This window comes from Cornus florida, unplaced genomic scaffold (genome assembly GCF_030987335.1).
Source record: "Cornus florida cultivar Cherokee Brave unplaced genomic scaffold, ASM3098733v1 CherokeeBrave_3.0.0_Hap2_Chr03, whole genome shotgun sequence".
NCBI classification, from domain to species: Eukaryota; Viridiplantae; Streptophyta; class Magnoliopsida; order Cornales; family Cornaceae; genus Cornus; species Cornus florida.
The window spans coordinates 47,803,871-47,875,959 of NW_026775573.1; the positions used below are offsets into that span (position 1 = coordinate 47,803,871).

At 31.6% G+C, this 72,089-nt stretch overlaps 2 protein-coding genes and 1 long non-coding RNA gene across 4 annotated transcripts; 1 reads left to right on the forward strand and 2 right to left on the reverse strand.

Moving 5' to 3' along the window:
* Positions 1 to 17,447: 17,447 nt before the first annotated feature.
* On the reverse strand, positions 17,448 to 18,903 carry LOC132301571 (receptor-like protein EIX1). The gene is made up of 2 exons (XM_059798813.1): positions 18,088 to 18,903; positions 17,448 to 17,585 (listed from the first exon to the last, which is right to left on the reverse strand). The coding sequence occupies exons 1-2, from the start codon at positions 18,901 to 18,903 to the stop codon at positions 17,448 to 17,450; spliced, it is 954 nt and encodes a 317-aa protein (XP_059654796.1).
* A 13,563-nt stretch (positions 18,904 to 32,466) lies between these two features.
* On the reverse strand, positions 32,467 to 35,497 carry LOC132300441 (receptor-like protein EIX2). The gene is made up of 2 exons (XM_059797509.1): positions 33,346 to 35,497; positions 32,467 to 32,879 (listed from the first exon to the last, which is right to left on the reverse strand). The coding sequence occupies exon 1, from the start codon at positions 34,557 to 34,559 to the stop codon at positions 33,369 to 33,371; it is 1,191 nt and encodes a 396-aa protein (XP_059653492.1). The 5' UTR covers positions 34,560 to 35,497; the 3' UTR covers positions 32,467 to 32,879; positions 33,346 to 33,368.
* A 12,919-nt stretch (positions 35,498 to 48,416) lies between these two features.
* On the forward strand, positions 48,417 to 56,555 carry LOC132300442 (uncharacterized). Of its 2 annotated transcripts, XR_009480430.1 has the most exons (4): positions 48,417 to 48,695; positions 49,472 to 49,557; positions 51,168 to 55,646; positions 55,952 to 56,555. It is a non-coding gene; the product is annotated as an uncharacterized LOC132300442 (long non-coding RNA). The 2 variants fall into 2 exon arrangements; XR_009480429.1 differs by lacking the exon at positions 51,168 to 55,646 and having other exon boundaries at positions 55,952 to 56,549.
* The last annotated feature ends 15,534 nt before the right edge of the window (positions 56,556 to 72,089 follow it).

Consider the following 72,089-nt stretch of genomic DNA (forward strand, 5'->3'; position numbering starts at 1 on the left):
CTTTGTACTCGCTATCCAAATATTCTCCGAAATCTAAAATGCATGAAATTGGTAAGGTTGTTGGAAATATGAAGCACTCTAAGAGACTTAAAATTAACTTGAGAAAGAGGTGGAATCATTTTCTCAGGTTGGGAATAAAACAAATATAATTGTGAAAGCGATGGAAAACAAAAATAAGAAGAAATAACAAATAAAAACAAAAAACAATCAAACACTGATAACTCAATATTCAAAAAACAATCAAAGGTTCCTTAACTTCTTCTTTTTTTTCTTTTTTCTTTTTTTTTTTTTTTAAAAAAGGGAGAAGTCATTTAAAACTAATTATGTTCATATATACATAATTAAGTTATTAAGGTGTTGTGAATTGATAATTCAATTCAATGCTTAATTTTTAATTTTATAAAACAGCAGAGCACATAAATAATGCAAAAAAAATATAATTATGTGTCCGAGACACACAAAGGGAAAGAAATAATGCGAAACAAATAAAAACAAAAAAAAAAATAAGACACTAACAAAGTTGAACCAAGTATAATCAGAAACCCTTTGATCTAATTAACTATAATAGAGGTAAGACCCAATGCATACACATTAAGAAATTAATCCAACTAGGACGGCCAAGCTAAGGGGATAGCTTACAAGGCTGAAAAGCCCACAAATACGACACAAACATGACATTAATCCTATTTGGACTTGGTCATTGTAATTGCCTATCTCAGGCTTCTTATTTATATAAATTTACTTTATCTTTCAAAAAAAAAAAAATTAATCCAACGCACACATGCACTCGCTATTGTCCCAATGAAGACGAACCCTCAAGCTCCCAATGTTGAAGTAGGAGAATGAAATCTCTGCCGAAGGAAAGACTCTTGAAAACGTGGGACACTTGGTTAAACTATCTAATGCTTTCCACTTGACTGGGTGGTGTCATTTTCCTGTTTTTGAGGATGAGAATGATCAAAAGACTTTGAATGAAGACTTGACTTACAACACCAACATTAGAATAGAAAATTAAAAAATTAAAAACGAAGTAGGAAGATACAAAGAAACTATCAAATATAATACAGAAGATGGATCAAGGTGCTTAATTATATATGGATGCAACCACAATTAACTACATTCAACTTTTTTATTATAATCATTTAAGTCAAAAATCTGTTTTTATAACCGTTTTCTTTTTATCTTTTTTTGCTTTAATTATTATTATTATTATTTCTGAGGACTTTTTTGTAAACTATAAATTACACATTACTAACTTCACTACTTAATTAGTAATTTTGAAAACTTTAAGGACTTGACGTTGTAAAATTATTTGGTACTCAAATATATATATAACTAGGAGTCCGAGGCACATAAAGGAAAATAAAAATTGTAAGAATTTGATAAGAAATAATAAATAAAAACAAAACGAAAATAGGACCACTTAGGATAACTCTCTCTCTCTCTCTCTCTCTCTCTATATATATATATATATATATATATATATATATATATATATATATTTCATTGACTAGAAAAGTATAATTTGGGTCCATTTGGAAATGAAGATGCTTAAACCACCCACAAAACTTTAATCAACCAGAAAACTATGTCTACAAATCACCAATTTCACAAAAAATAAATAGGTGTTCTTAATTTATTAATTAAGGGGCTTCTAGGGCATTCCTCAATAGCATAATTGGTAGAGAGTTCAGTTCCCTAAATGAGTGTGTTTGTGTTAAAATCTCCCCTCTTCTTGATTTGCTAGGAAAAATAAAAATAATTAAGGGGAGATGACCTTAATAAGCTCCTTAAGTTGTTTAATTGATTGCCATTTTTTAAAGAAATTATATTGCCTGCGGAAAAGAAAATATATTAACTGCACTAGCAATGCTTCAGGAATTCTTCCATATGAATATTTCTGGCTATGCATACTAACATGTCGTTATAAAAAATAATGACAAACAAATTTAAAGCTAAACTGTATAATTCTAAAGTGAAGTTATAAGTTGAGTTTACATGCGGACGTGGCCGACCGATATTTCATGAGACTTCAGGGCCAAAAACTTACCAATCGAACCAATCACTTGGAGTTGAAACCAAAAAAATAAATAAATAAAAAGTTACATTTTGATTTCAAGACTCATTAGGTATTGAATACTTACTGAAAGTTTCTTATAAAAATTTAATCAATTATGCATATTACAAAACACATACACCACTATATTTTACACGGCGCTCAAAGTCATAGTACCTTAGTCTATATTTTGGTGGTGTCAAGATAAAAACTTTTGTCGAATACTTCTGGACCACTTATCATTGTCTGGAAACTTTTCATTAGAAAAAATATTCATTTAATACTTTTGATCTGAGAAATTATTATATGGTCCAAAATTAAGGGACTAACCATATAATGATAAGTGAATAAAAAATGCAATCGAGCTTTATATGTGGCCTTGTAATTGACCACGCTGATAGTCCCATATCTATGTAATAATGGATGCACATGGATGGTAATGCTTGATGACTTGACTTAAAGTCTTCCAATAATCCAATGTGAGAAGTTATTGCACAATGCCAGTGATGATACTTCGTGGACACATCAATTTTAAAAAGCACATAACATTAAAGACTTGATGACTTGGAAAGCAACCCACCGTGAGTATCACGGGGGGGTCCACGACCACAAGATACGAGATTTCATCTTCTTGCTATCCATCTATCATGATAAAATCATAAAGAATAATAACTAAGTTAAAAGAACACCAATAATAACAGTAAAAAATATATATATATTATAAATTATACTGACCTCCTTCATATTTGAACAATAATTTTTTATTTAATTAAACAAAATAAAAGAAAAATCTATTATTTTATGTCATTAAATTACTTTTTGTAATTAAAATTTAATTTTATGCATCTAATTATGTTATCGAATTTTCAACTCATATATGTATGTGTATATATATATATATACACACACACGTATTGTATAAAATAAAAAATATAATATAACTAATACAATAAGAGTAAGTCATTGTAATGACGGCAATTACATCTTATATGTAATTGTTGTCATTACAATGACTTTTTTAACAACAAAAATTTAAATTTTTTTTTTTTAATTAAAAGTATAGTAATGCATATAACAAACATATATGAGTTCAAATATTATTTTTCAAGAAAGCAAAAAAAAATAAATAAATAAATTCACACATTTGGGGGAAAAAATGTTCTTATTCAAGAAAGAAAAAATAAAGAATCATTAGCTAAATTCACATAGTTAGATGAATTGCATAAAACCGGAGCTTGACTTGCTGAGGGTGTTTTAGGCAAAAAGTCAAAAAATAACCCACCTAGTTAGTTGAGGGAATTTTATTTATTTATTTATTTTTTTAACAAAAGGAAATTGGTAAAAAGATTTATTGCAAACCCTACAAGTCAAGGGGGTTAAATATAGTTTACCTAATAAAATAAGATTAAAAATAATAATAATTAACGTAACATGTTGTATAACTTGTATTACATCTGATGGTTCACTTCACATATACGTGTGAACAATGAGTACGGTTAGATACAGTATGACACTTATTTGCCTATAAAATATGATTAAAAAAACTCTATTAATGAACTATGATGTGAAAAAGGATCTCACCCAATTTTTTTGGAATGGGACCATAAAATTATCTTGCCTGTTTACTTTGTACTCTCTATCCAAATATTCTCCCAAATCTAAAATGCATGAAATTGATATGGTTGTAGGAAAAATGAAGCACTCTAAGAGACTTAAAATTAACATAAGAGGGTGGAATCATTTTCTGAGGTTGGGAGTAAAACAAATATAGTTGTGAAAGCGATGGAAAAGAAATAACAAATAAAAACAAATAACAAATAAAAACAAAAAAACAATCAAAGGTTCCTTTCTTTTTCTTTTTCTAAAAAAAAAAAAAAAAAAAGGAGAAGTCATTTAAAACTAAATATGTTCATATATATAATTAAGTTATATGTTCAAATTGATAAAAGAGAGAGAGAGAGAGAGATGGAGAGAGAGAGACATTTCATGGCTACAACTGTGTACTTCATATACATATATTCTAACCTAATAAGCCTATGTAGACTTATATAAAGGATACAAGGTTAACTAACTAACACAAAGGCCTACTAACTAAATGTAATTACATAATGACCCAACATCTATATTTATATATATATATATATATATAAACATTCTAACACTCCCCCTCAAGCTGGAGAATATTTATCAAATAATTCCAATTTGGAACAAATAGTTCTTAACCGGTTATGACCCAGTGCCTTGGTAAACATATCAGCTAATTGATCTTCAGACTTCACGAATAGAGTAGAGATGCTCCCATCATCATCATCATCATCATCATCATCATCATCATCATCATCATCAATTCTATCTGATTACAAATTTATGATATCAAATTCGTTGATCATATATGTAAAAGAAAACTCAGACATTATATATATATACACTGTATATACCTTCATTTCTGGATCTTTTACCAATGGGTGGGGCCCATGTAGAAATGAAGATCAACTGCCCACCACAAACTTCCCTGCCACGATAATGGATCCATCCAATTTGACTTGGGATACTGTTCACTCATTTCATTGTCAACACCAATGGCAAAACCAAAGTCTTGAATAACAGAAATTAAACATGGATTTTTTTATTTTCTAAAAGTTCCACTTGTCTGAGTTTGAGGCTGAGAATGATCACAAGTCTTGGAAAACTTGAATTACAACATCAACGTTAGCTTCAAAAAAAAACATAAAATAACAATAAAAAAAGATAGTAAAATACAAAGACATAATCTGTTTAGCTTTAAATACTAAATTATATACGAATGCAATTTAACCTTTTTTATTATAATCATTTAAGTCAAAAATCTGTTTGTATAACCTTTTTCTTATTATATTTTTTTGCTTTAGTTGTTTTGTAAACCGTAAATTACACGTAAATTACACATTACTAACTTCAGTACTTAATTAGCAATTTTGAAAACTTTAAGGAGTTGAAGCTATAAAATTTTTTGGTAGTCAAAGTGTGTGTGTGTGTGTGACTCTCTCTCTCTCTCTCTATCTCTCTCTCTCTCTCTCTCTCTCCCTCCGTATATACAACTGGTAGTTTAGATACATAAAGAAAAATAAAAATATCAAGAATTTAACAAGAAATAACAAATAAAAACAAAATGAAAATAGAACCACAACTAAATTATAAAGAAATCTCAATATTAAGTTTTATTAAATTAGTCAATAAAATATTAAATGAACCAAAACTATCTAATAATTAATTTCTCTCCATATGACCATGTCCAATAGCTTCATTGACTTGACTTAGAATCTTCCAGTGGAATGGCTTATTGCACAATTTCAAAGTGACAATGACACATGTTGATGCACATCTTAAATTCGAAAACTTATCATATGCTTGTGAACACCTTTCATAATCAATTGCATTAGTCATCAATTTTAGCAAGCAATTACCATTGAAATTAAATCAATTAGATAATGTAGTCAATAAACTTGTCGGTGAAAACAAAAATTAGTTAACATATAGCCACTAAGTTTTCTTTGATTTTGATTTCATTAAATGTAAAAATTAGAAAAAGAACAAAGAGAAATATATTGAAGTTTCTTGATATTATTAGACCGAACTAAGTAGCACCATATGAGAAGTTTATCAGAATTATATTTGAAAACAAGAAATGAAGATGGAAGTATCAACTTTTTACCACATGGAAGTGTGATTTTTAGTAATGCTTTCCACTTGCCTGGGTAGTGTCATTTTCCTGTTTTTGAGGCTGAGAACGATCAAAAGACTTTGAATGAAGACTTGACTTACAACACCAACATTAGAATAAAATAAAATAAAATAAATTTAAAAAGTAGGAAGATACAAAGAAAATATCAAATATAATATAGAAGATGGATCAAGTACTTAATTATATATGGATGCAACCACAATTAAGTTAATTAACTATATTCAACTTTTTTATTATAATCATTTAAGTCAAAAATCTGTTTTAATAACATTTTGCTTATTATCTTTCTTTGCTTTATTTATTATTATTATTTCAGATAAATTTTTTGTAAACTATAAATTACACATTACTAACTTCACTACTTAATTAGCAATTTTTAAAACTTTAAGGAGTGGAAGTTGTAAAATAATTTGGTACTCACATACATATATATATATATATATATATATATATATATATATATATATATATAATACTAGGAGTCCCAGGCACATAAAGGAAAATAAAAATTTTAAGAATTTGATAAGAAATAAAAAATAAAAACAAAACAAAAATAGGACCACTTAGGATAACTCTCTCTCTCTCTTTCTATGTCATTGACTAGAGAAGTATAATTTAGGCCCATTTGGAAATGAAGATGCTGAAACCACCCACAAAACTTTAATCAACTGGAAAACTATGTCTACCAATCACCAATTTCACAAAAAAATAATTAGGTGTTCTTAGTTCACTAATTAAGGGGCTTATAGGGCATTCCTCAATAGCTAATTGGTAGAGGCTTCAGTTCCCTAAACGAGTGTGTTTGTGTTAAAATCTCTCATCTTCCTAATTTGCTAGGAAAAATAAAAAATAATTAAGGGGGCATCTAATTTTGGTTCCCAAAACTAATTTACACTTAAATTAAGGCCCCTTAAGTTGTTTAATTAATTGCCATATTTTAAAGAAATTATATTGCCAGTGGAAAAGAAAAATTAAAAATAATAATAGTAGTTAATTTGGCTTCTCCATATGAATATTTCTGACTCTACATGCTAACATGTCGTTATAAAAATCACGACAAACAAATTTAAAGCTAAATTGCATAATTTTAAAGTGAAGTTACAAGTCGAGTAAAGTTCAAACTTTTACATGCGAACGTAGCCGACCTGATATTTCATGAGACTTCAGAGCCAAAAACTTACTAATTGAACCACTCACTTGGAGTTGAAAACAAAAAATAAATAAATAAAAAAAGTTACATTTTGATTTCAAGACTGGTGGTATTGAATAATTGATGAAAGTTTCTTATGAAAATTTAATCAATTATGCATATTATAAAACAAATACATCACAATATTTTACCTGATGCTCGAAATCATAGCATCATAGTCTATATTTTGGTGGTGTCAAAATAGAAACTTTTACCGAATACTTTTGGACCACTTATTACCATCTGAGAACCTTCAATTGAACAAAAGATTCATTAAATACTTTTAATCCACTTAAATGAAAAATTATTATATGATCCCAAAATTATTCTACGAACTATACGATGATAATGCAATCGAGCCTTGTATGTGACCTCGTAATTGACCACGCTAATAGTCCGATGTCCATGTGTTAATGGACCCACATGGATGGTTATGCTTAATGACTTGACTTAAAGTCTTCCAATAATCCAATGCGAGAAGTTATTGCACAGTGCCCGTGATGACACTTAATGGCCACAACAATTTTAAAAAGCAAATGACATTAAAGACTTGTTGACTTAGAAAGCAACCTACCGTGGGAATCACGGGGAGTCCATGACCACAGGATATGAGATTTCATTTTCTTGCTATTATGATAAAATTATAAAGAATAAAAGTTAAGTTAAAAAATTTTTTAAAAAAAAAACTACACTGACGTCCTTTAAATTTGAATCATTTTTTTTTTTATTCAATCAAACAAAATGAAAGAAAAGTCTATTATTTTATGCCATTAAATTAATTTTTATAATTAAAATTTAATTTTATCCATCTAATTATTTTATCGAATGTCCATCTCATATATATATGTGTATATATATACATATGTTTTGTATAAAATAAAAAAATATAATATAAATAATACAGTAATTGTATATATAATATATAAGATTTAAACTTATATGCAATTGCAGTCATTACAATGACTTTTTTAATAACAAAAATTTAAAAATCTTTCTTTAATTAAAAGTATAGTAATACATATAACAAAAATATATGAGTTCAAATATTATTTTTTAATTAAAAAAAAAAAAAAGAAAAGGAAAAAACTAAATTCACACATTAGGGGGGGGGGGGGTCACGGACACTCCTCCCAGGGGTCCCGTACCAGTGTCGGACACTTTTCGGATACCGACACCCGTGTCCGAGGCTCGGACACATGTCCGACACTTCTGTAAAGTGTCCAAATATTATTTTTTATTGGACACACGTGTCCGAGGCTCGGACACACGGTCCGACACTTCTGTGAGACAAAATTTATTTTCTCTCACTCCTCTCTCAGTCTCTCCTCTTCTTCAATTATCTCTCTTCATAAACAACATATATATATATATATATATATATATATATATATATTTAGGTTACATGAACAAAACTTTGTGAAAGACTGAAAGTATATATGTTTATTCATATACATATTTAGTTCATTATAGTTATATCTTTTCTGCACATCTTCGTTTAGAATTTGGATTAACTTTATTTTTCATTTATTTTCTGTTTTGTCTTGTCTATTTTTTTTTTTCTTATAACAGAGATGAAATTATTGAAATTGATTATATTCTTTATTGTTGTTTTATTTATCTATACAAGATTCTAGTAATTATATTTTCAATATAAATTTATATATATATATATATATATATATATATATATATAGGCGTATCCCCGCTGTGTCCGTGTCCTATTTTTTAAAAATTTGTCGTGTCATACCCGTATCCCATATCCATGTCCATGCTTCATAGGGGGACATGGTTAGATGAATTGCATAAAACCAGAGTTTGACTTGGTGGGGGTGTTTTAGGCAAAAAGTTAAAAAATAACCCACCTCATTAGTTGAGAGAATTTTTTTTTTTTTAACAAAAGGAAATTAGTAAAAAGATTTATTGCAAACCCTACAAGTCAACGGGGTTAAATGTAGTTTACCCAATAAAATAAGATTAAAAAAAAAAACATAATGAATGTAACATATTGTATAATTTGTATTACTTTTGTACTCTCGATCCAAATATTCACGTAGTTAGATGAATGGCATGAAACTGGAGCTTGACATGGTAGGGGTGTTTTAGGCAAAAAGTCAAAAAATAACCCACCTCGTTAGTTGAGAGATTATTATTATTTTTTTAACAAAAGGAAATTAGTAAAAAGATTTATTCCAAACCCCACAAGTCAACGGGTTAAATGCAGTTTATCCAATAAAATAAGATTAAAAAAAAACCATAATTAACGTAACGTATTGTATAACTTGTATTACATCTGATAGTTCACTTCACATACACGTGTGAACAATGAGCACGGTTAGATGTAGTATGACACTTATTTGCCTATAAAATAAGATTAAAAAACTATATTAATGAACTATGGTGTGAAAAAGGATCTCACCCAATTTTTTTGACATGGGACCATAAAATTATCTTGCATGTTTACTTTGTACTCGCTATCCAAATATTCTCCGAAATCTAAAATGCATGAAATTGGTAAGGTTGTTGGAAATATGAAGTACTCTAAGAGACTTAAAATTAACTTGAGAAAGAGGTGGAATCATTTTCTCAGGTTGGGAATAAAACAAATATAATTGTGAAAGCGATGGAAAACAAAAATAAGAAGAAATAACAAATAAAAACAAAAAACAATCAAACACTGATAACTCAATATTCAAAAAACAATCAAAGGTTCCTTAACTTCTTCTTCTTTTTCTTTTTTCTTTTTTTTTTTTTTTTAAAAAAAGGGAGAAGTCATTTAAAACTAAATATGTTCATATATACATAATTAAGTTATTAAGGTGTTGTGAATTGATAATTCAATTCAATGCTTAATTTTTAATTTTATAAAACAGCAGAGCACATAAATAATGCAAAAAAAATATAATTATGTGTCCGAGACACACAAAGGGAAAGAAATAATGCGAAACAAATAAAAAAAAAAAAAAAAAATAAGACACTAACAAAGTTGAACCAAGTATAATCAGAAACCCTTTGATCTAATTAACTATAATAGAGGTAAGACCCAATGTATACACATTAAGAAATTAATCCAACTAGGACGGCCAAGCTAAGGGGATAGCTTACAAGGATGAAAAGCCCACAAATACAACACAAACATGACATTAATCCTATTTGAACTTGGTCATTGTAATTGCCTATCTCAGGCTTCTTATTTATATAAATTTACTTTATCTTTCAAAAAAAAAAAAATTAATCCAACGCACACATGCACTCGCTATTGTCCCAATGAAGACGAACCCTCAAGCTCCCAATGTTGAAGTAGGAGAATGAAATCTCTGCAGAAGGAAAGACTCTTGAAAACGTGGGACACTTGGTTAAACTATCTAATGCTTTCCACTTGACTGGGTGGTGTCATTTTCCTGTTTTTGAGGCTGAGAATGATCAAAAGACTTTGAATGAAGACTTGACTTACAACACCAACATTAGAATAGAAAATTAAAAAATTAAAAACGAAGTAGGAAGATACAAAGAAACTATCAAATATAATACAGAAGATGGATCAAGGTGCCTAATTATATATGGATGCAACCACAATTAACTATATTCAACTTTTTTATTATAATCATTTAAGTCAAAAATCTGTTTTTATAACCGTTTTCTTTTTATCTTTTTTTGCTTTATTTATTATTATTATTATTTCTGAGGACTTTTTTGTAAACTATAAATTACACATTACTAACTTCACTACTTAATTAGTAATTTTGAAAACTTTAAGGACTTGACGTTGTAAAATTTTTGGTACTCAAATATATATATAACTAGGAGTCCGAGGCACATAAAGGAAAATAAAAATTGTAAGAATTTGATAAGAAATAATAAATAAAAACAAAACGAAAATAGGACCACTTAGGATAACTCTCTCTCTCTCTCTCTCTCTCTCTCTCTCTATATATATATATATATATATATATATTTCATTGACTAGAAAAGTATAATTTGGGTCCATTTGGAAATGAAGATGCTTAAACCACCCACAAAACTTTAATCAACCAGAAAACTATGTCTACAAATCACCAATTTCACAAAAAATAAATAGGTGTTCTTAATTTATTAATTAAGGGGCTTCTAGGGCATTCCTCAATAGCATAATTGGTAGAGAGTTCAGTTCCCTAAATGAGTGTGTTTGTGTTAAAATCTCCCCTCTTCTTGATTTGCTAGGAAAAATAAAAATAATTAAGGGGAGATGACCTTAATAAGCTCCTTAAGTTGTTTAATTGATTGCCATTTTTTAAAGAAATTATATTGCCTGCGGAAAAGAAAATATATTAACTGCACTAGCAATGCTTCAGGAATTCTTCCATATGAATATTTCTGGCTATGCATACTAACATGTCGTTATAAAAAATAATGACAAACAAATTTAAAGCTAAACTGTATAATTCTAAAGTGAAGTTATAAGTTGAGTTTACATGCGGACGTGGCCGACCGATATTTCATGAGACTTCAGGGCCAAAAACTTACCAATCGAACCAATCACTTGGAGTTGAAACCAAAAAAATAAATAAATAAAAAGTTACATTTTGATTTCAAGACTCATTAGGTATTGAATACTTACTGAAAGTTTCTTCTAAAATTTAATCAATTATGCATATTACAAAACACATACACCACTATATTTTACACGGCGCTCGAAGTCATAGTACCTTAGTCTATATTTTGGTGGTGTCAGGATAAAAACTTTTGTCGAATACTTCTGGACCACTTATCACTGTCTGGAAACTTTTCATTAGAAAAAATATTCATTTAATACTTTTGATCTGAGAAATTATTATATGGTCCAAAATTATCGGACTAACCATATAATGATAAGTGAATAAAAAATGCAATCGAGCTTTATATGTGGCCTTGTAATTGACCACGCTGATAGTCCCATATCTATGTAATAATGGATGCACATGGATGGTAATGCTTGATGACTTGACTTAAAGTCTTCCAATAATTCAATGTGAGAAGTTATTGCACAATGCCAGTGATGACACTTCGTGTACACATCAATTTTAAAAAGCACATAACATTAAAGACTTGATGACTTGGAAAGCAACCCACCGTGAGTATCACGGGGGGGTCCACGACCACAAGATATGAGATTTCATCTTCTTGCTATCCATCTATCATGATAAAATCATAAAGAATAAAAACTAAGTTAAAAGAACACCAATAATAACAGTAAAAATATATATATATTATAAATTATACTGACCTCCTTCATATTTGAACAATAATTTTTTATTTAATTAAACAAAATAAAAGAAAAATCTATTATTTTATGTCATTAAATTACTTTTTGTAATTAAAATTTAATTTTATGCATCTAATTATGTTATCGAATTTTCAACTCATATATGTATGTGTATATATATATATATACACACACACACGTATTGTATAAAATAAAAAATATAATATAACTAATACAATAAGAGTAAGTCATTGTAATGACGGCAATTACATCTTATATGTAATTGTTGTCATTACAATGACTTTTTTAACAACAAAAATTTAAATTTTTTTTTTTAATTAAAAGTATAGTAATGCATATAACAAACATATATGTGTTCAAATATTATTTTTCAAGAAAGCAAAAAAAAAAAAAATAAATAAATTCACACATTTGGGGGAAAAAATGTTCTTATTCAAGAAAGAAAAAATAAAGAATCATTAGCTAAATTCACATAGTTAGATGAATTGCATAAAACCGGAGCTTGACTTGCTGAGGGTGTTTTAGGCAAAAAGTCAAAAAATAACCCACCTAGTTAGTTGAGGGAATTTTATTTATTTATTTATTTTTTTAACAAAAGGAAATTGGTAAAAAGATTTATTGCAAACCCTACAAGTCAAGGGGGTTAAATATAGTTTACCTAATAAAATAAGATTAAAAATAATAATAATTAACGTAACATGTTGTATAACTTGTATTACATCTGATGGTTCACTTCACATATGCGTGTGAACAATGAGTACGGTTAGATACAGTATGACACTTATTTGCCTATAAAATATGATTAAAAAAACTCTATTAATGAACTATGATGTGAAAAAGGATCTCACCCAATTTTTTTGGAATGGGACCATAAAATTATCTTGCCTGTTTACTTTGTACTCTCTATCCAAATATTCTCCCAAATCTAAAATGCATGAAATTGATATGGTTGTAGGAAAAATGAAGCACTCTAAGAGACTTAAAATTAACATAAGAGGGTGGAATCATTTTCTGAGGTTGGGAGTAAAACAAATATAGTTGTGAAAGCGATGGAAAAGAAATAACAAATAAAAACAAATAACAAATAAAAACAAAAAACAATCAAAGGTTCCTTTCTTTTTCTTTTTCTAAAAAAAAAAAAAAAAGGAGAAGTCATTTAAAACTAAATATGTTCATATATATAATTAAGTTATTTGTTCAAACTGATAAAAGAGAGAGAGAGAGAGAGATGGAGAGAGAGAGAGACATTTCATGGCTACAACAACTGTGTACTTCATATACATATATTCTAACCTAATAAGCCTATGTAGACTTATATAAAGGATACAAGGTTAACTAACTAACACAAAGGCCTACTAACTAAATGTAATTACATAATGACCCAACATCTATATTTATATATATATATATATATATATATATATATATATATATATAAACATTCTAACACTCCCCCTCAAGCTGGAGAATATTTATCAAATAATTCCAATTTGGAACAAATAGTTCTTAACCGGTTATGACCCAGTGCCTTGGTAAACATATCAGCTAATTGATCTTCAGACTTCACGAATAGAGTAGAGATGCTCCCACGTAATATTTTTTCTCGAATGAAGTGACAATCAACTTCAATATGTTTGGTCTTCTCATGAAACACAGGGTTTGATGCAATGTGAATTGCTACTTGATTATCACAGAACAATGGAGTAGGAGCTTCAATTGTTAACCCAAGTTCTTTTAGAAAATGCTGTATCCATGTCAACTCACTAGTGGTATGAGCCATTGCCCTATACTCAGCTTCAACACTAGATCGAGCTACCACCATTTGCTTTTTACTTCGCCATATAACAAGATTTCCTCCTACAAATGTGCAGTAGCCTGTAGTAGATCTCCTGTCTGAAGGAGAACCAGCCCAGTCGGCATCTGTAAAACCTTCCACCCTAAGATGACCATTTGATTTATTTAGTAACCCAAAACCTGGAGCTTGCCTGAGATATCGGATAATCCGAAGAACAGCAATCCAACGTCGCATTCTAGGGGCTCCATGAACTGACTTACAACACTAACTGCATATGAAATATCTGGTCGAGTGATAATGAGATAAATTAATTTCCCAACAAGACAACGAAATCTGTCTGGGTCATTAAATAGATCACCCTCATCAGACACAAGTTTTATATTTGAATCCATAGGAGCATCAATTGGACGACCACCTGTGATAACCCTTGGATCCGAGACATGGTTTGATCAGGCCCAAGCCCAAACCTGAGGGAATATCAAACAATCAATATTTTAATGAACACAGAATACAAAGTGAATAAGAAAAATATATTGAGCTAGAAGAAACTAAAATAATAAAATTAAAAATCCTCAATAATATAATTGTTAAAATCCGATAATCCAAACTCCATAAGTTTAACAACTCGGGAATCCATCCAGTGGACTCCTTATTAAAATCTCAACTGAAATTAAATCTGTTACTAAACATAGAAAAGATTCCTATGTAGTCGGAGGAATGAGTGTCTGTATCTGCTCTGCACGTCCAAGCTCTAACTCTGGAACTGATGAACACCTGAAAAATAAAGAGTGGGTCAGGCCCACATTTAAGTCCTGATCTACTACAACCCAAATAGGAATCCGATACGCAGATACATCTTAGAAAGATCCAACAATATCTAGAGTAGTCCATATATGTATATATAGTACACACTATAGGACGCTCGCTAGTCCAGCAGGTCTGTCTCAGCCTGAGTAGAGATACCATGCAAATCGCACATAACGTGGTCATGAGTACCTAGACCTACCAGGGAACAACACCTATGTCCAGTTATCCATCCTAGGCGATATACACGCCCTAACCATGGTCTTGAGACTCAAGCTCATACCATGGCACCATATAATAGATATATATAAAATCCGTACTCCTAATACAAAATATCAACCATCTGTATTATGGTTTGATATATGTAACAAATCCGTCCTAAATCCAAAGTAGGTTATTCAATTATTTTATTGATATGACACAAGTAGGTGATGGACTTAACCAATATGGTTAATCCATACCTTAATCCAAATTAGGTAGAACTTAGTGTTTGAACTAGTCCATACCTAATATATCACCGTCCCATACCAGTACATACAATCCTCCAGTTAACGTAGTTAACCATATGGTATTAAATAGTCATCAACTATACTCCAGAATATGCACAAGATAAATTTAATGCATATACATAAATAACAGGCATTCAATATAGAGCCTAAAATCCAATTCCAATAATGCAAACTGCTATATTAAATTCAAGCATTCACATCCTCCAACATAGTCCATGAATTGATACAGTTAATAGAAATTTAAGTATCAATTAAACCCAACCTAAGCATAGGTAATTTTAATTAATTCACTATACTTATAACCCTATGGAAACATGATTTTACATAATTAAATCATCCATAAAACTTGCTAAGTTCCAGTGGATACAACAGTGTGCAATTGACTAAGTTTTCTTTAAACTTTATATTGCTCCTTCAATTAATCCCAGATTAGATTAATGTTCCTCTATACTAAGTTTAGGTCTAAAACAGTTCCATACAATATTTAAAACAGTTTAAACGAAGTCCCAATACTCTGTACAGTCCAAACCACGCACAAAAATCACACAGTATGAAATTTCTGGGCAAGAGCAGGCTCCAAATTTTGAGAGCCTGCTCTATTAAGGTGAGAGCCGGCTCTAAGGTTGCAAGAGCCGGCTCCACACCCTTGGGAGCCGGCTCTAAGAGTAGAAGGAGTAGGCTCCTCCTCTTTTAGAGCCTGTTCTTCCTCCCTTAGATGCTGTCGTCTGTTTCTGCGTCTTCTTCTCCAACTCCGGTGATTAACAGAGCCTCTATGGTGTTTTTAAATCCTTGTTCTAGGTTCAAACTCAGTCCTAGGTACATCTTAAACCACTCACATCCCACCATAACATGTATTGAACACAACCTTTTGAAGCAACGACTACAGAATCTCAGTTAAAAACTTAAGTGATTCAAAACAGATTTATTCAGTGAAGTCGAATACTATTTTTAATACTTGATTCAGGGTTTAATCTTAGACCCAGATTCATTACAAGTCATCAATACATAATCATGATCTCAATTTTAATTAAAGCTTAAACGCAACCACAGAAAAGAACAAGTAACAGAAACATCAAAGATTATGTAAATCACTTATTTCAACGAGATTTATATAAATCATACATGCATACAAGACTTGATATAATGTTTGTTTAATCCGTTTTTAACCTTTAATTAATCCCTGGAGTCTAACTAGGCATGCACAGAACACGAATTAAAGGGGAAGAGAAGAACAGAGACTTGCCTTTTCAGAGTTGAAACACAAATTCCACGTCTCTGAGTTTTCCCTTACTCTGTTTTGCTATGCCCCCCTTGCTCACTCTCTGTTTCTTAGCAGTCCCTTGTGTTACAGACGTAAACTTATGTATTTCTAAAACCCTAAACCCTAGTAAGTGTACGTTTTTATAGGCTTAGATATAACCCTAATCCATGCATAACTCGGCCCATAGAACTATCTAGGTTAAAATACAATGTCGGCTAAGCTTAAACCTAATATAACTCTATGTGCCACCTTCCATACAGTCACGTAGAAAAAAAAATTAACTGTAAATAACACAATTCACTTTTAAACAATTAAAGTAAACTCATTAAATCATTTAAGTTAAGGAAATTAAGTTAAGTAAAGCAAACCAACTAAATAATTAATTTCAATTACAACAATTAAATAAATTAAATAAATGAAATTAAAACAAGTAAGTAATCAAATGCAACTAAAACAATTAAATCAAACCAAAGAAATAATCAAAAGCAATTTTAAATAATAAATTAAATACCAGGACTATCCTTTTGAAATTAGGGGTATTACACCACCCAACATACATGTTTCTTCTAATAAGTCCAACACATATTTTCGTTGGGATAAACTTATACCCTTCTTAGATCTAGCAACTTCAATACCCAAGAAATACCTAAGTTTACCCAAGTCTTTAGTGTGGAATCGATATTGCAGAAATAACTTCAGCTTAGCAATGCCTTCAGAATCATCACCTGTGATCACAATATCATCAACATACACCACAAGAAATATGAAGCCAGCTTTAGTGCGCTGGTGAAATACCGAATGGTCGGTCTGACATCTGTTAAGACCAATTTTTAATGCCGCCTTAGAGAATTTTCGAAACCAAGCCCGTGGAGACTATGTCAATCCATACAGGGCCTTTTTAAGGCGATAAACAGTGTGAAGATGCTCCCCCTGAGCAATAAGCCTAGGTGGTTGCTCCATATAAACCTCTTTTGCCAAGTCACCTTGCAAAAAGGCATTTTTAACATCTAACTGAAACAGAGGTCAATGCCTATTAGCAGCAAGAGAAATCAAAACACGAATAGATGAAATCTTAGCAACAGGGGCAAATGTCTCATCATAGTCAATACCATAAGTCGGGGTATAACCTTTGGCAACAAGCCGTAATTTTATTATGAGACAAGTTTAAAAATCGCAACGCATCAAGACTAGAAAAATCATCTAGGATTGAACCAGATAAATTATTATGTGAGAGATCTATGCTCGTAACAAGTCCAAGGATATCCTTGTACTCTGATTCTCTCCCTTTTGTCACCAATGAGAGAATATCTTTGTAGACTTCCATTGGAATATTATAAAAAGTTTCTCCACTTCCAAATATGTAATGATATGTAGAATTTGTGATAGTCTTCAACCATTTTGGTATCGGTCCTGATAGGTTATTATTTCCAAGACCAAGGATTATAAGCCCAGAAAGTTGGCATATTTGTGATGGTATATTGCTAATAAATTTATTGGATCTTAAGCTGAGAACCTTCAAGTCTAAAATGTCTCCAATCCAACTCGGAATGAGTCCGGTAAATTTATTTCCACCTAAATTAATGAGGCTCAAATAGGTGCAGTTTCGCATTGATAAAGGTATTTCTCCAAAGAAATTATTATCATACAATTGCAAAGATTCGAGAAACCTCAGCGAACCCAATGAATTTGGAATTTTACCAGATAGGTGGTTGCTTCCCACGTTCACATGGGTCAGATGTTGCCAATGCAACAAGCAATGAGAAAGTTCACCTAATAATATATTATTTGATACATCCAGAACCTCCAACATACTTTCTCCATTCATCTCTTGGCACAAGAATGAGGAAATGGGTCCAAAGAAAGAATTGTTTGCAAGGTTCAAATATCTAACATTTGGAGACAAACGTGGTAATGAACCCTCGAAACGATTAGAACTAATATCAACAAAACTATAGTTTAGGAACACGTTCGATATGTCTCCATTTATCTGGTTGTTGGAGAGATTGATAGAATCAATACCTGACACCCACTTCCACAACCATTCTGGAGCTGCACCTGAAATTCCCGATTGGGAAATGTCTAATACCCACAAAGATACTTGTGTTTGTAGCCATGAAGGAAAACTTGGACCCATATTGCAGGAGCTCATACTAAGCATCTCAAGTTGGAAGGGAGGAACCCAATTAGAGTTCACGTTGAAGAAAAGAGGGTTTGAAGACATATACAAAATCTTCAATTTTGAGAGTCTGGCAAAATTCACTTCGGAAACAATGCCTCCTAAGGAATTATGACCTACCAATAATTTCTCATGATTTGAGAGGAACCCCATACTTTTTGGAAAAGTGTCACTCAATTTATTATCAGAAAGATCTAAGAATCTCAAGGACGATAAGTTTCCAATAGATGCTGGAATGGGACCATACAATGAGTTCCCCGTAAGTGACAAATATTCAAGATGTTTCAATTGCCCAAGCCCATCTGGGATTTCCCCTGTAATTAGATGATTGTCTCCCAAGTCTAACTCTCTCAACAGGCGAAGATTTGAAATGATGCTAGGTATTTGACCATATAGGGAATTGCGGGATAGGAAAAGAGACTGAAGATTTGAAATGATGCTAGTATTATATATATATATATATATATATATATATATATATATATATATATATAATACTAGGAGTACCAGGCACATAAAGGAAAATAATTAAGTGGGCATCTAATTTTGGTTCCCAAAACTAATTTACACTTAAATTAAGGCCCCTTAAGTTGTTTAATTAATTGCCATATTTTAAAGAAATTATATTGCCTGTGGAAAAGAAAAATTAAAAATAATAATAGTAGTTAATTTGGCTTCTTCATATGAATATTTCTGGCTCTACATGTTAACATGTCGTTATAAAAATCACGACAAACAAATTTAAAGCTAAATTGCATAATTCTAAAGTGAAGCTACAAGTCGAGTAAAGTTCAAACTTTTACATGCGGACGTGTCTGACCTGATATTTCAAGAGACTTCAAGGCCAAAAAATTACCAATTGAACCACTCACTTGGAGTTGAAAACAAAAAAATAAATAAATAAAAAAGTTACATTTTGATTTCAAGACTGGTTAGGTATTAGATAATTGATGAAAGTTTCTTATGAAAATTTAATCAATTATAAATATTATAAAACACATACACCACAATATTTTACATGGTGTTAGAAATCATAGCAACTTAGTCTATATTTTGGTGGTGTCAAGATAGAAACTTTTACCGAATACTTTTGGACCACTTATTACCATCTGGGAACCTTTCATTGAGCAAAAGATTCATTTAATACTTCTGATCCACTTAGATGGGAAATTATTATATGATCCAAAGATTATTCTACGGACTATATGATGATAATGCAATTGACCACGCTAATAGTCCGATGTCCATGTGATAATGGACCCACATGGATGGGAATGCAAGTAATGCTTGATGACTTGACTTAAAGTCTTCCAATAATCCAATGTGAGAAGTTATTGCACAGTGCTAGTGATGACACTAAATGGACACATCAATTTTAAAAAACAGATGACATTAAAGACTTGTTGACTTAGAATGCAACCTACCGTGAGTATCACAGGAGAGTCCACGACCACTGGATGTGAGATTTCATTTTCTTTCTATCCATCTATTATGTAAAATTATAAAGAATAAAAGCTAAGTTAAAATTTTTTTAAAGAAATTACACTGACGTCCTTTAAATTTGAATAATTATTTTTTTTATTCAATCAAATAAAATGAGAAAAAAGTCTATTATTTTATGCCATTAAATTATTTTTTGTAATTAAAATTTAATTTTATCCATCTAATTATTTTATAGAATGTCCATCTCATATATATGTGTTTATATATATACATATGTATTGTATAAAATATAAAATATAATATAAATAATACAATAATAGTATATATAATATATAAGATTTAAACTTATATGCAATTGCAGTCATTACAATGACTTTTTTAACAACAAAAATTTAAAAATCTTTCTTTAATTAAAAGTATAGTAATGCATATAACAAAAATATATGAGTTCAAATATTATTTTTCTTCACACATAGAGGGGGGTTGGATGAATTGCATAAAACCGGAGCTTGACTTGGTGGGGGGTGTTTTAGGCAAAAAGTCAAAAAATAACCCACCTCGTTAGTTGTGAGTTTTTTTTTTTTTTAAAAAAAGGAAATTAGTAAAAAGATTAATTGCAAACCCTACAAGTCAACCGGATTAAATATAGTTTACCCAATAAAATAAGATTAAAAAAAAAAAACATAATTAACCTAACATGTTTTATAACTTATATTACATCTGATAGTTCACTTCACATGTACTTGTGAACAATGAGCACGGTTAGATGCAGTATGACACTTATTGGCCTATAAAATAAGATTAAAAAACTATATTAATGAACTATAGTGTGTAAAAGGATCTCACCCAATTTTTTTGGCATGGGACCATAAAATTATCTTGCATGTTTACTTTGTACTCTCTATCCAAATATTCTCCGAAATCTAAAATGCATGAAATTGATAAGGTTGTTGAAAATATGAAGCACTCTAAGAGACTTAAAATTAACATAAGAAAGAGGTGGAATCATTTTCTCAGGTTGGGAATAAAACAAATATAGTTGTGAAAGCGATGGAAAACAAAAATAAGAAGAAATAACAAATAAAAACAAAAAACAATCAGACACTGATAACTCAATATTCAAAAAACAATCAAAGGTTCCTTATCTTCTTCTTTTTTTTCTTTTTTCTTTTTTTTTTTTTTTAAAAAAAAAAGGGAGAAGTCATTTAAAACTAAATATGTTCATATATATATAATTAAGTTATTAAGGTGTTGTGAATTGATAATTCAATTCAATACTTAATTTTTAATTTTGTAAAATAGCAGAGCACATAAATAATGCAAAAAATATAATTATGTGTCCGAGACACACAAAGGGAAAGAAATAATGTGAAGCAAATAAAAACAAAAAGAAAAATAGGACACTAACAAAGTTGAACCAACTATAATCAGAAACCCTTTGATCTAATTAACTATAATAGAGGTAAGACCCAATGTATACACATTAAGAAATTAATCCAACGCACACATGCACTCGCTATTGTCCCAATGAAGACGAACCCTCAAGCTCCCAATGTTGAAGTAGGAGAATGAAATCTCTGCAGAAGGAAAGACTCTTGAAAACGTGGGACACTTGGTTAAACTATCTAATGCTTTCCACTTGACTGGGTGGTGTCATTTTCCTGTTTTTGAGGCTGAGAATGATCAAAAGACTTTGAATGAAGATTTAACTTACAACACCAACATTAGAATAAAAAATTAAAAAATTAAAAACAAAGAAACTATCAAATATAATACAGAAGATGGATCAAGGTGCTTAATTATATATGGATGCAACCACAATTAACTATATTCAACTTTTTTATTATAATCATTTAAGTCAAAAATCTGTTTTTATAACCTTTTCTTTTTATCTTTTTTTGCTTTATTTATTATTATTATTTCAGAGGACTTTTTTGTAAACTATAAATTACACATTACTAACTTCACGTACTACTTAATTAGTAATTTGAAAACTTTAAGGACTTGAAGTTGTAAAATTATTTGGTATATATATATATATATATATATATATATATATATATAGGAGTCCAAGGCACATAAAGGAAAATAAAATTTGTAAGAATTTGATAAGAAATAATAAATAAAAACAAAACGAAAATAGGACCAATTAGGATAACTCTCTCTCTATATATATTTCATTGACTAGAAAAGTATAATTTAGGCCCATTTGGAAATGAAGACCACAAAACTTTAATCAACCAGAAAACTATGTCTACCAATCACCAATTTCACAAAAAATAAATTGGTGTTCTTAATTCACTAATTAAGGGGCTTCTAGGGCATTCCTCAATAGCGTAATTGGTAGAGAGTTCAGTTCCCTAAATGAGTGTGTTTGTGTTAAAATCTCCCCTCTTCTTGATTTGCTAGGAAAAATAAAAATAATTAAGGGGAGATGACCTTAATAAGCTCCTTAAGTTGTTTAATTGATTGCCATTTTTTAAAGAAATTATATTGCCTGCGGAAAAGAAAATATATTAACTGCACTAGCAATGCTTCAGGAATTCTTCCATATGAGTATTTCTGGCTATGCATACTAACATGTCGTTATAAAAATTATGACAAACAAATTTAAAGCTAAATTGCATATTTCTAAAGTGAAGCTATAAGTTGAGTAAAGTTCGACTTTTACATGCAGACGTGGCCAACCTGATATTTCATGAGACTTCAGGGCCAAAAACTTACCAATCGAACCAATTACTTAGAGTTGAAAACAAAAAAATAAATAAATAAAAAGTTACATTTTGATTTCAAGACTGATTAGGTATTGAATACTTGATGAAAGTTTCTCATGAAAATTTAATCAATTATGCATATTACAAAACACATATACCATAATATTTTACATGAGGCTCGAAGTCGTAGCACCTTAGTCTATATTTTGGTGGTGTCAAGATAGATACTTTTATGGTATACTTCTGGACCACTTATTACTGTTTTGAAGCCTTCCATTGAGACAAGTATTCATTTAATACTTTTGATCCACTTTGATGGAAAATTATTATATGATCCAAGATTATCAGACCAACCATATGATGACAAGTAAATAAAAAATGCAATGGAGCTTTATATGTGGCCTTGTAATTGACCACGCTGATAGTCCCATATCTATGTAATAATGGACCCACATGGATGGTAATGCTTGATGACTTGACTTAAAGTCTTCCAATAATCCAATTAGGGCTGCAAATGAATCAAGCTGTTCATGAACAGCTTAGGCTCGGCTTGCTCCAGGCTCGGCTCAGGCTCGGTTCGCTAGTAAATGAGTCGAGCCCGAGCCCAATTTTTAGGCTCGTTTAATAAACGAGCCGAGCCCGAACAACGCTGGGCTCGGCTCGTATAGGCTCGTTATATATAATATAATATATAGTAAATGACACATTAAAAAACATAACTTAGCAAGTTAGCATAGCTCGAACCCAAGACTTCATTATGAGAGAATAGAACTCCTAACACTCCTCCAAAGCTACCACTAATCCACTTTGTGTCTTTAAAATACAACATTTTAAGACAATTTTTTAAATAGATTATCTAATATACTAATATACATATACTAAATAGATTATCTAAGACAATTTTAAGAGAATCAATAACTATACTACAATTTTTTTAATCATTATCGGTAGAAATGATAATTATTTTAAATTAATAATTTACATATCAAAAGCGAAACACCACAAGAATAATATCAAATAAAATAATATTGGAGAATCATCATCATGTTGATCTAAAGTTAAACACCACAATTTTGTTTTTATTAAGTATGAATGGAAATTAGAATTGGCTCTATGATCTTCAAAGACTCATCGATTTAAGTATGAATGAAAATCAAAATTGAGCACAACTTAGATAGATTTTTTGTAATATTTAAATTCAAATATTTATCTATATTATGTTATAAAATATTCAAATATGAAATAAGTATGAATGAAAATTAGAATTGACTCTATTATCTTCAAAAACTCATCGATCTAAGTATGAATGGAAATCAGAATTGAAGACAACTTCGATAGATATTTTGTAATCTTTAAATTCAAATATTTATGTTTATTATGTTATAAAATATTCAAATGTGAATTGTATGAATGGAAATCAGAATTGACTCTATGATCTTCAGAGACTCGTCGATTTAAGTATGAATGGAAATCAGAATTGAGCACTAACTTAGTCTGCTTATTTAATTTTAATTAGCGCATATTAATTAACTGAAATAAACTTTTTTAATAATTCAAGTCAATAGAACTAATCCAAACAGATGAATTCACCATCCAAGAGCATGTTCCTTGGTAAGTTTATAATTTATAACGAATATGTGCCAATGATTTACGACATAATACTACATTAAACTATGGTTTTTTTTTTTTTTTTTTTTTTTTTTTTTTTTTTTTTTGGGACAATTCGGTTATTTCAATTATTATGAGATGATTTTATACAAACTTCTTTAGGTGAGGATTTTTTTCATGTTGGATTATAGTCTATTTTTAAGCTCATTTAAGTTATGGAGTGGAAAAATTCATTGCTGTACTTGATTCTGTATCTTGTAGATGTCACTAGGTGTGGTTAAAAAGGGGCTGAAACTCTAATTTGATCTTTTGTATTTTTTTATTATTTATTTTTTTATTTTTTGTGGAATACTAATTAATTTTGAGAAGTAATTTAAAAAAAAAAAAATTAACGAGCCGAGCCCGAGCTTTTAACATTAAGACGAGCCCGAGCCCGAGCAGAATTTTCTGAGCTTGTCACGAGCCGAGCCCAAGCAGACCCTGTAAACAAACGAGCTGAGCCCGAGCAGACCCAAGCTCGGCTCAGCTCGGTTCATTTGCAACCCTAAATCCAATGTGAGAAGTTATTGCACAATGCCAGTGATGACACTTCATGGACACATCAATTTGAAAAAGCAGTTAACATTAAAGACTTGATGACTTAGAAAGCAACCCACCATGAGTAGCACGGGAGGGTCCACGACCACAAGATATGAGATTTCATTTTCTTGCTATCCATCTATTATGATAAAATCATAAAGAATAAAAACTAAGTTAAAAGAACACCAACAATAACAGTAAAAAAATATATATATATATTATAAACTATACAGACCTCCTTCAGATTTAAACAATTATTTTTTTATTTAATTAAACAAAATGAGAGAAAAGTATATCGTTTTATGTCATTAAAGGACCCACCACATCTATTCCCCATTAAGCGAATGGCCATGGATTTGTCATCGCATGTAAATCTTTGGCCGGTTGGTGCTTCATCGGTCCATAGCGTTGACATTTGTCGCACTTTCTGGCATATTCTTTGGCGTTTCTGGCTAGGTACGGCCAGAAGTAACCTTGAATCAAAATCTTATGAGCAAGGAACCTTTCTTCGGAGTGGTTGCCACAATCCCCATCATGTATTTGCTTCATTATTTCAAAGACCTCTATGGGGGTCAAGCACTTTAAGTATGGGCCTGAGAATGACTTTCGGTATAAATGGTTATTAATGATGGAGTATTTGACTGCTGCAAACCTCACTTTCTTGGCGTCATCCTTCTAACCAGGAAGGATTTCGTTTCTGAGATAATTCTCCAGTGGGTCCATCCAGCACGGCTCCCTCGAAGCTTCTGGGAGAAGAGAAAAGAGAGAGAATAGGAGGAGAGAGGAAATAAAGGGGACAAAAGAGAGAATAGGAGGAGAGAGATAAAATATTAATATTAATATTAATTTAATATGTGGTTTTAATAACTTAGATAAGCATTGAGAGACATGGTGGAATGGCCCCTAAAATTTTTGGATGAAAAAAATTTAAAAATAAGTTCTTCGAAATATAGAAAAGATATTATTAATGGCCCTTCCAAAACTACAAGGAACTTGAATCTGGACTCCCACCCTTTTTTTCTTTACTTTTTAAATTTTCATTTTAAAAGAAAGGCACAAAGAATATCTATATTTTCGTTCTTCTCATTTCATATACTTAAGAATTATGAATTATTTTTATTTATAAATAATCAAATAAATTTTCTTATATATTATGTACAATAAAACTCCTATTGTAAATTATAATTTTTTACAATTTATATATATATATATATATATATATACAATCTTTTTTATATTTTTGTTTTCAAATTGACTCCTCCAAGCAAAAGTTTTTGAGTCTGCTGCTAGTGATTAGTTATTTACCTAGCTACCAAAATTTAATAACTCAAAATTATTTAGGCTTAAAATTTACACTTTTCCTATATGATTCGTTTAAAATGATAATACATTGGGCATTGCTTTTTTCCTAGCAAGAAAAAACTATATTAGTGAACTGAGGATGAACAAGCATTTCTATTGGGCCGGCCAATTTTGGACTTGGACTCATTTAGCTTTTTTTCTTACTCGACATGGATCTGGCCCAATTGTCTAGCTGCATTTGGATTCACATTTTTTTTTTCTTTTGTTTCTGTTATTTAGGAATATTATTTTATCCTTCGATAATTTTATTATACAATTTTGCCTAGTATTTTTTTATATGTGTAAGTTATCCTAATATGTTTTATTTGATTGTAATATAAATATAAAAAATCTCGTGAGTGAATTGTTGAATTGTTGAGTATTATTGATGAAGTAGAAGCTAAATGCAGAATTACGTTCTACAATTGGCATTCAAAAGTTAAAGAGAAAATTGAAATTTTATCTATTTATGTGTAAATCCGCCATTGTATTCTAAAAATGATCCTATATTGGGACTATCTCTAAAAATTTAAGAAAAAATTCTAACACAAGAACTATTGTCTTATACTAAAATCTGGTGCGTGACTCACATCATACATCCACCAAAACCATGATTAAATCAGTAAGAATATATTTTATTTAAAAATCCATCAATCCAAAGGAAATTTATTACATCCCCAACTAATAAAAATTCCAACAACAAAATGAATCTTATTACAAAATGTTTGCTAGGAAACAATAATAAAATCAATATGTGAAAATCCGAAAAATCTCCATCTCCCCTTGAGCCTCCTTTGCAAGCTAAATCAATGTGCACCTGAAAGTAATAAAAGGGTGAGCTCACAAGCTCAACAAGAATTGCTAAACACTATCATCGTTCAGCAAATCAATTCTTACTTATAATCTGTATATATGTACTTATATAAGTGACCACGAAAATATTTACTAATCATTGTCATTCTATAACTTTAACTCAAACTGTGAGCCTGTAACCCAGTTAGAATTTAAATTACTAAGATTCCACTTAGCTCACATGAGCCCCTGGCTCCCCTCAACCAGTTGGCGTTCTAATGCCAATACCTCACATGAGCCCCTGGCTCCACTTCGAATAAATGGTGTGAATTGCATAATTCCTGACTACCAAATATACACATGTGGCTGGGTTGTACGTCTACTCAAATGGTCCCTAACCACATCCACATACTAAGGGCACCTTTAGCCCAATGGCTATAACAAAAGAGTAATTTCACTCCCGAAAACAGTCCCTGACTGTGCTCAACAACCTCACCATTGTATAAGTCACAAACTACTGCTCCAACTTGTTCAATCTCATCAATTAAACACTAAATACATTTAGATAATTTTGACTCATAATATCATGAGTTTCAAACACCTTAATTAATAATTAATTAATACTAACATACCAACTCATAATCCTAATTACAATAAGTTGCAAACCTATACTCTAAATTTCAACGTCAACATTATTCAAATTATTCTGCTACAGACTATGCTCATCTTCCTCAATACCCATTCTTATCCTATTATGCCAGAACTGATTCTTTACTATTTCGTAGCCAATTGACCAAACATACAAAATATATATTACTCTGTTTGTAGTCTGTACACACATAAGTGACCCTAAATCCACCCTCTGTAATGAAACTCCAAAGACGGAATTCATAAAAAAACACTCCTGTGATGCACCCAATTAATTTGATCACATGGTCCTTTAGTGGTCCGCCACCATCATTACCAATGTTTCCATCTTTCCCATGTATCAAACAATCAACAATCTCATTGCGTGCAAGAAATTTTGGCAAAGATTCGTAATGGCCTAGCACCATCATTACAAACAATTATCTCTGTACCAGGTAACATGTATTTCCTATACTTCTTTCAACGCTTACTGACCTATGTAATCATATATACATATATTTTTAAAAAAATGCACCTGTTCCCAGAATAAAATGATAAATTCACCCATGTAAACAATCTATGAGGTGATTAATATATATATATAAATATATCCGGTCGACATTCAATTATAACCCACACCCAATGATCAAATTTCATTAATCTCTAAATTATATAATTACACCAAATCGTTAATTCATATCATCAAAATAATGCTTTATTATTCAGATTCTCGCCTAACATGACTAACATTTAGTAGTCCACCAACTAGCCCTCTTACCATACTTTATAAATCATACTAGTAACACCATCTCTTTTTACAGGAAAACCCATAATAAAGAAACAATCTATTTTTGTAGATAAGATCTAGACTGCAAATGAAACAAATAGCAGCTTTGCAATTTAAGAAAAGTCACTTCCAGATTCAAGACTTATATATACGATTTCTACTACTCTAACCAAAATAAAACATCATGAGTGATAATCATCCTACAATCAATCATGTAATTATATATAGGATATAAGCAAGAATTAACTTGCCTAAAATGCAAATACTACTTGAGTTTTTCTTCGCTCCACAACAACGAACGCGTAATAATTCTTGGAACAGCAACGTAGGTAAAAAAAATCTCCGTTAAATAACGTACGTCAAATAAACTAGTCATTCCTGATCGTAGCTTTATCTCCTTTATATATATATATATATATATATATATATATATATATATATATATAGTGTTAAAAAAAAAATCACAGTTGTTACAAGAAAATTGAAATTTTATCTATTTATGTGTAAATCCGCCATTGTATTCTAAAAATGATCCTATATTGGGACTATCTCTAAAAACTTAAGAAAAAAATAAAATATGAAGCTAAATACTAGGGGTGGGCAAAAAATTCACCAATCCGCGAACCTGATCCGATCCGTACGGATCGGATCGGATTACCAGACCCACGGATCGGTGGCGGATTCTAAAAAATTGAATCCGTAGTCCACGGATCGGATCACGGATTGGGCTGTCAAAAATCAGATCCGATCCGTGAATCCGATCCGTGGCAATCCGTGGGTAATCCGTAATATATATATATATATCAACTCTATCCGTAGCAATCCGTGTGCCACATACCTGACGTTTTTTATTTTTTTATTTTTTTGGTAAATATTTACTGATCGTCTACGGTTTGAGGAGATTCATAGAGATTGTTCTGCTATCCCTTTTTTTTCACTGCACTGCTAGTCTGCTACTTCCTTTTTATTTTTTTGGCCTATGTGGTTCACTGCTATTTTTGGACCTTTGGTTATGTAATATTTGGCATATGGATTTGCTATCCCTTTTTTTATTTCACTTCACTGCTACTGTTATGTAATATTGGCATAGTCCTACTGTTTTTTCGGATAATTTGGATAACTACTATCCTCTTGGTTATGCAATATTTTACAGTTTGATTATTTTTGTTATTATGCATTTAAATTGGTTTAATCTATGTTTTATTTTACACTTCTGTAATTGAATATGAAATTGGCAAAAAATTAAAAATAGAGTAATTTAAAAAGTTTAGTCCGCGGATTGGATCCGATCCGATCCGTCATTTCACTGATCTGATCCGTGGACTAATGAATTGGTGGCAGATTCAACATTTTCCAATCCGTTGTGAGCAGATCGGATTAGGAATGATGCCTAATCCGATCCGTGGTCACCCCTACTAAATACTAAAATAAGATAACACTTAAAAATAAATTAAGAAGTAAAAAAAATCATGTGATCACGTGTTTTTTGCTTATACGCGTGTGCCTATATCTATATATATAGTTATATGCATAGGTACTTTTGAAGGCATATCCAATCTTTTCAAAGCTTGGAATAGCCAACTTTTGAATAAAAAAAATCTTGAAAAGAGTAAGCCGGAGCCAACCTTTTCAAAGATTGGAATGGCTACCTTGACCATATTAATTGCACACTTTTTTTTTCAGCTGAACCATTGATGATCAATAATATTGTAATATATATATATATATATATATATATATAATAGTATTATACTTATATTACGATTAATTAGTAAATATATTACGATATTGATTAGTAAATTTTTAATTACGTAGTACTAATTTGCCCATATTCTATAATTTTGGGAATCTCAAGCACTATAGTCACTTTTATTTTTTTAGTTCGCCTCCCAAATCAATATTTCTGGCTCTGCCCTGCTGCGTAGTGTCATTTTCTGTTTTCGAGGCTGACAATGATCACAGGACTTTGAAGATTGACTCACAACACTAACATTAGCATAAAAATTAAAAACTTAGGAACATACAACTAACTATATTCAACTTTATTTATTTATTTATTTATTTATTTTAGAGTAAATTACATTAAACTCTTCTTTTCTATTTGTATTTTTTTATTAAATCCCCTTTCTCTAATTTTTTTGCTAAAAAACCCCCTCAATTATCTAAGGGAGTGACTTAGCAAACGGACGTTAGATGAAAGGGAATTGAAATAGAAATTGACTTAAATATCCAATAGGCCTATCTGAAAATCTATTTTGTAGATGCGTCTTGATTTTTTTTTATTAAACAATCTAACGACATCATTCATATAAATTAAGACTTCTATTATTTTTTTTTAATATGTTAACATTTTACTAGACTGTCAAGTTCACATTAATCACGTAGAAGGAATATATTTTTTTTTTATAGAAAAAAACCATTTTAAAATATTAAAAAAAAAATAAGAAGAAAAACATGTAGGCATAAATAATATATATATAAAAAAAATAAAAAATTTAGGCATTATTTCTCGTAGTGTCTCTTTAACAAATCTGTATAAAATGAAAACCAATAAAATGAATGCACAATATAATTTTCAAATATATATATAGCGGATAAATTTAAAGAAAAAAACCAGATTTATATAGGTCTAAAAGTTAGTTGGAAATCCAAATATAGTATAAATAATATTTAATGGTACACCGTAAATTACATAAAGAGGGAGCGAGAGCGAGAGCGAGAGCAAATTCGAGAGCGAGAGCGTAAGAGCGACAAAATTAAATCATAAATAGTGAGAATTTGAATCAGAATGCGCACAGAGTATAAGAGCGAGAGCGCGTTTGAAGCGTGAGAACGATACCCGTTGAGAAAGATTGTGTGACATAGGATACACTCTTTTTTTATTATAATAATTTAAGTCAGAAAAATCTGTTTGTAGCAGAATTGGTACTATGGATTAGGCTTGGGCCACTTGTTTGTATAATCTGTTTGTCTTAACATTGGGCTTGGACAAATTGTGCCTTGTATATGCGTCATCATTCCTCACATTATTATTTTTTATGTGCTTGCTGAGGAGAAGGTTTGACAAGACAAATTTTTGTGAACCTTAAAAGCCAGACATTGATTGAATTTAGCAGGCTGTTTGGGCTTTTAAGAATAGAGATAAAGGGTCTTCGTAGACACATCCACTATGTTCTTTCATTATTTAAACAAAATATCTACAAAATTATGCCTTGTATATGCGTCATCATTCCTCACATGGGCCGGAGTTTGGGGCCTTGTACACTTACTCTAATGCAATTAACATTTACCTTTCAAAAAAATAAAAAAAAAAGTTTTAGAAGAGTTGAGTTTTTATTTTTGCAAATGTCATATTTTTTCTAAGCAAGAAAATAGATCTCCTTTTCCATATCTTAAGTATATATGTAATCTTTTAGTAAAATATGTAGAATTATACAGTTCATGAAAATTCTAGGTAAATAGAATTCGAAAATACAAGTTTTGGGTCAAATGATTTACAAGTTTTTATTTTTTATTTTTTTATTTTTTATTTTGGAGTGAAAAATGAAATACTTAGGTAGTTACGGGTAAAGTTATATAATTGACACCAATTTTTATTTATTCATATGTAATAGTTGGTTTTAGTAACTATGGTGATAAGCATTGAGAGACATGTTGGCATGACCCTTAATATTTTTGGGTGAAAAGAATTTTAAAATAGGTTCTTCTAAATATGAAAAAGATATTATTAAAAGAAAGGAAGAATATCTATATTTCGGTTCTTCTCATTTCCCTCCCTTTTGTTACCAATTGGAGAATATTTATATATACTTCACCTTATGAATACTTCACCATAATTATCGTTAAAAATTAATTCGCTCAACTTCATAAATCTTAAACCAATTCTTAAAATGTTTTTACATAATGATGTACGCTCATATTGCTTTATATGGTAATGAGAGTTAATTAGTTATCCAATAATTAAATTCCCAATAAAGTTCAAAAACAAATGAGAAAGGTATTAAACAAAAGCAAACTCAGAGCATAACTCTTCACTGGTTCAGATTGCTTGAATGTGACTCATGATAAAGCATGATATCACTTCATGCGCAACTGAGTTGGATATATTTCTTATATATTATTGTATTATTGTTTGTTGAACTCGTGCATGAATGCGAATAGATCCACAACCACATTCAAAATCTAGCTCCCGGTTGATCCAAAATGTCCAGCACGGAATTATTCATTGTATCGGCAATCTGCAATAAAATAAATTTAACCAAATGTCCAATTCAACACACAATCTTTACATTTGAAAGAAAATTACTTCCTAGTTTTTCTGAGGGAACTTAGAACTAAACCAGTCCACTTTTTCAAAACCAAAGGCTGTGGTGTACTTTTTCAAAACCAAAGGCTTGATCAGTAGTCAAAATGATTTTGGTTTTACTGAATCAGAGAGGGTTTGGTTTAAGTGGATATTTCAAAAAAAATTATTTCCTTTTCCTTGTTATTGTTGTTTTCATCTATTTGTGTTAGAAGGGTTTTTGCATAACAAATATAAGTTAATTTATATTTAAGTGATAATTCATATAACATTAGCATGACTACAAAAATAGACTACCAAGTGTACAGTATATTAGTAAATAGATAAAGAGCACGAACAGAGTAGCAACTACAATAAGGAAAAAATAAAAAATTAAAAGGAGAGAAATGTGGAAGCAAAACCTTGTACAAGATGATGATGGTCTTCATGTTTCATTAGATCTCTTGAACTTGCTGCGGAGCCAATTCACCTTTATCAATATAGCCACATAGATCCGGTCTTTCATATCATCAAGAAGCTGAAAATAAGCATGCCTCCATGTCCTTTTGAGGAGAAGAGTACCACAAACAATCCAAAATCCAACCACAAATCCTGGACCCATACTAATATAAAACCATACCATTCCATACTCTTCTTCCTCTTCCTCCATTGACGTCACACCTCGACCTTGAGATTCTTCTTCTCTTGTGCAATTGTTGTTGAGAGGGGCTCCACAAAGTTCAGCATTGCCAATGTAGCTAGTTGCATTAAAACTCTGAAGTTGGGTGCCCGTAGGAATTCTTCCATTAAAGAAGTTGTATGACAAGTCCAAGTAACTCAGAAATGTCAAATTCGACATGCTTTGAGGAATTTCACCAGAAAGATGGTTTCTCGAGATATCAAGGGATTCTAATATTGTCATGCCTCCAACGTTCTCCGGTATCTTTCCCGTAATTTTATTATGAGACAAGTTTAAAAATCGCAACGCATCGAGACTAGAAAAATCATCTGGGATTGAACCAGATAAATTATTATGTGAGAGATCTATGCTCGTAACAAGTCCAAGGATATCCTTGTACTCTGATTCTCTCCCTTTTGTCACCAACGAGAGAATATCTATGTAGACTGCAAATGGAATACTACCAATAGCACTTCCCATTTCCAATTTGTTATGATATGTAGAACTTGTGCTAGTCAACGCACTGATATTCTTCAAACATTTTGGTATCGGTCCGGATAGGCTATTATTCCCAAGATCAAGGATTATAAGCCCAGAAAGTTGGCATATTTGTGACGGTATATTGCCGATAAATTTATTGGATCTTAAGCTGAGAACCTTCAAGCCTAAAATTTCTCCAATCCAACTCGGAATGAGTCCGGTAAATTCATTTCCACCTAAATTAATGAGCCTCAAATAGGTGCAGTTTCGCAATGAGTTTGGAATTTTACCAGATAGGTGGTTCCTTCCCACGTTCACATGGGTCAGATGTTGCCAATGCATCAAGCAATGAGAAAGTTCACCTAATAATATATTATTTGATACATCCAGAACCTCCAACATACTTTCTCCATTCATCTCTTGGCACAAGAATGAGGAAATGGGTCCAAAGAAAGAATTGTTTGCAAGGTTCAACATTCTAACATTTGGAGACAAACGTGGTAATGAACCCTCAAAACGATTAGCACTAATATCAACAACACTAGAGTTTAGGAACACGTTCGATATGTCTCCATTTATCTGGTTGTCATCAGTACATCATTAAATCCTAGATCGAGACGACGAAGGCTCGATAGATTGGCAAGCTGATGAGAAATCGGCCCTTGGAGATTGCAGCTGGACAAACGTAGTTCTGAAAGGGAAGGAAGGTTGCTCAGTTGTCTATGCCAATCAACCGCCTTGCCAAGGTCAATCAAACTCATGTCAACGTATTCCAAGGAATGAAGACCAGCAGTCCAACTAAGGTCATCAACATAAAGTTGATCATTATTAGAAATTAGATCAAGAACACGAAGCCCAGAGAGATTCCCAAGTTGATGAGGAATCAATCCCTCAAAATAAGCATAAGAGAGGTTGAGATATCTCAAACTCGGCATAGAACCAAAGAAACTTGGAATAGTAGAACCACTGAAATTGTTCATACTCAAGTCCAAGTAAATCAGAGATTCTAATTCCACCAAAGATGAACTAATCTTCCCACCCAACAATTGCGTTTCATCAAAGTGATTGTATGGATTGGAGAGGTGAAGCTGGATGACTCGACCAGTAACATTGTTGCAGCGGACTCCAGTCCAAGTACAACAATCTTGTTGGAGTCCAGACCATGAGGATAGCCTGTTGGAAGGATCCCAACTGATACCTTGTTTGAAATTGAGAAGAGCTGTTTTTTCTTTTTCACTGCAAACTCCATGTGAAGTACCATCACATAATAATAATAGGGCAGTTGAGAATGATAGCAGCCAAAGCGTGACAAGCGCTATGCGGCTCCTCATCATCATCATCTTCAATTCTATCTGATTACAAATTTATGATATCAAATTCGTTGATCATATATGTAAAAGAAAACTCAGACATTATATATATACACACTGTATATACCTTCATTTCTGGATCTTTTACCAATGGGTGGGGCCCATGTAGAAATGAAGATCAACTGCCTACCACAAACTTCCTGCCACGATAATGGATCCATCCAATTTGACTTGGGATACTGTTCACTCATTTCATTGTCAACGCCAATTGCAAAACCAAAGTCTTGAATAACAGAAATTAAACATGGATTTTTTTATTTTCTAAAAGTTCCACTTGTCTGAGTATGGGGCTGAGAATGACCACTAGTCTTAGAAAACTTGACTTATAACATCAACGTTAGCGTAAAAAAAACATTAAATAACAATAAAAAAGATAATAAGATACAAAAACATAATCTGTTTAACTTCAAGTACTTAATTATATATGGATGCAATTATAATTAACTATATTTAACCTTTTTTATTATAATCATTTAAGTCAAAAATCTGTTTGTATAACTTTTTTCTTATTATCTTTTTTTGCTTTATTTATTATAATTATTTTAGAGGAGTTGTTTTGTAAACCGTAAATTAAACATTACTAAATTCAGTACTTAATTAGCAATTTTGAAAACTTTGAAGAGTTGAAGCTGTAAAATTATTTGGTACTCAAAGTGTGTATGTATAATATATATAACTGGTAGTTCAGATACATAAAGAGAAATAAAAATATCAAAAATTTAACAAGAAATAACAAATAAAAACAAAATGAAAATAGAACCACAACTAAATTATAAAGAAATCTCAATATTAACTTTTATTAAATTAGGCAACAAAGTATCAAATGAACCAAAATTATCTAATAATTAATTTCTCCCCACATGTCATATGGCTATGTCCAATAACTTCATTGACTTGACTTGGAGTCTTCTATTGAGAAGGCTTATTGCACAATTCCAAAGTGACAATGACACATGTTGCTGCACATCTCAAATTCGAAAACTTATTAGATGCTTGTGAACACCTTTCATAATCAATTGCACTAGTCTTCACTTTTAGCAAGCAATTGCCATTAAAATTAAATCGATTAGATAATGTAGTCAATAAACTTGTCAGTGAAAACAAAAATTAGTTAGCGTATAGGCAATACGCTTTCTTTGATTTTGATTTCATTAAATATGAAAATTAGAAAAAGAACATAGAGAAATATATTAAAGTTGCTTGATATTATTAGACTCAACTAAGTAGCACCATATGAGAAGTTTATCAGAATTATACTTGAAAACAAGAAATGAAGATGGAAGTATCACTTTTTAGCACATGGTAGTGTCATTTTCCTGTTTTTGAGGCTGAGAATGATCAAAAGACTTGGAATGAAGACTTGGAATGAAGACTTGACTATCAACACCAACATCAGAATAAAATAAAATAAAAATTTTTAAAAAGTAGGAAGATACAAAGAAACTATCAAATATAATATAGAAGATGGATTAAGTACTTAATCATACATGGATGCAACCACAATTAAGTTAATTAACTATATTCAACTTTTTTATTATAATCATTTAAGTCAAAAATCTGTTTTTATAACATTTTTCTTATTACCTTTCTTTGCTTTATTTATTATTATTATTTCAGATGAATTTTTTGTAAACTATGTATTACACATTACTAACTTCACTACTTAATTAGCAATTTTGAAAACTTTAAGGAGTTGAAGTTGTAAAATTATTTGGTACTCAAATATATATATATATATATATAACTAGGAGTCCCAGGCACATAAAGGAAAATAAAAAATTTAAGAATTTGATAAGAAATAAAAAAATAAAAACAAAACCAAAATAGGACCACTTACGATATCTCTCTCTCTCTCTCTCTCTCTCTCTCTCTCTCTCTCTATATATATATATATATATATATATATATATATATATATATGTCATTGACTAGAAAAGTATAATTTGGGCCCATTTGGAAATGAAGATGCTTAAACCGCCCACAAAACTTTAACCAACCGGAAAACTAAGTCTACCAATCACCAATTTCACAAAAAATAAATAGGTGTTCTTAATTCACTAATTAAGGGGCTTACAGGGCATTCCTCATTAGCGTAATTAGTAAAGAGTTTGGTTACCTAAACGAGTGTGTTTGTGTTAAAATCTCTCTTCTTCCTAATTTGCTAGGAAAAATAAAAAATAATTAAGGGGCATCTAATTTTGGTTCCCAAAACTAATTTACACTTAACGGGAGGAGAGGACCTTAATAATTAAGGCCCCTTAAGTTGTTTAATTAATTGCCATGTTTTAAAGAAATTATATTGCCTGTGGAAAAGAAAAATTAAAAATAATAATAGTAGTTAATTTGGCTTTTCCATATAAATATTTCTGGCTCTGCATACTAACATGTTGTTATAAATATCACGACAAACAAATTTAAAGCTAAATTACATAATTCTAAAGCGAAGCTACAAGTAAAGTAAAGTTCACATTTTTACATGCGAACGTGGCCGACCTAATATTTCATGAGACTTTAGGGCCAAAAACTTACCAATCACTTCGAGTTAAAAACAAAAAAAAAATAAATAAATAAAAGTTACATTTTGATTTCAAGACTGTTTAGGTATTAGATAATTGATGAAAGTTTTTTATGAAAATTTAGTCACTTATGCCTATTACAAAAAACATACACCATAATATTTTACATGAGACTCGAAGTCATAGCACCTTAATTTATATTTTGGTGGTGTCAAGATAGAAACTTTTATCGAATACTTTTGGACCACTTGTTACTGTCTGGGAGCTTTCCATCGGAAAAAAAGATTCATTTAATACTTTTGATCCACTTGAATGAAAAATTATTATATGATGTTAAGATTATTCGACCAACCATATGATGATAAGTAAATAAAAAAATGCAATCGACCTTTATATGTGACCTTGTAATTGACCACGCTAATAGTACCATGTCCATGTAATAATGGACCCACAAGGATGGTAATGGTTGTTGACTTGACTTAATAATCCAATGTGAGAATTTTAAAAAGCAGATAACATTAAAGACTGGTTGACTTAGAAAGCACCCCAATGTGTTTCACGGGTGAGTCCACGGTCATATGAGATTTCATTTTCTTGCTATCCATCTATTACGATAAAATTATAAAGAATAAAAGCTAAGTTAAAATAACACCAATAATAATATTAAAATCTATAGCATCCTCGATTTGTAGACTGAAGTGAGTCCCGAAGGAGCTGTGCTCAGGTGAGTTCTAGTGCCAGCCAAAAAAATAAAAAATAAAAACAATAATATTAAAAAAGAAAGTAAATTACACTGACTTTCTTAAGACGAAATGAGATAAAAGCTTATTATTTTATATCATTAAATTATTTTTTATAATTAAAATATAATTTTATCCATCTAATTGTTTTATCAAATGTCCATCTCATATATGTGTGTATACACAAACACACGTACTGTATACAATAAAATATATAATACAATAATAGTATATATATTATATAAGATTTAATCTTATATGTAATTGCAATCATTACATTGAATTTTTTAAAAACAAAGATTTTAAAATCTTTCTTTAATTAAAAGTATAAGATTAAAAAAGATTTAATCTTATATGTAATTTCAATCATTACATTAAATCTTTCTTTAATTAAAACAATGACACTTGTTTATCGATAAAATAAGATTAAAAAACTATATCAATGAACTATAGTATGAATAAGGATCTCACCCAATTTTTTTGGAATGGGACCATAAAATTATCCAAATATTCTCGGAAATCTAAAATGCATGAAATTGATATAGTTGTTGGAAATATGAAGCACTCTAAGAGACTTCAAATTAACATAAGAAAAAGGTGGAATCATTTTCTCAAGTTGAGAGTAAAACAAATATAGTTGTGAAAACAATGTAAAACAAAAATCAGAAGAAATAACAAAGAAAAACAAAAACAATCAAAGACTGATAACTCAATATTCAAAAAACAATCAAAGGTTCCTTATCTTCTTTCTTGTTCTTCTTTTTTTTTTTTTTTTTTTTAAAAAAAAAGAAAAAAAAAGAAGGGAGAAGTCATTTAAAACTAAATATGTTTATATATATAATTAAGTTATTAAGGTGTTGTGAATTGATAATTCAATTCAATGCTTAATTTTTAGTTTTATAAAATAGGCAGAGTACGTTAATAATACTAATATATAATTAAGTATCCGAGACACACAAAGGGAAAGAAATAATGTGAAGCATATAAAATCAAAAAGAAAATAAGACACTAACAAAGTTGAACCAAGTATAATCAAAAAAAATAAATAGGTGTTCTTAGTTCACTAATTAAGGGGCTTATAGGGCATTCCTCAATAGCTAATTGGTAGGGAGTTCAATTCCCTAAACGAGTGTGTTTGTGTTAAAATCTCTCCTCTTCCTAATTTGCTAAAAAAAATAAAAAATAATTAAGGGGCATCTAATTTTGGTTCCCAAAACTAATTTACACTTAACGGGAGGAGAGGACCTTAATAATTAAGGCCCCTTAAGTTCTTTTAATTAATTGCCCTATTTTAAAGAAATTATATTGCCTGTGGAAAAGAAAAATTAAAAATAATAATAGTAGTTAATTTGGCTTCTACTACATATGAATATTTCTGGTTGTACATGCTAACATGTCGTTATAAAAATTATGACAAACAAATTTAAAGCTAAATTGCACAATTCTAAAGTGAAACTACAAGTTGACTAAACTTTAGACTTTTACATGCGGACGTGACCGACCTGATATTTCATGAGACTTCAGAACCAAAAACTTACCAATTGAACCACTCACTTGGAGTTGAAAACAAAAAATAAAGAAATAAAAAAGTTACATTTTGATTTCAAGACTCTTTAGGTATTGGATAATTGATGAAAGTTTCTTATGACAATTTAATTAATTATGCATATTACAAAACACATGCACCATAATACTTTACATGACATTTGAAATCATAGCACCTTAGTCTATCTTTTGGTGGTGTCAAGATAGAAACTTTTATCGGATACTTTTGGACCATTTAGTACTGACTGGGAGCCTTCCATTGGAAAAAAAAATCATTTAAAACTTTTAATTCACTCAAATGAAAAATTATTCGACCATTCATATGATGATAAGTAAATATAAAATACAAGCGAGCGTTATTCGTGACCTTGTAATTGACCACACTAATAGTCCCGTGTCCATCTAATAATGGACCCACATGGATGGTAATGCTTGATGACTTGACTTAAATACAGAACGAGAGAAAAGTTTATTGTTTTATGAATTATTTTTTATAATTAAAATTTAATTTTATCTATCTAATTATTTTATCAAATGTTCATCTCATATATGTGTATATATATATATATATACACATATTATATAAAATAAAAAAATATAATACAAATAATACAATAATAGTATATATAATATATAAGATTTAAACTTATATGTAATTGCAATCATTACAATGAATTTTTTAAAAACACAAATTTTAAAATCTTTCTTTAATTAAAAGTATAGTAATGTATATAACAAAAATATATAAGTTCAAATATTATTTTTCAAGAAGGAAAAAAAAAAAAAAAACTAAATTCACACATTTGGGGGAAAAAAAATGTTCTTATTCAAGAAAGAAAAAATAAAGAATCATTAGCTAAATTCACATAGTTAGACGAATTGCATAAAACCCCAGCTTGACTTGGTGGGGGTGTTTTAGGGAAATAGTCAAAAAATAACCCACCTGGTTACTTGAGGGGTTTTTTTTTCAACAAGAGGAAGTTAGTAAAAAGATTTATTGCAAACCCTACAAGTCAAGGGGGTTAAATATAATTTACCCTATAAAATAAGATTAAAAAAATAATAATTAACATAACATGTTGTATTACATCTGATGGTCCACTTAACATATACGTGTGAACAATGAGCATGGTTAGATGCAATATGACACTTGTTTATCGATAAAATAAGATTAAAAAACTATATTAATGAACTATAGTGTGGACAAGGATCTCACCCAATTTTTTTGAAATGGGACCATAAAATTATCCAAATATTCTCCGAAATCATAAATGCATGAAATTGATTTGGTTTTTGGAAATATGAAGCACTCTAAGAGACTTAATATTAACATAAGAAAGAGGTGGAATCATTTTCTCAAGTTGGGAGTAAAGCAAATATAGTTGTGAAAGCAATGGAAAACAAAAATCAGAAGAAATAACAAATAAAAACAAAAAAACAATCAAAGACTAATAACTTAATATTCAAAAAACAATCAAAGGTTCATGTGAAAACATTGTTAACGCGGGGTGCGGAAGCTATTAGTTTATTTTAATTGTGATTAACTCCTTTAATGACCTAGATCTAATTATTAGGTCAACTTGCTCAATTTATGATTAATTAAATTGTATGATCAATTAAACATCGACAATCATAAATATAAATACTTAAAAGTAAAACAAGTTAAAGTTAGAGAGATTGCACCAGAAATTTTAGCGAGGAAACCCTAGTTGATAAAATATGTCAACTGTTTGCATGGGAAAAACTTCGTGGACTATTCAATCCAAAGTAAACCGATCCACTATATTTGAAATAAAGTACACCGAACTTTGACTCTGGCTCACACCCTACTATTCTATCAAACACCAATTGCTAACAATCATCTGGCTTTGCGACTCCCCGTCCAACAGTAACTTGACCTCAGGCTTATTCTTGATCTTTGTAGAAGAGTAGCAAGTAGATCAGACAACACTCCTCGAATGCTTCAATCCTTTCAAAGTGTGATCGTTTTTACTTTTATTCTTCAAGATCTGAACTAGATGTAAAAGAATTAAATCTTGTTTTTCATTCGGAATCTCTGAATCTTCAATATAGTTTTAATTCCAATGAGATAGAAAACAACACTACTAAATCACTCATGAATATATGTGTGTGCTCTCATAAATAAATTCAGAACAAACATATTTGATTTTCTGAATTTTCTCTCTCTAAAAGGCTTTCTCAAAATATATAATTGATGTTCCCTAAAGCCATAATTAAACCTAGAAGACTAACAAAGTTTATATAGAGTTTTATAAAATCCTAATCCCTCAGAAAATATAAAAAATTCCGTGCATAGGACTTGGAAAGAAGTTAGGATAAAAAAAGGAAACAATCAGAATAAGGTAACTGGAAACCTGATGCTGCTAAGACTACTTAAATCGGTTTAGAGGGGCTGAACCGGTTCAAGATGACCAGAAAAGAATCGACGTTATTCTTGAACCGGTTTAGCCCCATTGAACCAGTTCAAGATGACGAGTCTTGAAGGTCTGCTGATATTGAACCAGTTCAGCCCCGTTAAACCAGTTCAGGATGGACAGAATCTAAATTCTTCCTTAAAAGCTTCCAAAACCCTTTCTAAATATTCTTACTACCTCTTAAAACTTCTTAAAGCATTATTCTAATAACACTTGAACTTCTTCAAATTCACAACCGATCTTCAATCTTCGAAATTTTGAATCGAAAAATTATAACCCGATCAAACTTGTTTTGACAACGAATTTAGTCAATTACAAAATATATGTCTCACAATGTCTCCCTTTGGCAATTTCATGACAAAACCCTAAAAATAATTCAGCAATCTACCCAAGTTGGAAAGTAAATTACAATGATTGTTAAAGGAAATAAACCTCGGAAATTTTCTTGAACCTTATGAAGCTTCAACGTATATAGCAACCTGTAATCTGCACATTAGTACAAACACAACTACCCGTGAAGCTTAATCAAGAAAATAAACACAAACATAAAATAGCAAATTTTAATGCCTGAATATCAACGCAATTTAAATTACAATGATCAATGGTTCTCCTCCTCAATGTAAAAAGTTCTCCCCCTTAATGCAAAAGTATTTCTCACCTTAAATGATAAGTTTCTTAACTCTCTCCCCCTTTTTGTCACAAATGAATAAGGTTCATAAGGAAGAAATATCCTAGAAGTAGGAAGCAACCAACCATATAAATCTTGTAAATTAAAATCAATGAGAATGTAGACTCCACAAGATTATATGTTTCAACACAAATAACCAAGATCAATTCATTTAAGTTCTATAAACTTAGTAAGAGTAGTAAAATCACCACCAAGTTCCAAAAACATATGATTTGTCAATTGTTTAGATTTCAGATAATAAATCAATGATTTCACATATCCTTAGAAATCAAATCAAACAATCAACATGTGCAAAAGAAATATATATTTTTTATTTCTCTCTTTGTGCTCCATTTTTCTTTTTGCACATTGGTGGCTTTCACGCTTATGGGCAGCCAACTCTTTCCTTTATTTCTATCTGTTTTGAGTCAAGATAGCTTTTGGACAAATCCCAAAGGTAACTTTTTCCATCTCACCTTTTTTCTTTCAAAATAGCAAATTTTTTATTCTTTTTCTAAAACTTTTCATTCCAAGCTATTTTTCAATCTTTTCTTTTCTTTTCACTCTTTTGGTCTAAAATACATAAAGTAAGTTTAAATTCCAAGATAACGATCAATCATATCAACATTATTTTTCAGCAGAATAATGACATCAAACACAAGTAAATATACTATTAATGATTCATTTACTATACGAAATAAGTAAGCAAAACCAATTTTCATCAAATCATAGCCATAATATATTTTCCACAGATAATCCATGTATCATTAAACTCCTATGTTCAACATACTCAATCAATATGGTTTGCTTAACTTCCCAAAAATATAATCTAGACACTCAAGATATGTATGAAAATCCTTTCTAGACTATGTCCTTGCAATGCATCTAATCAAGACAACAGACACTAATAGATTTCCTAAAATGAGAAAACTTAGGAGTATCTAATGGTTTAGTGAGAATATCAGCCAAATTCTGATCAGTATGCACTTTTTTCAAAGACACGACATTTTGTTCAACAAGTTCCCTAAGAAAGTGATGTCAAACTTCAATGTGCTTAGTCCTAGAATGCAAAACTGGATTCTTTAAAATATTAATTGTATTAGTATTATCACAAAAGATAGCAATAGTACCTTGATCAACTCCATAATCTAGAAGCCTCTGTTTCATCCAAAGTAATTGTGTGCAACAATTTCCAGCAGCAATGTATTCAGCCTCACAAGATTATAAAGGTATGCAATTTTGCTTCTTGCTGTACCATAAAACAAGATTAGTACCAACATAAAAACAACCACCTGAAATACTCTTTTTATCATCCTTGTTACCATCCCAATCAATATCAGTATAACCTGCAATCTCAGAATTAGGTTTAGAAGAATAACGCAATCCATAATTCAATGTACTATTGACATAATGAATAATATGTTTGGCTGCAAGAATGTGTTGTTCTATAGGATCAGCTTAATACCTAGCACAAACACCTACACTAAATGAAATATCTGGCCTAATTGCTGCCAAATACAACAAGCTACCAATCATACTCCTATACAAGAAATGATCAACCTTGTTAGGATCAGAGTCTCTATCCAATTTGGAAGAAGTACTCATAGGAGTTTGAACATGCTTTGAATCTTTCATACCAAATTTCTTAACTGGTTCTTTTGTATATTTTAATTGAGATATGAAAATTCCATCATCAAGTTGTTTCACTTGAAGACCTAGAAAAAAAGTCAGTTCACCAACCATACTTATTTCAAAAGTATTACTCATATCTTTAGAAAAATTATGAATAAGGTTATCACATGTAGCACCAAAAATAATATCATCCACATATATTTAAGTAACAAGAAAATCTTTTCCTTTCCTAAAAATAAACAATGTTTTATCAGCTCATCCTCTTCTAAAGCCCTTGTGCAATAGATAAGAAGTCAACTCCTCATACCATGCTTTAGGTGCTTGCTTTAAACCATAAAGAGTATTTTTAAGATGAAAAATAAAATTAGGATAATATGGATCAATAAAACCTTTTGGTTGTTCTACATAAACTTCTTCCTGCAAAATACTATTTTAGAAAAGCACTTTTAACATCCATTTAAAACAATTTGAATTTAAAGTGACATGCAAGAGCAAAAAGAAGTCGAATAGACTCAAGTCTAGCAATAGGTGCGAAAGTCTCATCAAAATCAATTCCTTTAACTTGAGTGTATCCTTGTGCAACAAATCTAACTTTATTTCTCATCACAAAACCATATTCATCAAGTTTATTTTTAAAGATCCATTTAGCCCCTATGATATTAATATGACTAGGTCGAGGTACTAATTCCTAAACATCATTCTTCACAAATTGAAACAATTCTTCTTGCATAGCCATAAGCCAATCAGAACTTTGAAGAGCTTCATCAACATTCTTTGGTTCAAACTGAGCCATGATATGAATGTCCTATGTCATCTACAATGCATGAGTGTCCTAAATGATCACGGACTGTACTCGTAGTACCCGGCTTATCCTATGGACCTATCACATTATTAACTGGATAACTCGTTCGAATCTTAGAACTACTAGATGCGGGAATATCTAGAGATGGTGCAGGAATTCCTATATGTTCATTAATGGTAACCTCTAATTCGTCAACCTCATCTTCTTCGACCTCTTCACCTTCTCCACCTAAATTCTCAACTCTTTCTTCCTCATGAATTATAAGTTTTATTCTTTCTCCTGTAATTTTAAAATCAATTTCTTCTTCATCAAGTTAAAAAGAGGTTATCTTAGACTTTGTATCATCAAATACAACATTTATAGACTCCGTGACCACTTTGGTTCTAAGATTACAAATCCTATAAACCCAACTTGTTTGTGAATAACCTAAAAACACATCTTCATCACTTTTAGAGTCGAATTCTCCCAAGTGTTCCCTATCTCTAAGGATATAACATTTACTTCCAAAGACTTTAAAGTATTTAACAGTGGGCTTTCTATCATACCGCAATTCATATGAAGTCTTTTTGGTTCCAGGCCTAAGATAAACTCTATTTAGGATGTGACAAGCAGTATGTACTGATTCAGCCCAAAAGTGACTAGCAATTTTATTCTTATGAAGCATAGTACGAGTCATACCTGCAATTGTCTTACTTTTCCTTTCAACTAAACCATTCTGTTGTGATGTTTTAGGTGCTGAAAATTCATGCTTAATGTCATACTTATCACAATAATCAATAAACTCCTTAGGTTCGAATTCACCTCTATTGTCGCTCCTAATCCGATTAATTCGATATCCCTTCTCATTTTGAATAAGTTGGCAAATAGATTTGAAATTCACAAAAGTATCAGATTTTTCTCTCAAATATGCAACAAAAGTAAATCTAGAAAAATCATCAATCATAACAAGCATATATCTTTTTCCTTCAATGCTATCAGGTGTTAAACGACCCATTAAATCCATATGTATAAATTCTAAAGGTCGAGAAGTGACTTCATGAATAAATATCTTATATGACACTCTAGTTTGTTTCCTTAATTGACATGGATCACATATTTCTTTCTTAGGCATTTTCAATTTAGGCAAACCTCGAATAAGATCATTATTAGACAAATTCACTAAATCATTAAAATCCACATGTCCAAGTTTTTTATGCCATTAAACTGCCTCATCAATAACTGCAGAAAAACACATCAGTGAGGGATCTAAAAACACAACATAACAATTATCAGAAATTCTAGTTCCTTTCAAGATACATTCACCTTTTTCATTAATTACGAAACACCATTGTTGAGTAAAATTGACTTGAAACTCCTCATCACAGATTTGTCTAATACTCAACAGATTCACGGCTAAACCTTTAACATATAGAACATTCTTTAACTTCCCAATTCTTGAAAATTTGATTTTACCTTTACCACTTACAGTAGAAGTATTACCATCACCAAAAGTAATAGTACCAACTCAGCATTCCTTAAAAGTGGTAAACAATATTCTATCCCCTGTCATATGCCTAGAGCAACCACCATCAAAGTACCAACCACATGGACCAAATGCTCTAAGTGCAGTGTGCATAGCAAGACATTTAAAATTCCCTTTCTTTACCCAAACAATTTTAGATTCATTATGCAATGATTTCCTTATTGTTCTAGATAAAGTGTCACAAGGCTCAATAGTCCTAATCCTTTTCTTCTTCAAATTTGAACTCTCTAGATTTTTCAATTTCTTTCCTAGTTCAATTTTTCATTTCTGACACTTATACTTTATATGCCATTTTTCACCACAAAAGTTGTAATAACCTGGATTTTCACGGATAATTTTTTTCCGTTGTCTTGTCCTTTTTGGGTTCGATTTTTCATCACTTGATGTCGTCTCGAGTACTCTGAAATGATTTCCGAGACTCTTTTCCTTGGATTGACAACTTCCTTTGGGGATTGTGTCATTTCCATATTTTATTTTTTTCTGAACACTATTCACATTTTGTCTTTTTCTCGTTTATCCTTTTTCTTTTCACAACCTCACTTTATGTGCTTGGATTTGATTCCAGTTTTGCATGCATTCATGATATTTGATTTCCATGATAGTGGTATTTTTTACTTTTCTAGAAAAGTATGTTGATTGCTTACTTCCTTCATAAAGGGGCATTAATGCATACTTTAGTGTAATTCTTCTTAACTTATGGGGTTTTAGTGTAATTAAATAAAGTAATTATTTTTCATCTTGGGGACCATTTTGCAATCAAATTTGGAAGATATTTTCAAAAAGGACCTTTTTGTAATTTTTGAAAAGTGTGACAAGTGTCACACTTTCATTGGTCCACTTGTTGACATTTGTGTGGAAACATTTTGATGCATTGGATGATGATATTTGGAGGGTGAGGATTCACCCACTTGTTGGCCTAGGATTGGTGCACTTGTTGGCTTGGATGGTTGACAAGTGTAGGTGTGGGATTAAGCCTAGGAAGGAGCCATGGATTGGTAACAAGTGTAGGTTCACAATTTAGCCTTACAAATATCTTTGGGCCACTTTGGGATTATGGTTTTAAAGGAGGGTTTTTATGCAATTGGCCATAGATGTGTGTGTTGACCATGGTGTATGATCACATAGTGAGTGGAGGATTTCTATTTCCTCCACTCACACATTTTCACATTTAATCTCTTTCTTCCTCACCACAAAACCCTAGCCTCCATGGAGGAAGCTTGAAGCTTTAGGCATTGACCTTGATCTTTGAGGCCCTTCCACTTTCTTTAGACCATAAAGCTTGAAATATTTTTTGTTCCCCTCATCCTCCTCTTCAAAACCCTTGAAGGATCTATCCTAACTCCTAATTTTGCTTTGGTATCTAAAGATTCAATTCTCTAGTGAGGTATTGATCTATTATTTTGAAGTATTTTTATGTCATTATTGAGTGTTTTACATGCACAGAAGAAAATGACTTGTATTCTGCCCTTAAACTGTTTTAACTTGAAATAAATCTTGTCAAATTAAATATATAACATGAAAATATAATCAATTAGCTTCCATTTAGTTTTGGTTTCATGTAATTTGGATTTAAAATAAATTAGTTATGAATTTTTGAAGTTGCAAGCTAGTTGCTGGAAATTTAAATCTTTTCTTATCTAGTCCGGAAACGAATTTTATATTGAGCTGTGGTGCTTCAATTACTTTGAAATTTTTACTGGAACTTTCCCCATGGATTTTACACTGCTCAGACTATTTTCACGATTTTAGAGCATTTCTAATTTTTTTAAAAAATCCGAGACTATCTGCTGTCCATGTTTTTATTGCAGCTGGAAAACATATTTTTAGATGATTTATTTCATTAACCTTTTGACATTGGATCATGGCTTAAATTTCCAGTTTTACACTCTCATATGTTTAATTCCAAAATAAATTAGGTTTGCCCAATTTGGATGTCAAATGAATTTTTCATGAATTTTCAAAGTTAGAAGCTACAGGCTGAAAATGTGTTTTCTGGGCAGAATTTGTTTCAAAGTTGTGGGTTAAAACTGTTTCAATTGGAAAAATATTTTGTTAAACTAAATTGATATTATCAATTTACAGTGTTTAAGCTTTCATTAGGCTTTGGATTCATTCAATTTGGATTAGAATTGAATTTTTTATGAATTTCCCAAGTTGAAGGTAACAAGCTAAAATATCTGTCTTGCGGACCAAAAATTTAGGGCGATTTCATTTCGGTGGTAATTGGGATTTTCATTCCAATTGAGGTAGGAAATGTTTAGGATTTATATGTGTTGTATTGAGTGTTTCTCATGATTATACAACTTATATGTATGCCTTGTATCAAATTTAGAAAGTTGGTAATTTTTATTTCTTTGTATAAGATTTAAAATTCATGGTGATATATAACTTTGATTTGAATTGTGGCATGCTAGAAAATCATGTTTTAATATATTTGTTAACATATATTAAATTGGTATTGATTGAATAAAAATTGCATATTTTATTTAATATTTATCGTTTGTGAAAGATTAAATCCCATGGCCATACCTTGCAAGAAATTGACTCGTGATATGCTTTTAAATTATGTCTTGGTATGTTGTTTAACATACTTTAATTTGAGAACATTTGGACAAGTATGAAAATATAAAGATTTTAATTAAAATGATTAATTAAAATCTAATTAAGGGTTCCATTGGCCTAATTAAGTGTTTAACTTGATATTTGTGATAACTATGACTTATGTTCTAACATATGTTAATTTGGAACCATTTGATGTTGTTTTAAAAGTTAGAGATTTGATTATTATGATTTAATTAAATTTCACTTTATTATTCTTATGGCCTAATCGAGTTTTGATGTGGTGTATGTAATGACCATGCTATATTGTTTATCATGTATTAATTGAATGCCATTTGATTGAGATTTGAAACCTAGGGAATTTAATTAGTTTATAGATTAAATTTCGTTTCTATGGTATTATTGATTAACTCATGTATTTGACATTGATAGTATGTTTAAAGCATGACTTTTGACTTATAATGAATTTATGAGTTTATGTTTTCAATATTGGATTATATTGTTATAGCGTGTAACAAATCGCATTTCAAAGATTCGACATTGTCATCCTATAGTAGTTGTGGATTTAGAGCATGTGTTGTGTGGATACAATCTACTTGTGCATGGAAAGTGACTTAATGCATTATATAAATTACGTATAAGTTGTGAACTTATTTGATTATTTTGGAGTCTTGGGACATTGTTACTGTGATATGACTAAAGTTCAGCTTTAGTGCGGGAGGTATGAGTTCTCCCCAATTGAGACAGTGTGCACTAGGGTGGTCTTCCCAGTGGGTTAATGCCCGGAATAACCAATTTGTTCTTAGTTTAGTCCGAGACGTGATGTCCAAGTCTTCTGTTATTTGTTTTCGCATTCAATTCCAAGTTATCAATCATGTTTATATTGTGACTGTGGTTTTGGCTATTGGCGATTTGATGTTGTTAAGTACATCCATACTAAATTGCTATATTTAGTTGATTTAGCATTTAGATTTCAAGTTGATAACTTTGAGAATCTATATCTAGTTGCTTTGTGTAAGCATGTTTCTAACTAGTTGCTTTGTGTAAGCAAGTTATATCTTGTTGCTATGTGTAGCATGCTCTTGTGTTGTTGAAATTGCATAAAGGATGTGTTTTATGCTAGAAATGATCTTAGGTGGCTAGGATGCTCCCTAAGTCTCACATTTGACATAGACGTTAGGTGGAATGAACCACAATGATTAAATCATGTACACTTGTAAAACGTAGGTCGATGCATGCTCATTTCCTACGAGTAGCTTTATGTTACTCACCCCTACGATACTGGGGCATATTTCAGGTACAGGATACAAGATTGGATATTGCAATTACTTGGGTGATTTGCTGAGTTGAGCTTCTTTAGAAACATTCTTGTTCACATGCAAGTGTTAGCATGTTCATCATTTGTCTATGAAATGTAATTTTTCTAACTTGGAGGTCTGACATGTTAAATGTTGTAAATGAGTTGTAATAAGGCCATGGGCCATTGTAGCATGTTTAAAATACCATTTTACACTTGCGTGTATGTTCACATCATCACACAATAGAATATAATGCAATTTGATCATGCCATGGGGAGTCATTGGGATGACGTACATCTCTAGTGGCCACTTAGTTTCCTTCGTTTTCGCATTTCGGATCCGTTATCAGGTCATTCTTTCGGTTCATCACAGGACACACTGGGTTAAAAAATCTAGGGTCGTCACAGGTGGTATTAGAGCTCCTAGGTTCGAAAACTTTAAGACGACGGGTTTGGGTGCATATCATGCTTTTATTGCCATGCTCTATGTGTTTATATACTTTGTGATAACATGTTTTGGTTGATAATATGTTTATGTGCTTACGTGCTATATGTTGTATGCCGTTTGTTTAGCATTGTTTTATTGTAATGTAAAGAGTATGACATGTGACGTATGCTAGATTAGAATTGTATATGCATAATTGTGATGCACATTTGGCATGACATGTGATTGGTCATTGAGGCACGAGTTGACGTTGATGGTGATTGTAGTCACAGTTTCGTGGTAGTATAGGTTATTGTCGACCTAGTAATGGTTTTGAGGTGGGTGGATGGTCATCTTTTGTTTAGACTCTTGTGAGATGAGTCATTTGGCATTACCGTAATGGTGGATTTGTTGGTTTTGGGCCATTATGAGGTTATGGACCTCTTAGGTACCTTGATTGTCCAGAAAAATTCCTCTAGAACTTGCATTTTTCGTGGGCGGGTACGTTTGTGGGCAGGTGCATGGCATTGTCATGCTACCGTGCTGGCTAGCTACAAGCGTAATTCGGATGGAATCAGTGTTGGTTTTGTTTTGATAAGCGTTGTACTTTGATCGGTGATGATGATGGTTGTTTTGGAGATCATTCGTGGTGATTGATTTGGTTGTTGTTGGTATGGCTATAGTTGCCATTTTCTTTGAGTTCTCTTTACGCAATGACGCTTTTAGGATCAAGTCGATTGATAGATGCTTCGGGTAGAGAGAGCATTGCATTGTTAGTGTCACTTGTAGTGTCACCTTTAGATTCAGAGATGGATTGTAAGAGTCTTACCATTGTGGTAAGGGCTCACATTTGTTTTGAGACAGGTTGTTGTTGCATTGGTTTTTGGAGTCAGTGTATGGCTAGGACTGGTCCTTCCTTTTTACCTAGGCACTCCAGGACACGATGTCCATAGGGTTCATTGTTGCATCACTTTTGTTTTCTGCAGTTTCATTTACTACCATGTTAGTAGTATGATTTATGATATTGTGATGCATGAGTAGGTGGAGGTCTATCCACATTTTTCTTCTTGTTGTGTGGCGATAACATGCCTTTCTTATATGCTTCGAGATGCCATGTTGTTACTGCGCTTTAATGACATGTTTTTGTGTTTATGTGGAGACGTGCAGTATGTGCTTTTGATTTTCATCTATGTGAGTAGATTTTCTTTCTGGTAGTTGCATTCCTTGTCATATGCATGACTTCCAGGTTTGGTTTTCCCATTCGTTTCCCTTGGTCGTACGTAGCCTATATGCGGGTTTCCACAATGGTTTTGTGTTGGTTCGTGTTAAGGACTTCACAAGGAGTGAGTCTCTTCCCTCCGTTGCGTTATGCACTGTTTTGGGGTTGGTCGGTCCATGAGGATCATCGTTATTGTCTTGAGTCCTTGGTGAGGATTTGATAGATTTTGGTCGACTTACTTCCATGTAGGGGGTGAAGTCTTTGACCTTATTGTCTTTCATTTCAGAGATGGAGTCATGGTGTTGTCCTTTTTAGGACTAGTGGTCCCCTTTCTTTCGTGTCTTCTCTTGGGGAGTTCCTGCCGTGGTTATTGATGGTTGTGGTGCTCAAAGTGAGTTGATTGATGTGAGATTCTTTTTCGGGGACTTATGTCCATATCATTGAGGATTTGTTTGATTTGTGAGGTGAGCTCGATGCACTTTTGAGAATGTCTTTCGGAGACTTGTTTTCATTTTGGAGGCCTTGATGTGGTTGACTCTTAGGAAGAGTTTTGGAGGATCACTGTTAGATATGGCTTGTTGAGGAGTTTTCTCATCCTAGTTATGACTAGGCATAGTTTTGAGGAATTGTTGTTCCAGTGATGGTTCTTGGATTGAAATTGAGGAATTTTGATTTAGCTTGGTAATGCCAAGCACGGTTTTGAGAGATTCATTTTGTGACCTTGGTTGTTGGCATTTTGATGTGAGTGCCACTTAGTGGACTTGTATTTTGAGGATTTAGTTATCCGTGATAAGGTTGTGGATCTGATGTTTGATCATGGTGATTGGTCATGTAGTTGATCTGTTTCAGGGAGAAATGTAGGACTTTCGATGAAATGTCTTGTAGTGAGTTTCGTTTTAATTTTTGGAGGTCTTGATTCGCTTCTCAGGCTTTGGATTCTCGATTGATGTTGTTGGTAGTAGCATTTTGAGACATTAGAGTAGTCGGTTTTGTTGTATTGAGGATTTGGAGCCTTAAACATAATGGTGCCTATAACATTGTTGTCAGAGTTTGGGATTGGTCGAGTTGGCCCAGAACATCTTTGGACCATATTCTAACTCTCACAGATGCCTAGTTCCCATATTGCTTTTGGCTATGATCGTTTTGTGACATTGATGTCATTGGTATTGAGAGGTTTCATGGATAGACCTAGTGGGGGGTAGGTTATGAATTAGTGCCTTATACTGTCATACTATCGTACGAAGTTGTGTGTTGTGGGCGAGTACTAGTTGCCGTCGATGCTACCTTACTGACGAATAAGTGTGGGCGAGCACTAAGCACTGTCATTGCTACCACACATTTGAGTACGTCATGGGCGGGTTCTGGTCGCTATTCATACTGCCATGTCGTCTTTGTTCGGTACTTTGATTTGATTTGTGATGATCTTGGAGTTCAATTGGTGGTTGTTTATGGATCGGTTTGGAGGTTCATCAGGAGGAATGCTTATGGTTGTTGTTTTCCATTCTTTTGTTTGACCTTAGGTTCTGTGTGTAAGTTCAGACTTGTCGTGTGGCCATGTGGTCACTTTTCCTTTGAGAGGTCGTCTTGTCATGAGCACGTGGGTGCAAATGACACTGGTTTGTATGTTCCTTTCAGCTTTGAGGTCACTAGTGTGGCATGTTGTGTGGGATACTCGGAGATGTACTCTGTAGTTATCTTGGTTTCGCCTTTTGTTGGTTGGGGCTGGATTTCGGGGACGAAATCCCTTTAAGGTGGGAAGGTTGTAATAACCCGGATTTTCACGGATAATTTTTTTTCCGTTGTCTTTTCCTTTTTGGGTTCAGTTTTTCATCACTTGATGTCGTCTCGAGTGCTCTGGAATGATTTTCGAGGCTCTTTTCCTTGGATTAACAACTTTCTTTGGGGATTGTGTCATTTCCATATTTTATTTTTTTCCGAACACTATTCACATTTTGTCTTTTTCTCGTTTATCCTTTTTCCTTTCACAACCTCACTTTTTGTGCTCGGATTTGATTCCGGTTTTGCATGCATTCATGATATTTGATTTCCATGATAGTGGTATTTTTACTTTTCTATAAAAGCATGTTGATTGCTTACTTCCTTCATAAAGGGGCATTAATGCATACTTTAGTGTAATTCTTCTTAACTTGTGGGGTTTTAGTGTAATTAAATAAAGTAATTATTTTACATCTTGGGGACCATTTTGCAATTAAATTTAGAAGATATTTTCAAAAAAGCCTTTTTGCAATTTTTGAAAATTGTGACAAATGTCACACTCTCATTGGTCCACTTGTTGACATTTGTGTGGAAACACTTTGATGCATTGGATGATGACATTTAGAGGGTGAGGATTCACCCTCTTGTTAGCCTAGGATTGGTGCACTTGTTGGCTTAGATGGTTGACAAGTGTAGGTGTGGGATTAAGCCTAGGAAGGAGCCATGGATTGGTAACAAGTGTAGGTTCACAATTTAGTCTTGCAAATATCTTTGGGCCACTTTGGGATTATGGTTTTAAAGGAGAGTTTTTGTGCAATTGGCCATAGATGTGTGTGTTGATCGTGGTGTAGGATCACATAGTGAGTGGAGGATTTCTATTTCCTCCACTCACACATTTTCACATTTAATCTCTTTCTTCCTCACCACAAAGCCCTAGCCTCCATGGATGAAGCTTGAAACTTTAGGCATTGACCTTGATCTTTGAGGCCCTTCCACTTATTTTAGACCATAAAGCTTGGAATACTTTTTGTTCCCCTCATCCTCCTCTTCAAAACCTTTGAAGGTTCTAGCCTAACTCCTAATTTTGCTTTGGTATCTAGAGATTCAATTCTCTAGTGAGGTATTGATCTATTATTTTGAAGTATTTTTATGTCATTATTGAGTGTTTTACATGCACAGAAGAGAATGAGTTGTATTCTGCCCTTAAACTGTTTTAACTTGAAATAAATCTTGTCAAATTAAATATATAACATGAAAATATAATCAATTAGCTTCCATTTAGTTTTGGTTTCATGTAATTTGGATTTAAAATGAATTAGTTATGAATTTTTGAATTTGCAAGCTAATTGCTGAAAATTTAAATCTTTTCTTATCCGGTCCGGAAATGAATTTTTATATGGAATTGTGGTGCTTCAATTATCAAAGTGATTGTATGGATTGGAGAGGTGAAGCTGGATGACTCGACCAGTAACATTGTTGCAGCGGACTCCAGTCCAAGTACAACAATCTTGTTGGAGTCCAGACCATGAGGATAGCCTGTTGGAAGGATCCCAACTGATACCTTGTTTGAAATTGAGAAGAGCTGTTTTTTCTTTTTCACTGCAAACTCCATGTGAAGTACCATCACATAATAATAATAGGGCAGTTGAGAATGATAGCAGCCAAAGCGTGACAAGCGCTATGCGGCTCCTCATCATCATCATCTTCAATTCTATCTGATTACAAATTTATGATATCAAATTCGTTGATCATATATGTAAAAGAAAACTCAGACATTATATATATACACACTGTATATACCTTCATTTCTGGATCTTTTACCAATGGGTGGGGCCCATGTAGAAATGAAGATCAACTGCCCACCACAAACTTCCTGCCACGATAATGGATCCATCCAATTTGACTTGGGATACTGTTCACTCATTTCATTGTCAACGCCAATTGCAAAACCAAAGTCTTGAATAACAGAAATTAAACATGGATTTTTTTATTTTCTAAAAGTTCCACTTGTCTGAGTATGGGGCTGAGAATGACCACTAGTCTTATAAAACTTGACTTATAACATCAACGTTAGCGTAAAAAAATCATTAAATAACAATAAAAAAGATAATAAGATACAAAAACATAATCTGTTTAACTTTAAGTACTTAATTATATATGGATGCAATTATAATTAACTATATTTAACCTTTTTTATTATAATCATTCAAGTCAAAAATTTGTTTGTATAACTTTTTTCTTACTATCTTTTTTTGCTTTATTTATTATAATTATTTTAGAGGAGTTGTTTTGTAAACCGTAAATTAAACATTACTAAATTCAGTACTTAATTAGCAATTTTGAAAACTTTGAGGAGTTGAAGCTGTAAAATTATTTGGTACTCAAAGTGTGTGTGTATAATATATATGACAGGTATTTCAGATACATAAAGAGAAATAAAAATATCAAAAATTTAACAAGAAATAACAAATAAAAACAAAATGAAAATAGAACCACAACTAAATTATAAAGAAATCTCAATATTAACTTTTATTAAATTAGTCAACAAAGTATCAAATGAACCAAAATTATCTAATAATTAATTTCTCCCCATATGGTTTTGTCCAATAACTTCATTGACTTGACTTGGAGTCTTCCAATGAGAAGGCTTATTGCACAATTCCAAAGTGACAATGACACAAGTTGTTGCGCATCTCAAATTCGAAAACTTATTATATGCTTGTGAACACCTTTCATAATCAATTGCACTATCATCACTTTTAGCAAGCAATTACCATTGAAATTAAACCGATCAAATAATGTAGTCAATAAACTTGTCGGTGAAAACAAAAATTAGTTAACATATAGCCACTAAGTTTTCTTTGATTTTGATTTCATTAAATGTAAAAATTAGAAAAAGAACAAAGAGAAATATATTGAAGTTGCTTGACATTATTAGACTCAACTAAGTAGCACCATATGAGAAGTTCATCAGAATTATATTTGAAAACAAGAAATGAAGATGGAAGTATCAACTTTTTTCCACATGGAAGTGTGATTTTTAGTAATGCTTTCCACTTGCCTGGGTAGTGTCATTTTCCTGTTTTTGAGGCTGAGAATGATCAAAAGACTTTGAATGAAGACTTGACTTACAACACCAACATTAGAATAAAATAAAATAAAAAATTTTAAAAGTAGGAAGATACAAAGAGAATATCAAATATAATATAGAAGATGAATCAAGTACTTAATTATATATGGATGCAACCACAATTAAGTTAATTAACTATATTCAACTTTTTTATTATAATCATTTAAGTCAAAAAACTGTTTTTATAACATTTTTCTTATTATCTTTCTTTGCTTTATTTATTATTATTATTTCAGATGAATTTTTTGTAAACTATAAATTACACATTACTAACTTCAATACTTAATTAGCAATTTTGAAAACTTTAAGGAGTTGAAGTTGTAAAATTATTTGGTACTCACATACCTACATACCTACATACATATATATATATAACTAGGAGTCCCAGGCACATAAAGGAAAATTAAAATTTTAAGAAATTGATAAGAAATAAAAAATAAAAACAAAAGGAAAATAGGACCACCTAGGATAACTCTCTCTCTCTCTCTCTCTCTCTCTCTCCATGTCATTGACTAGAAAAGTATAATTTGGGCCCATTTGAAAATGAAGATGCTTAAACCACCCACAAAACTTTAATCAACCGAAACTGTCTACCAATCACCAATTTCACAAAAATATAATTAGGTGTTCTTAGTTCACTAATTAAGGGGCTTACAGGGCATTCCTCAATAGCTAATTGGTAGAGACTTCAGTTCCCTAAACGAGTGTGTTTGTATTAAAATCTCTCATCTTCCTAATTTGCTAGGAAAAATAAAAAATAATTAAGTGGGCATCTAATTTTGGTTCCCAAAACTAATTTACACTTAAATTAAGGCCCCTTAAGTTGTTTAATTAATTGCCATATTTTAAAGAAATTATATTGCCTGTGGAAAAGAAAAATTAAAAATAATAATAGTAGTTAATTTGGCTTCTTCATATGAATATTTCTGGCTCTACATGTTAACATGTCGTTATAAAAATCACGACAAACAAATTTAAAGCTAAATTGCATAATTCTAAAGTGAAGCTACAAGTCGAGTAAAGTTCAAACTTTTATATGCGGAAGTGGCCGACCTGATATTTCAAGAGACTTCAGGGCCAAAAAATTACTAATTGAACCACTTACTTGGAGTTGAAAACAAAAAATAAATAAATAAAAAAGTTATATTTTGATTTCAAGATTGGTTAGGTATTAGATAATTGATGAAAGTTTCTTATGAAAATTTAATCAATTATGAGTATTATAAAACACATACACCACAATATTTTACATGGCGTTAGAAATCATAGCAACTTAGTCTATATTTTGGTGGTGTCAAGATAGAAACTTTTACCGAATACTTTTAGACCACTTATTACCATCTGGAACCTTCCATTGAGCAAAAGATTCATTTAATACTTTTGATCCACTTAGATGGAAAATTATTATATGATCCCGAGATCATTCTACGGACTATATGATGATAATGCAATTGACCACGCCAATAGTCTGATGTCCATGTGATAATGGACCCACATGGATGGTTATGCAGGTAATGCTTGATGACTTGACATAAAGTCTTCCAATAATCCAATGTGAGAAGTTATTGCACAGTGCCAGTGATGACACTTAATGGACACATCAATTTTAAAAAGCAGATGACATTAAAGACTTGTTGACTTAGAAAGCAACCTATCGTGAGTATCACGGGGGAGTCCACGACCACAGGATATGAGATTTCATTTTCTTGCTATCCATCTATTATGTAAAATTATAAAGAATAAAAGCTAAGTTAAAAAAAAATTTAAAAAAAATTACACTGACGTCCTTTAAATTTGAATAATTATTTTTTTATTTAATCAAACAAAATGAGAGAAAAGTCTATTATTTTATGCCATTAATTTATTTTTTGTAATTAAAATTTAATTTTATCCATCTAATTATTTTATCGAATGTCCATCTCATATATATGTGTTTATATATATAAATATGTATTGTATAAAATAAAAAAATATAATATAAATAATACAATAATAGTATATATAATATATAAGATTTAAATTTATATGCAATTGCAGTCATTACAATGACTTTTTTAATAATAAAAATTTAAAAATCTTTCTTTAATTAAAAGTATAGTAATACATATAACAAAAATATTTGAGTTCAAATATTATTTTTTAATAAAGAAAAAAAAGAAAAGGAAAAAACTAAATTCACACATTAGGGGGGGGGGGGGGGGGTCACGGACACTCCTCCCAGGGGTCCCGTACCAGTGTCGGACACTTTTCGGATACCGACACCCGTGTCCGAGGCTCGGACACATGTCCGACACTTCTGTAAAGTGTCCAAATATTATTTTTTATTAGACACACGTGTCCGAAGCTCGGACACACGATCCGACACTTCTGTGAGACAAAATTTATTTTCTCTCACTCCTCTCTCAGTCTCTCATCTTCTTCAATTATCTATCTTTATGAACAACATATATATATATTTAGGTTACATGAACAAAACTTTGTGAAAGACTGAAAGTATATATGTTTATTCATATACATATTTAGTTCATTATAGTTATGTCTCTTTTGCACATCTTCGTTTGGAATTTGGATTAACTTTATTTTTCATTTATTTTCTGTTTTGTCTTATCTATTTTTTTTTCTTATAACAGAGATGAAATTATTGAAATTGATTATATTCTTTGTTGTTGTTTTATTTATCTGTACAAGATTCTAGTAATTATATTTTCAATATAAATTTATATATATATATATATATATATATATATATATATATATATATATATATGCGTATTCCCGCCGTGTCCGTGTCCTATTTTTTTTAAAATTTGTCGTGTCGTACCCGTGTCCCGTATCCGTGTCCATGCTTCATAGGGGGACATAGTTAGATGAATTGCATAAAACAAGACACGGCGAAAAGTCAAAAAATAACCCACCTCATTAGTTGAGAGAATTTTTTTTTTTTTAACAAAAGGAAATTAATAAAAAGATTTATTGCAAACCCTACAAGTCAACGGGGTTAAATGTAGTTTACCCAATAAAATAAGATTAAAAAAAAAAACATAATGAATGTAACATATTGTATAATTTGTATTACATTTGTACTCTCTATCCAAATATTCACGTAGTTAGATGAATGGCATGAAACTGGAGCTTGACTTGGTAGGGGTGTTTTAGGCAAAAAGTCAAAAAATAACCCACCTCGTTAGTTGAGAGATTATTATTATTTTTTTAACAAAAGGAAATTAGTAAAAAGATTTATTCCAAACCCTACAAGTCAACGGGTTAAATGCAGTTTATCCAATAAAATAAGATTAAAAAAAAACCATAATTAACGTAACATATTGTATAACTTGTATTACATCTGATAGTTCACTTCACATACACGTGTGAACAATGAGCACGGTTAGATGTAGTATGACACTTATTTGCCTATAAAATAAGATTAAAAAACTATATTAATGAACTATGGTGTGAAAAAGGATCTCACCCAATTTTTTTGGCATGGGACCATAAAATTATCTTGCATGTTTACTTTGTACTCTCTATCCAAATATTCTCCGAAATCTAAAATGCATGAAATTGGTAAGGTTGTTGGAAATGTGAAGCACTCTAAGAGACTTAAAATTAACTTGAGAAAGAGGTGGAATCATTTTCTCAGGTTGGGAATAAAACAAATATAATTGTGAAAGCGATGGAAAACAAAAATAAGAAGAAATAACAAATAAAAACAAAAAACAATCAAACACTGATAACTCAATATTCAAAAAACAATCAAAGGTTCCTTAACTTCCTCTTCTTTTTCTTTTTTCTATTTTTTTTTTTAAAAAAAGGGAGAAGTCATTTAAAACTAAATATGTTCATATATACATAATTAAGTTATTAAGGTGTTGTGAATTGATAATTCAATTCAATGCTTAATTTTTAATTTTATAAAACAGCAGAGCACATAAATAATGCAAAAAAATATAATTATGTGTCCGAGACACACAAAGGGAAAGAAATAATGCGAAACAAAAAAAAAAAAAATAATAATAATAAGACACTAACAAAGTTGAACCAAGTATAATCAGAAACCCTTTGATCTAATTAACTATAATAGAGGTAAGACCCAATGTATACACATTAAGAAATTAATCCAACTAGGACGGCCAAGCTAAGGGGATAGCTTACAAGGCTGAAAAGCCCACAAATACAACACAAACATGACATTAATCCTATTTGGACTTGGTCATTGTAATTGCCTATCTCAGGCTTCTTATTTATATAAATTTACTTTATCTTTCAAAAAAAAAAAAAATTAATCCAACGCACACATGCACTCGCTATTGTCCCAAGGAAGACGAACCCTCAAGCTCCCAATGTTGAAGTAGGAGAATGAAATCTCTGCAGAAGGAAAGACTCTTGAAAACGTGGGACACTTGGTTAAACTATCTAATGCTTTCCACTTGACTGGGTGGTGTCATTTTCCTGTTTTTGAGGCTGAGAATGATCAAAAGACTTTGAATGAAGACTTGACTTACAACACCAACATTAGAATAGAAAATTAAAAAATTAAAAACGAAGTAGGAAGATACAAAGAAACTATCAAATATAATACAGAAGATGGATCAAGGTGCTTAATTATATATGGATGCAACCACAATTAACTATATTCAACTTTTTTATTATAATCATTTAAGTCAAAAATCTGTTTTTATAACCGTTTTCTTTTTATCTTTTTTTGCTTTATTTATTATTATTATTATTTCTGAGGACTTTTTTGTAAACTATAAATTACACATTACTAACTTCACTACTTAATTAGTAATTTTGAAAACTTTAAGGACTTGACGTTGTAAAATTATTTGGTACTCAAATATATATATAACTAGGAGTCCGAGGCACATAAAGGAAAATAAAAATTGTAAGAATTTGATAAGAAATAATAAATAAAAACAAAACGAAAATAGGACCACTTAGGATAACTCTCTCTCTCTCTCTCTCTCTCTCTATATATATATATATATATAAAGTATAATTTGGGTCCATTTGGAAATGAAGATGCTTAAACCACCCACAAAACTTTAATCAACCAGAAAACTATGTCTACAAATCACCAATTTCACAAAAAATAAATAGGTGTTCTTAATTTATTAATTAAGGGGCTTCTAGGGCATTCCTCAATAGCATAATTGGTAGAGAGTTCAGTTCCCTAAATGAGTGTGTTTGTGTTAAAATCTCCCCTCTTCTTGATTTGCTAGGAAAAATAAAAATATTTAAGGGGAGATGACCTTAATAAGCTCCTTAAGTTGTTTAATTGATTGCCATTTTTTAAAGAAATTATATTGCCTGCGGAAAAGAAAATATATTAACTGCACTAGCAATGCTTCAGGAATTCTTCCATATGAATATTTCTGGCTATGCATACTAACATGTCGTTATAAAAAAATATGACAAACAAATTTAAAGCTAAACTGTATAATTCTAAAGTGAAGTTATAAGTTGAGTTTACATGCGGACGTGGCTGACCGATATTTCATGAGACTTCAGGGCCAAAAACTTACCAATCGAACCAATCACTTGGAGTTGAAACCAAAAAAATAAATAAATAAAAAGTTACATTTTGAATTCAAGACTCATTAGGTATTGAATACTTACTGAAAGTTTCTTATAAAAATTTAATCAATTATGCATATTACAAAACACATACACCACTATATTTTACACGGCGCTCGAAGTCATAGTACCTTTGTCTATATTTTGGTAGTGTCAAGATAAAAACTTTTGTCGAATACTTCTGGACCACTTATCACTGTCTGGAAACTTTTCATTAGAAAAAATATTCATTTAATACTTTTGATCTGAGAAATTATTATATGGTCCAAAATTATTGGACTAACCATATAATGATAGGTGAATAAAAAATGCAATCGAGCTTTATATGTGGCCTTGTAATTGACCACGCTGATAGTCCCATATCTATGTAATAATGGATGCACATGGATGGTAATGCTTGATGACTTGACTTAAAGTCTTCCAATAATCCAATGTGAGAAGTTATTGCACAATGCCAGTGATGACACTTCGTGGACACATCAATTTTAAAAAGCACATAACATTAAAGACTTGATGACTTGGAAAGCAACCCACCGTGAGTATCACCGGGGGTCCACGATCACAAGATATGAGATTTCATCTTCTTGCTATCCATCTATCATGATAAAATCATAAAGAATAAAAACTAAGTTAAAAGAACACCAATAATAACAGTAAAAAAATATATATATTATAAATTATACTGACCTCCTTCATATTTGAACAATAATTTTTTATTTAATTAAACAAAATAAAAGAAAAATCTATTATTTTATGTCATTAAATTACTTTTTGTAATTAAAATTTAATTTTATGCATCTAATTATGTTATCGAATTTTCAACTCATATATGTATGTGTGTATATATATATACACACACACACGTATTGTATAAAATAAAAAATATAATATAACTAATACAATAAGAGTAAGTCATTGTAATGACGGCAATTACATCTTATATGTAATTGTTGTCATTACAATGACTTTTTTAACAACAAAAATTTAAAATTTTTTTTTTAATTAAAAGTATAGTAATGCATATAACAAACATATATGAGTTCAAATATTATTTTTCAAGAAAGCAAAAAAAAAATAAATAAATAAATTCACACATTTGGGGGAAAAAATGTTCTTATTCAAGAAAGAAAAAATAAAGAATCATTAGCTAAATTCACATAGTTAGATGAATTGCATAAAACCGGAGCTTGACTTGCTGAGGGTGTTTTAGGCAAAAAGTCAAAAAATAACCCACCTAGTTAGTTGAGGGGAATTTTATTTATTTATTTATTTTTTTAACAAAAGGAAATTGGTAAAAAGATTTATTGCAAACCCTACAAGTCAAGGGGGTTAAATATAGTTTACCTAATAAAATAAGATTAAAAATAATAATAATTAACGTAACATGTTGTATAACTTGTATTACATCTGATAGTTCACTTCACATATACGTGTGAACAATGAGTACGGTTAGATACAGTATGACACTTATTTGCCTATAAAATATGATTAAAAAAACTCTATTAATGAACTATGATGTGAAAAAGGATCTCACCCAATTTTTTTGGAATGGGACCATAAAATTATCTTGCCTGTTTACTTTGTACTCTCTATCCAAATATTCTCCCAAATCTAAAATGCATGAAATTGATATGGTTGTAGGAAAAATGAAGCACTCTAAGAGACTTAAAATTAACATAAGAGGGTGGAATCATTTTCTGAGGTTGGGAGTAAAACAAATATAGTTGTGAAAGCGATGGAAAAGAAATAACAAATAAAAACAAATAACAAATAAAAACAAAAAACAATCAAAGGTTCCTTTCTTTTTCTTTTTCTAAAAAAAAAAAAAAAAAGGAGAAGTCATTTAAAACTAAATATGTTCATATATATAATTAAGTTATTTGTTCAAACTGATAAAAGAGAGAGAGAGAGAGAGAGATGGAGAGAGAGAGACATTTCATGGCTACAACAACTGTGTACTTCATATACATATATTCTAACCTAATAAGCCTATGTAGACTTATATAAAGGATACAAGGTTAACTAACTAACACAAAGGCCTACTAACTAAATGTAATTACATAATGACCCAACATCTATATATATATATATATATATATAAACATTCTAACACTCCCCCTCAAGCTGGAGAATATTTATCAAATAATTCCAATTTTGAACAAATAGTTCTTAACCGGTTATGACCCAGTGCCTTGGTAAACATATCAGCTAATTGATCTTCAGACTTCACGAATAGAGTAGAGATGCTCCCACGTAATATTTTTTCTCGAATGAAGTGACAATCAACTTCAATATGTTTGGTCTTCTCATGAAACACAGGATTTGATGCAATGTGAATTGCTGCTTGATTATCACAGAACAATGGAGTAGGAGCTTCAATTGTTAACCCAAGTTCTTTTAGAAAATGCTGTATCCATGTCAACTCACTAGTGGTATGAGCCATTGCCCTATACTCAGCTTCAACACTAGATCGAGCTACCACCGTTTGCTTTTTACTTCGCCATGTAACAAGATTTCCTCCTACAAATGTGCAGTAGCCTGTAGTAGATCTCCTGTCTGAAGGAGAACCAGCCCAGTCGGCATCTGTAAAACCTTCCACCCTAAGATGACCATTTGATTTATTTAGTAACCCAAAACCTGGAGCTTGCCTGAGATATCGGATAATCCGAAGAACAGCAATCCAACGTCGCATTCTAGGGGCTCCATGAACTGACTTACAACACTAACTGCATATGAAATATCAGGTCGAGTGATAATGAGATAAATTAAGTTCCCAACAAGACAACGAAATCTGCCTGGGTCATTAAATAGATCACCCTCATCAGACACAAGTTTTATATTTGAATCCATAGGAGCATCAATTGGACGACCACCTGTGATAACCCTCGGATCCGAGACATGGGTTGATCAGGCCCAAGCCCAAACCTGAGGGAATATCAAACAATCAATATTTTAATGAACACAGAATACAAAGTGAATAAGAAAAATATATTGAGCTAGAAGAAACTAAAATAATAAAATTAAAAATCCTCAATAATATAATTGTTAAAATCCGATAATCCAAACTCCATAAGTTTAACAACTCGGGAATCCATCCAGTGGACTCCTTATTAAAATCTCAACTGAAATTAAATCTGTTACTAAACATAGAAAAGATTCCTATGTAGTCGGAGGAATGAGTGTCTGTATCTGCTCTGCACGTCCAAGCTCTAACTCTGGAACTGATGAACACCTGAAAAATAAAGAGTGGGTCAGGCCCACATTCAAGTCCTGATCTACTACAACCCAAATAGGAATCCGATACGCAGATACATCTTAGAAAGACCCAACAATATCTAGAGTAGTCCATATATGTATATATAGTACACACTATAGGACGCTCGCTAGTCTAGCAGGTCTGTCTCAGCCTGAGTAGAGATACCATGCAAATCGCACATAACGTGGTCATGAGTACCTAGACCTACCAGGGAACAACACCTATGTCCAGTTATCCATCCTAGGCGATATACACGCCCTAACCATGGTCTTGAGACTCAAGCTCATACCATGGCACCATATAATAGATATATATAAAATCCGTACTCCTAATACAAAATATCAACCATTTGTATTATGGTTTGATATATGTAACAAATCCGTCCTAAATCCAAAGTAGGTTATTCAATTATTTTATTGATATGACACAAGTAGGTGATGGACTTAACCAATATGGTTAATCCATACCTTAATCCAAATTAGGTAGAACTTAGTGTTTGAACTAGTCCATACCTAGTATATCACCGTCCCATACCGGTACATACAATCCTCCAGTTAACATAGTTGACCATATGGTATTAAATAGTCATCAACTATACTCCAGAATATGCACAAGATAAATTTAATGCATATACATAAATAACAGGCATTCAATATAGAGCCTAAAATCCAATTCCAATAATGCAAACTGCTATATTAAATTCAAGCATTCACATCCTCCAACATAGTCCATGAATTGATACAGTTAATAGAAATTTAAGTATCAATTAAACCCAACCTAAGCATAGGTAATTTTAATTAATTCACTATACTTATAACCCTGTGGAAACATGATTTTACATAATTAAATCATCCATAAAACTTGCTTAGTTCCAGTGGATACAACAGTGTGCAATTGACTAAGTTTTCTTTAAACTTTATATTACTCATTCAATTAATCCCAGTTTAGATTAATGTTCCTCTATACTAAGTTTAGGTCTAAAACAGTTCCATACAATATTTAAAACAGTTTAAACGAAGTCCCAATACTCTGTACAGTCCAAACCACGCACAAAAATCACACAGTATGAAATTTCTGGGCAAGAGCAGGCTCCAAATTTTCAGAGCCTGCTCTATTAAGGTGAGAGCCGGCTCTAAGGTTGCAAGAGCTGGCTCCACACCCTTGGGAGCATGCTCTAAGAGTAGAAGGAGCAGGCTCCTCCTCTTTTAGAGCCTGCTCTTCCTCCCTTAGATGCCGTCGTCCGTTTCTGCGTCTTCTTCTCCAACTCCGGTGATTAACAGAGCCTCTGTGGTGTTTTTAAATCCTTGTTCTAGGTTCAAACTCAGTCCTAGGTACATCTTAAACCACTCACATCTCACCATAACATGTATTGAACACAACTTTTTGAAGCAACGACTACAGAATCTCAGTTAAAAACTTAAGTGATTTAAAACAGATTTATTCAGTGAAGTCAAATATTATTTTTAATACTTGATTCAGGGTTTAATCTTAGACCCAGATTCATTACAAGTCATCAATATATAATCATGATCTCAATTTTAATCAAAGCTTAAACGCAACCACAGAAAAGAACAAGTAACAGAAACATCAAGGATTATGCAAATCACTTATTTCAACGAGATTTATATAAATCATATATGCATACAAGACTTGATATAATGTTTGTTTAATCCATTTTTAACCTTTAATTAATCCCTGGAGTCTAACTAGGCATGCACAGAACATGAATTAAAGGGGAAGAGAAGAACAGAGACTTGCCTTTTCAGAGTTGAAACACAAATTCCACGTCTCCGAGTTTTCCCTTACTCTATTTTGCTATGCCCCCCTTGCTCACTCTCTGTTTCTTAGCAGTCCCTTGTGTTACAGACGTAAACTTATGTATTTCTAAAACCCTAAACCCTAGTAAGTGTACGTTTTTATAGGCTTAGATATAACCCTAATCCATGCATAACTCGGCCCATAGAACAATCTAGGTTAAAATACAATGTCGGCTGAGCTTAAACCTAATATAACTCTATGTGCCACCTTCCATACAGTCACGTAGAAAAAAAATTAACTGTAAATAACACAATTCACTTTTAAACAATTAAAGTAAACTCATTAAACCATTTAAGTTAAGGAAATTAAGTTAAGTAAAGCAAACCAACTAAATAATTAATTTCAATTACAACAATTAAATAAATGAAATTAAAACAAGTAAGTAATCAAATGCAACTAAAACAATTAAATCAAACCAAAGAAATAATCAAAAGCAATTTTAAACAATAAATTAAATACCAGGACTATCCTTTTGAAATTAGGGGTATTACACCACCCAACATACCTGTTTCTTCTAATAAGTCCAACACATATTTTCGTTGGGATAAACTTATACCCTTCTTAGATCTAGCAACTTCAATACCTAAGAAATACCTAAGTGTACCCAAGTCTTTAGTGTGGAATCGATATTGCAGAAACAACGTCAGCTTAGCAATGCCGTCAGAATCATCACCTATGATCACAATATCATCAACATACACCACAAGAAATATGAAGCCAGCTTTAGTACGCTGGTGAAATACCGAATGGCCGGTCTGACATCTGTTAAGGCCAAAATTTAATGCCGCCTTAGAGAATTTTCCAAACCAAGCCCGTGGAGACTATGTCAATCCATATAGGGCCTTTTTAAGGCGATAAACAGTGTGAAGATGCTCCCCCTGAGCAACAAGCCCAGGTGGTTGCTCCATATAAACCTCTTTTGCCAAGTCACCATGCAAAAAGGCATTTTTAACATCTAACTGAAACAGAGGCCAATGCCTATTAGCAGCAAGAGAAATCAAAACACGAATAGATGTAATCTTAGCAACAGGGGCAAACGTCTCATCATAGTCAATACCATAAGTCTGGGTATAACCTTTGGCAACAAGACGTGCTTTTAAACACGCAACAGACCCATCTGGAAGATACTTCACAGTATATACCCAGCGACAACCAACAGGTTTGGCACCTGGAGGTAATGGAACAAGATTCCACATGCCATTCTGATGCAAAGCATCCATTTTATCTTGCATTGCTTTCCTCCAACTCGAATCAGACAAAACATCCTGCACAGTCTTAGAAACAAATGTAGTAGACAACTGAGAGGAAAAACATGAAAATGATGGCGATAAAGAATTATAAGAGACATAATGAGCAATAGGATGATTAGCGACACACGAGCGAATACCTTTACGAAGTGCAATAGGCAAGGAATCAGACATAGTGGATGGTGTTGGATCCAAAGACTCTGAAGACGATGGAGGTGGCACAACAGCAGATGGCTTTAGTCTTCGAGTGTATACCTGTAACGGGGCAGGCGAAGGAGATTGAGGTTGAAGAGACAGCGAGGGAAGAGAAACCACAGGAAGAGACGACTTAGGAGTGATATCAAGAATTGAATCAGGATCTGAAAAATATGGGATGGACTCACAAAAGGTTACATTCGCGCTAACAAAGTACCGTTGAGAAATAGGACTATAGCAGCGATAACCTTTATGAGAACGATAGTAGCCAAGAAATACGCATTTTATGGCACGGGGGCCTAGTTTATCAAAACCAGGACCAAGATTGTGGACATAACATACACAACCAAAAAATTTAGGAGTAAGAGAAAACAAGAGAGAATTAGGAAATAAAATAGAATATGGAGATTTGACATATAATACAGAGGAAGGCATACGGTTAATAAGATGACACGCAGTAAGAACAACATCACCCCAAAACCGTTTAGGCAGACGCATACGAAACAAAAGAGCACGGGTTACCTCTAAAAGGTGTCGATTCTTACGTTCTGCGACTCCATTTTGTTGAGGAGTATAAACACAAGAATTTTGATGAATAATTCCTTTATCACTAAGATATGTATCAAAGGGGGTTGCAGAATATTCCTTAGCATTATCAGAATGTAGAATACGAATTGGGCATCCAAACTGAGTTTTGATTTCTTTTCAAAATTTTTTAAAATTGAAAAATAACTCAGAACGATCTTTCATTAGAAACAACCAAGTCAGGCGAGAATAATCATCCACAAATGTCACAAAATAATGAAATTTATTGATTGAAGAATGTTTTATTGGACCCCATACATCTGAATGAACCAAATGAAAAGGACTAGAGACACGATTATTAACCCTAGACTTGAAAGACATGCGATGGTGCTTACTAAGTTGACAAACTTCACATGACAAAAATTTTAAATGACTAAGACGAGGAACTTGACACTTCAAAACTTGAAGTGACGGGTGACTAAGCCGACATTGCCACTGGAATGGAGACAAAGAAGACTGAAGAGCCACAGGATAAGGTTCCAAATCAAAGTAATATAAGCCACCAGCTTCATGTCCCGTACCAATCATCTTCTTCGTCTTTAGATCTTGAAACACACAAGAAGTAGGATAAAATATAACAGAACACTAGAGTGATTTAGTAAGTTTACTGATAGACATTAAATTAAAGGGAAATTGAGGAACATATAAAACAAACAAGAATCACTAAGTTAAGTTGACCCCAAACCTAAAACCATAGTGGACGAACCATTAGCAAGAGTGACACTTTGAGAGGAAGGTATAGAATTAAAATCAGATAGAAGAGAAGAACATCCAGTCATATGATTAGATGCTTCAGTATCTATGATCCAAGGACTGCGAGTGGAAGACAATAGACATGTGTGTGCAGTACCTGACTGGGCAAAAGTAGCCGTGGAAGATGAATTAGATGCTTGCTTATAAGACAAAAACTGAGTATACTCATCACGTGGAACAGGGACTGTATCTGATTCAGCTACATTGTGGGATCCAGAAGCAACATCATTTGGAGAGGAGGAAACTTGATTTGCATAACTAGATGGTTTGCCATGAAGGTCCCAATAAAAATTCACAGTATGATTAGAAAGCCACAATGAGTGCATTTTCGTAATTCCCTGCCACGTCCACATCCTCCCCATGAATCACAACCACCATTTGTGGAGCGTCCCCCACGACCGTCACGGTAAGCACTATGGTCACTCTTTGAAACTACCAATGCTGAACGATCACCACTTTGCCCAGTATTCAAAGTTGAGGTATCACTGGCAAGTGTAGCACGCTGAAGTCGAGAAAACACTTCAGCAAGAGATGGAAGTGTGGGACTGGACATAATCTGTGCACGAAAAGACTCATAGGCTGATGACAAACCAGTAAGAAAACGGACAACATTAAAGTCCTCACGTTGTTGTTGCATACTACGAACATCAGTGGTAATGGGCTGATACATATTCAGTTCCTAATAGACTCCCATAACTTTGGAATAATACTCTTCTGTACTGTGATTACCTTGTTCAAGACTAAAGTACTACTTACAGAGCTCATAAACACGAGTGATATTACCTGTTCCAGAATACAATTGTTGCAATCTGTCCCATATCTCCTTGGCAGTGTCCAAATAGAGTAAGGTTGAACTGATTTGAGGTTTAACACTATGTAACATCATAGAGATGATCTGAGCATCTTCCTTTTCCCATGTATCAAAAAAAACATCAGTGGCCTTGAGTTTACCTTTAGTCAGATGAGTACCAAGACCTCTACCCTTGAGAAAAATTGCAACAG

Bases quoted from the DNA above. Each gene is read 5' to 3' on its own strand.
- LOC132300441 (XM_059797509.1), bottom strand. From the start codon at position 34,559: ATGTTGAACCTTGCAAACAATTCTTTCTTTGGACCCATTTCCTCATTC.
- LOC132301571 (XM_059798813.1), bottom strand. From the start codon at position 18,903: ATGGGGTTCCTCTCAAATCATGAGAAATTATTGGTAGGTCATAATTCC. The intron at 17,586-18,087 runs GTTCTCAGCTTA...CCTCTGTTTCAG, and splicing joins GAGACATTTTAGACTTGAAG to TTAGATGTTAAAAATGCCTT.